This window comes from Humulus lupulus, chromosome 3 (assembly GCF_963169125.1).
Source record: "Humulus lupulus chromosome 3, drHumLupu1.1, whole genome shotgun sequence".
NCBI lineage: Eukaryota > Viridiplantae > Streptophyta > Magnoliopsida > Rosales > Cannabaceae > Humulus > Humulus lupulus.
The window spans coordinates 37,551,528-37,623,616 of NC_084795.1; the positions used below are offsets into that span (position 1 = coordinate 37,551,528).

At 36.9% G+C, this 72,089-nt stretch overlaps 3 protein-coding genes and 1 long non-coding RNA gene across 5 annotated transcripts; 2 read left to right on the plus strand and 2 right to left on the minus strand.

Annotated features, from left to right (window-relative positions):
- Positions 1-6,157: 6,157 nt before the first annotated feature.
- On the minus strand, positions 6,158-16,021 carry LOC133822538 (uncharacterized). 2 transcript variants are annotated; one of them, XR_009887933.1, is made up of 3 exons: positions 15,748-16,021; positions 15,602-15,676; positions 6,158-6,702 (listed from the first exon to the last, which is right to left on the minus strand). It is a non-coding gene; the product is annotated as an uncharacterized LOC133822538 (long non-coding RNA). The 2 variants fall into 2 exon arrangements; XR_009887934.1 differs by lacking the exon at positions 6,158-6,702 and adding an exon at positions 6,966-7,321.
- On the minus strand, positions 12,236-15,219 carry LOC133821057 (uncharacterized). Its single transcript, XM_062253575.1, has 3 exons — positions 15,183-15,219; positions 12,621-13,415; positions 12,236-12,513 (listed from the first exon to the last, which is right to left on the minus strand). Exons 1-3 carry the CDS (start codon positions 15,190-15,192, stop codon positions 12,479-12,481), a joined length of 840 nt encoding a protein of 279 aa, XP_062109559.1. The 5' UTR covers positions 15,193-15,219; the 3' UTR covers positions 12,236-12,478.
- Positions 16,022-20,352: 4,331 nt separating the features above from the next.
- On the plus strand, positions 20,353-21,798 carry LOC133823934 (mulatexin-like). The gene is made up of 3 exons (XM_062256786.1): positions 20,353-20,824; positions 20,929-21,088; positions 21,414-21,798. Exons 1-3 carry the CDS (start codon positions 20,353-20,355, stop codon positions 21,796-21,798), a joined length of 1,017 nt encoding a protein of 338 aa, XP_062112770.1.
- A 22,360-nt stretch (positions 21,799-44,158) lies between these two features.
- LOC133823935 (uncharacterized mitochondrial protein AtMg00860-like) lies at positions 44,159-45,001 on the plus strand. Its single transcript, XM_062256787.1, has 3 exons — positions 44,159-44,292; positions 44,386-44,505; positions 44,632-45,001. Exons 1-3 carry the CDS (start codon positions 44,159-44,161, stop codon positions 44,999-45,001), a joined length of 624 nt encoding a protein of 207 aa, XP_062112771.1.
- The last annotated feature ends 27,088 nt before the right edge of the window (positions 45,002-72,089 follow it).

The following is a 72,089-nucleotide window of genomic DNA, read 5'->3' on the forward strand; positions in this document are numbered from 1 at the left end:
ACCCAAGACCCGGGCTGACTGACCGGGACTTCCGGAGCAGGTCGGCCTGTCAGAGCCCTGTTCCGCGCGTACTGAGCCAATGGGCCGGCTCTGATGAAAGTTTCGATCTCATCTTTCAAATGCCTACAATCATCGGTATTGTGGCCAACGTCGTTGTGAAAATGACAAAACTTGGAGGTGTCTCTCTTTGTAGAGTCCAAGAACTTTACTTAGCTAGTTAGATAGTAGTATTATAGTATTGATAGCATTATCTTTGTAACTGTGGATTTTTGGTTCAGACCGGGAATTATTTGGACACTCATAGTAGTATTTGTAGATTTTCTAAGTTTAACCTATAGTTTAAGAATATTAATGTTAACCTAAGGTTTGATTATATGACTGATATTAAGGATAATATTTATTATACTATAAGGTTTAGATAAGGACCAATAGGATTTTAAGCACATGTTATGTATGGATGATTAAGGATTAAGTATTTTGAGGATTAAATTTAATAAGGGTAAAAGTTTGAATGCTATAAGGTCAGTCAGCAGCTTTGAATACGTTGAGGGCTTAGTCAAGGTTGTTTACTCCATTCAAACTTAGCTAAAAATGTGTAATTTCGTGTTTAATTAATCAGCGTGTGCCGATATATCGCAGCTATAGGGGACGATATATCGCAGCACGTAGATACGGAAAATATGAGACGATGCACGACAGCCTCGGGCATACTGGCCCAGGCGATATATCGCCTCCTTCAGCATATTTTGAAACATTTTGAATTTGTTTTCCATTCAGCCATTCAACCTCTTGATAAGTCCAGCACCTTTTTGAACGAGTCTTCAACCTCTGCTGAACGATTATTCAAATTATTTTCACCTAAAAAGCTATTATTTTTATTCAAGTAAAATTAAGATCTTTTCATTCCTAAACTCTATAAATAGGACCTAGTACCCAGCCATTATTCACCTTTTACTCTAAGTTCAGAGGCTGCAACTGCTAGGAGAGTGTGAGAGTTAAACACTTGGGTGGGGAAATCATAAGCTTGATCATTATAAGCTTATCAAACACTTAGGGAAGTAAGGTTTCATAGTATTTCGGTTCGAGGTTTAGATTGGTCTACAAGTCTTCAAGGTATTTCTATACCCTAGTTCATTGGTATTATGTTATTTTCTTTCTCATAGTCTTCTACTCAGTCTTCTAACCTTATTCTTATTTTGGTTAGGAAATCTAAGAACTTACACATAAGTTTTTGGTAAGTATGTTTCTCAAAGGTTTAGTCATTCCATTCCTTCCATTATTTTCATTACTTTTTCTTCAATCTACTCACCCTGTTATATATGGTTTTAGGAGTGTTCCAAAAGTCCCAACGCTGTCCTCTTATCCCGGTAACTTTGGTAAGGAAAATAGGATAGAATCTATATGTTTTATGCTTATGTTATCTTATGTTTTATGTTATGAAATATGTTATAAAATATGTTATGAATATGTATGTTTGTAGGCTTGGGCATATGACCCATATGACTAACAAGACCCCAAATAGATTATGGGCATATGACCTACTTAGCTAGTAGGACCCCACTAATCTCATGGGCATATGACTTGTTTAGTCTATGGGACCTCAAGTAATAATGGTCATTATAGTATGTGTATGATAAAGTGTTATGTTATGTCTTTATATTTCTTATGAAATTTATGTATATGAAGTATGTGTTAGATTTCCCTTGCTGGGCATTAGGCTCATTCATCTTTTTTTATATGTGCAGGAAAATAGCTATTAGTGGCGGTAAGGTTCATGGATGCTTGGATATTGTGTATCGATGGTGAATGGATTCAAGGAGTCGAGAGTTCGATTTTGAGGATGTAGTCTTTTATTTATGGGTTTATGTGTAATTTTTCTGCACTTTCTATGTAACTCCTTTATTTTAAATTATGTTTTGTTTTTAAGACAATGGGATCCCATATCCTTCTTGACATTTTTGTAAGTAACTCTTATTTTTACAAGTTACCTAATAAAATTATGGTATTTTCGCAATGTAAGCTTTATTAAGGATTTGTATGTATAGTTTCGTTAATGGTCTAAAAGTCTAGAGTAGTTGGGTCATTACACTCTTCCCCTTCTGGTGCTTTAACGGCTCTGGCTTCCTCTAGGGGAGGCGAGTATAGTTCGCTAGGAAGATGTTCTCCCTAGAGTGGGTGAGCTCTGTATAAGTCGCGTAGACCGGCTTAAATTTGTCTACGGACTTATTCTTCTTTGGGCCGTGCTAGTAGCCCTCGTCGTTCCCCTTTCTTTTGCCTCCACCGAAATGGTTATTCTGTGTAACATTATGGGTCGCTGTCACGACCTCCGTTCCCACTCCAGTGGGCTGCTCAGGGACCTGCCTGGTTCCTGTAGCTGAGGCTTGGGCCTCCTCCAAGTTGATCCACCCCTGGGCCCTATTTAGGAACTCGTTCACTGAGCTAACTCCCTTCCTTTGTATTTTTTTCCAGAGTCCCCCTCCGACGAGGATTCCAGTCCTCAAAGCCATGAGCTTGGAGCTGTCATCTGCGTCTCTGGCCCAAGCAGCGACGTTCGCAAACCTGCTCAGGTAAGCCTTCAGAGGCTCGTCTGGTTGTTGCCTCACGTTAGCCAGAGAGTTGGCCTTGACGCGGGCAGCCTGGGAGGCTCGGAATGCCCTTTTGAAGTGAGCAGAGAAAGTTTTCCAAGAACTAATTGATTGTTTCTTGCTTTGTTTGAACCACTGCCTAGCTGGTCCAGTCAATGTGGAGGGAAATATCAGACACCTCAGCTCAGGGCCAATGTTGTGGGCCATCATCAGGGTATTGAACATCCCCAGATGATCCGACGGATCTCCATCTCCGTTGAATTTGGACAGGTGCGGCATACAGAAACCGGGTGGGTATGCCGTTGCTGCTATGCTGGGGGCGAAGAGCTCAAGCTTGTCCCTCAAATCATATTCGTCTTTCTCTTTCTCCGATAGGAGCTTCCTCATTAACTCTTCCATCTGGGCCAGGCGCTCAAGGGTTTTGTCCTGATTTCCTTGGTTATTCTGAGGCTGTTCGACAGCTCCAGATTCATTGTATATGTTTGGTGGGTTATTGCCCCTTCTATCTTGAGATAGGTTATTTGGGGCGTTGCCGCCATTACGCACCTCGGACAGGTCTACCCCTGAGAGAACATGGCTACCACCTCCTACTAGTTCCCCTCTATGAGAGTTAAGGCGATCTCGAAGGTCGCCCCTCTGGGTGGTTTGAGGACTTTGCGCCGAGCTTAAGCGTTGACGCAGGTCTCTGCCAGAAAGGTCGCCCCGGTGACTGCCAGTCTAGTAGCTCCTGTTAGAGAAGCTCGGAGTTCGCCTTTTGGGGAGAGGATCTGGGCTCCCTCTTGGAGCCCTGCTACGTCGGGAAGGTCCTGCGGATGGCGGGTTTCTCCTGCTGCTTCCATAAGCTGGAATATCTCGGATGGGCCGAGGAGGAGACGGATATCTTATTGGTGACGGAGGATGCCTGACCGGAGATGCAATCCTGGTTCCGTCAGAGCGGATCAAATTAGGTGGGGGCCTTTCGGCCCTGCCAACCTGCGGGCCCCGTGCCTGGCGATCTGGACGAAGTGCAGGACGGCTGGTGGGGATGGGCTGGTGCTGTGAGCCCTCCCCGGATCTCCTTCTGGAATTCCCTCGAGCCCTCCTTGGTGCGCTCGAGGCTGGCTGGGAGCTGGGAGTTGAAGTTCGGACCGAACGGCTATACTGTTGTTCGGCTCTAGGTATTTCTTCGAAGTTCGCCTCTCGGCAGTGCGATGAGGGAATAGAGTTGGATGTCGAAGGTCTGTCCGAGCGGCTAGGCCTGGACCGATTACCCTGGCGGGACTTACGAGTCTTGCCTTGCCTCTTTCCGACGTTAGCGTCGGTTGTAAGAGGGGGTAATCGGGCCAACACCTCCTTAATTTGCTGACTAGCTTTCGCTAGTTGGCTCCTCAGCTGAGCATTCTCCATTTCTACTGCAGTGTAAAAATCAGGGTTTGGATTAGGTGGCCGGGGCGCCGAACTTCCAGTGTCATCTTGGCCAACAGGCTGCTTGCCCAGCCACTGCTGGACCTCAGGATTTTGCTCATCGGAGATGGTGGTATGATGAGCCTCCTGCCCATCATGTTATTTCGCCTCGTTACCGTGTCTTGATCGAGTGGTCACCATAGTTGGATGTTTGCGATAGCACCAACCTAACTAGCTCTCAATGAAAGCATCAAACTGTTGACGCGGTTCTTCGCCAACAGGTAATTAAGAAAATAAGAGGAAGGGATTAGTACTTAACAATGAACCGAAATAGAGGAATGCTCTTTAAATGGACTGATGACACAATTACGTTTTTTAAGTTGCTCAAAGGTTAAAATCCTTCTACTCCACCAACCAATATTATTGTTATATGCCTGGTATTCTTTACAGGGTATTTCCTTACACAATAGAATCCAACCCTTTGCAACTCCCAGGGTCTCAATATTTATAGGAGAGGGCACCTGGGAGTTGAAAAGGGGGGTCATCCCGTGACCTTCTTACCTATCATGTCACTTCTGTAACATTCATGATTAATTCCTAAAACCTGACACATGAAGTGTGGTCTAATCAATAGGTAAGAGGGATAATGGGTCGCACAGCCCAACCCAGTCGTGGGTGCCTGAATACACACGTTCATGCTGCGTGTCCGAGAAGTCAGGGATATATCAGACACATGATGTCTGATATATGCACGTTTACCTTGCGTGGTTGACTTTATAATAGGTCATAGCTTCCAACTCCAGCTCGTACCACGAGCTGGATGCCTCCTCGACCTGTGGCCCTCACAGACCTGACTCGGTCCTCAAGTAATCTTGGTGAACCTCTTGATACCCCGAGCTAGCGAGGTAGGTCCTGACGACAACAGCTCCGGTCATGGGGGATCCACGTGGCTGATATAATTAGGCCATATCTTAGCTCGCTAATAGCCCGTTGGAAAATTAGGGCGTACAAGCTTCAAACATCATATGAAAATGCATGCCAAGAGATATTTGGTTTCAACACACTGTATTGTAGTATTTGGCTAAAGGAATAACAAATTTTTATGGACTAGCCCTGCACATGCAAAGAAAAATGACAATTCACTTTGCAACCTAATTATATTGCCCTCTCAAACTGATCAAAATATAATAAGATATTGAAATTTGCAATCATGAAAAATTAGTAAGAATTTGTGTTTCTGAAAAGAAGAAAAAAAATGTAGAATCCCAACCTAGGATTGTAAAACATAGTGAAAGAACAAAACTAAATACATGCAATAATACACACTAAATATAAGAAACATCAGCATTGAATCCAATCCTTGTTTGAGTAGAAATTCTTAAATTATTTCAAGAAATCATAATTCTTAATTCATGCAAACATCTAATGTCCATACATATATTTTGCAAACAACTCTGACAAGATATATTAATTTGTATGTGAGTTCTATTTTGTCTGGTTAAAGTTTAATAAAACATAGCTTGCCTAAATCCCAATTTTTTCCATCTAAAAAACATAGTTAAACAACACTAGTTTCAATTCTTTGGAAACCACAAGCAATTTAAACAATCGACACTAACTGATATAATAAAAAACTTTATTAGATCCAAACTATATCTACTAATTAAATTTATTAATGAACACTAATATATGTATCTATATGTGTACATTAGTTACAACAATTGCAGCAGGAACAAAAGGAAAGCATTTCTTGAATGTATATTGACTATGAAGACGCCAAATGCTAAGTAAATTATCAAGTCATTTGCGATAAAATTATACACCATAAAATTATATAGATCTTTTCCCTTCAAGCCTCAGTATTGCAATTATTAGGAGCCTCACTTTCATTCTACTTGTAAATATGCTTGGTCATTCATTACAGCCACATCATACTTTGGTCGAGTAATAGTACTTATCCATGGAGATTGAGTAAAGTAACACAGGTGGAGAACATCAAGACACATTACTAACACACATTTAATTTACTATATAAAAAGTAGAAACGAGGAGAACTAATCCAAGATGGCTGACCTGCAAGAGTATCATGTCTGTATTTGGGATACTTAGACTTTTCAGTACACACAATAGACTTTGAGCCTCCTTTTCAGTACTTTTTTTTGCATTTTTATTTTGTAATGCCAACAAAATTAAAAATAATAAAAATTGTCAGCTAAAACATGTGTAAATATAGATATCATTTGATATAAGTCATTTAAAGCTACACTTAAGACCAAAGGTGCAAACACATAATATAGTAGAAAGGGATTTTTTATATTTTTTCTGCTTATACAATTTATCATCATTACAACATTAAAAAAAAGAATAAAAAATTGATTTCAACAAACAGAATAAAAGACGATTAGAAATACTAAATAATTAAACCATAAAAAAAAGTATGATAATTGACTCACAAACACATATAATATCAAAAGACAATATATATGATATAAATATATATATTTATATTTAAAACTAAGATCATAAAAGACTTACCCACTAAAGGATCTTAAGTCTGAACAACTCGTGACAAAGGAGATGCCAAGAGAAAATAAAAGCAATCAACTGTTATGAAAGCAAACCCACAACAAAATTAAAACATAATTAATTATAAAAAAGAAAAGGGTCAAGAAAGCAAACCTGAGTCCATCTAGAAAGAAGATAGCAATACCACGTAGAAGGCCTTTAACCTTGACTGCATTGAAATTGAGTATTAATTTTTGAGAAACAAGAATCACTCTTCTTCGTGTCCATACAAAAAATTCTGGTTTCAAATATTAATAAAATTCATCTTCAATCTTGGCCAAAAAAAATACAAATAAAAGGAACAAAGGCATTCAAATAAGCTTTCCAAAAGCAACATGACTTGAATTTAAAACACAAAATAAATCAAAAGGCAAACACCTCTAAATCATTAATAAAAATTTGTATATAGTCAATGGAATCCAATAATACATATGAATATATATATACTCAATGGAACATGAAAGATTATAGCAAATAACAACACTATTCCATTGGCTCTTCTCAAGTAAAGATTATACTATATCACCACTAGCATGATAGGTTGGTTAAAATATACACACACAAAAAATAGCATATTTATTGTCCCAATCTTAAAAATCAAAACAAAACAAACAAATAGAAAGCAAAAAATAACATGTCAGCCTCAAGTAGTTTGCATATTTATTGTCCAAATCTCATAACTATCAGCCAGAAGTAGTTTCATAATCTGTCAAAATATAGAAACTGTACACTCCGAAGAGGGAAATTCTTTGGCGTGTGTGGGAGGAAATCTACGATCCCTCAAAGCACTACAAAATATCACACACCAATAACAACCAAAAACATAAGCTCTCATTTGTTAAAATAGAGGGTAATTATTTTTATTTGAAATGAACAAAAACAACTTAGTATATATTAGAAACACCATGAAAGATAACATCATAGGCAGAGCACATCCGAAATATATATATTTATATATATATATAAATATATTCTTTTGTGACACCGAGCAGTTCATGCCAAGAAAGGAAATGGTTACAATCAATTGAAGTGAGTTAAGTGACATAGCAAAGGCAATTAAAATGCACTTTTTCATTTGTCATAATTTTTTCTTCTTCTTTTTTATTTCATGTTCATATTCTAAGGACACAATTGTGTATAGAAAAATCATAAAGATTATCAATTTGAGAAAGAGATCACAAGCTAGCAGCTTTAAAGTTATCCATTACATAACTTTGAGACTCTATATTGTCGATTGCTACATATAGGTTTAAATGGATCAATAATTTAGAATCCGTTAAAAAATGAAAGAATCATTAAAGATATATGCATAACATGAAGTCCCTCATTCAAAAACTCTCAGAAGCACCATAGAAAAAATATGTGCAGAACTTTCCGTGAGAATCTAGTCTCTAAGTGCATCTTCTCATTAAATTAGAGTATAGACATATAATTTTGTGTTAAGCAAGGATGACGATTAGCTCTTTTGTTTTGTTTATTCTTGGGGGGAATGGGGGTTAGCATTGTCAGCTTACAACCATGTTCCAAGTCAGAAAAATACAAACTAAGAATTATGCAGAGGTGCTTGTTGGAAATAATTTTAGGTGCTTGTTGGAAATAATTTTAGTAGCACATAAGGATTAGAAAATTCGATCATGAAGTATTAAGTAAAAAGGAACACAAAAAATACCATAAAACTGTAATGTCATCATCAAGAGCTTGAAGTAATATAATAGATATATCGACAAACAATAAAATAACATCCCCAGCAAACAAATAAGACTAGAAATGTCTTAAAAGAACATATCAAAGAAAGTAATATCAGGAAGAGGAAGTGAACAAAAGTTCAAAAGATAGCATCAGAGCCACCCAACCCAATTGCAATCATACCTAATTTCATGATTAAAGCAAGATGTTTCAAAAATAACAATGGTATCAAGGATAAAAAATATATATATATATATATATATATATACTTAGTTGTTTTTGTTCATTTCAAACAATTTCGGACTACCTTGTGTCACAAAAGAATATCTATATATATTTATGTTAGAATTAATATGAAAGTAGACATATGAACAATTCTATATACATGTAGGCGGAATTAATATATGAATGAACATATGCAAAAAAGAATCGAATATTGTATACCTCCAGCCATTGCTATTGATAACCTCGATCTAGCTTTAGATCTACAAAAGAAAAGAACAGAAATTAGAACGAGCACAGGGGCTTCCAAGCTCTCACTAACTCTTTTAGATGGAGTTACTGAAAGTCAGAATGAGTAGCGAGCTTGGGGACCGGTACTCTATATTTATAGAGTGAGACCTACCATCAGAGTCTCTGCCACAGATTGAGATATTTCCTCAATCAGTTGGGATATGAAAAATCGGGTAACAACAAATCAGGTAACAAACAATGTTGACCATTAATTAGAATATTTTGTCAATAAATTAAATATTGAATATATTAAATCAATTAGTTGATTTTATATACCAAATAAATAATATTCTAACATTCTCCCACTTGGTCAGCATTTAAATTAATGTATTACTTAAGCCCGACGATCATCCCTGTTAGATAATAAACACATGAATCATGGCGATAGGTCCTCTTTTTATGACGAGTATTATCTTCCATGTATTACAATATATTTATTACATAACAATGTAATTTATGTGGCTATGTACTTAAACGAATAAACCTTATGTTTATTCAGGTCCTATGAAAGTAAAATTTTCTCAAATAAAATTAAGATGCGCATAAATATGAGAAAATATCAAAAATAAGAGTTTCATTGATAATAACTTCAGTTTGTACAATAAATTTACATAAGGGAACCAAGTCCCATGTTCACTACATGATCCTTGAATTTATGAGGTGGCAAGCCTTTCGTCAAAGGATCAGCAATCATCAATTCAGTGCTAATGTGTTGAATGACCACTTTATTTTCTTTAACACGTTCTCTCACGGCTAAGTACTTGATGTCGATGTGCTTGCTTCGACTACCACTCTTGTTGTTCTTAGCCATGAATACAGCAGCTGAATTGTCGCAGAACATTCTCAATGGCCTAGATATTGAATCTACAACTCTAAGGCCTGAAATGAAACTCTTTAGCCATACACCATGCGATGTAGCCTCAAAACACGAAACGAACTCGGCTTCCATAGTAGAAGTAGCAGTCAAGGTCTGTTTGTTACTCCTCCATGATATAGCTCCACCGGCAAACATAAACACGTAACCAGAAGTTGATTTACGTGAATCAGTACAACCAGCAAAGTCTGAATCTGAGTAGCCAACTACTTCCAGTTTGTCGGTTCGTCTGAACATGAGTTTGTAATCCTTAGTACCCTGAAGATACCTCATAACTTTCTTTGCAGCTTTCCAGTGGTCTAATCCCGGGTTACTCTGAAATCTTCCTAGCATTCCGACAGCAAAGGCAATGTCGGGTCGTGTGCACACCTGAGCATACATCAAGCTTCCAACAGCAGAAGCATATGGGATGTTCTTCATTTCTTCCTTTTCAAAATCATTCTTTGGACACTGGCTCAAATTTAATTTATCACCCTTAACGATAGGAGCAACACTTGGTGAACAATCTTTCATCCGAAATCTCTCTAAAACTTTGTTAATGTAGGTTTCTTGAGATAGACCTAAGATACCTTTGAATCTATCTCGATGGATCTTAATGCCAATGACATAAGACGCATCACCCATATCCTTCATCTCAAAGTTCTTTGAGAGAAATTGCTTCACCTCATGTAGCATGCCCTTATCATTGGTTGCAAGAAGAATATCGTCCACATATAAAACAAGAAAACAAATCTTACTCCCACTGACCTTCTGGTATATACATTGATCCATGACATTCTCTTCAAATCCAAAAGAAGAGATGACATCATGGAATTTTAAATACCATTGGCGGGACGCTTGTTTTAAACCATAGATGGACTTCTTAAGCTTGCACACCAAATGCTCACCATTACTAGAGGAGAATCCTTCTGGTTGTTTCATGTATACCTCCTCCTCTAGGTCACCATTTAGGAAGGCAGTTTTCACATCCATCTGCTGTAGCTCTAAATCGAAATGAGCAACTAATGCCAGGATAACTCTGAGGGAATCTTTCTTAGATACCGGAGAAAAGGTCTCCGTGTAGTCAATTCCTTCTTTTTGAGTGAATCCTTTAGCAACGAGTCTCGCTTTGTGTCTCTCAATGTTGCCTAATGAGTCTTTCTTTGTTTTGAAGACCCATTTACACCCAATAGCCCTCGCCCCATTAGGCAACTCAACAAGATCCCAGACTCCGTTGCTTTTCATAGAATTCATTTCTTCATTCATGGCATTGTACCACAGTTCCGATTCTTTGCTATTCATAGCTTGTGAAAACGTTTCTGGATCATTTTCGGCTCCAATATTGTAGTCAGATTCTTGCAAATACACAATGTAGTCACTAGGTATCGCCGATTTTATTATCCTAGTGGATCTTCTTAAGGCTACACCAGCAGGCTCTTGAGGAGCGGGTGGTTCAGCTTGTTGTTCAACAATTATAGGCAACTCTTGAACAACTCGATCCATTTGAACTTCATCATTGACTTGTGGATCTTCAACAATTGGCTGTGGTGGTTCAACATCCATTTGGACTGCAGGGGTGTTATCGACCACAATCAATCTTGCTCTTGAGGTGGAGGGTTCTAAAGGATCTTTCTCAGAACCTAAGTCCTTGGATTGATCACTCCCACTAATCAAGGCATTTTCAAGAAATTTTGCATTCCTTGATTCCACAATCCTAGTGCTATGAGATGGACAATAAAACTTGTAACCTTTAGACCTTTCAGCGTAACCAATAAAGTATCCACTTATGGTCCTTGGGTCCAGTTTCTTTTCTTGTGGATTGTATACCCTAACTTCAGATGGGCATCCCCAAATGCGTACATGTTGCAAACTCGGTTTCCAACCTTTCCATAATTCAAAAGGAGTTTTGGAGACTGCCTTGGTTGGAACTCGATTTAATATGTACACGGATGTCTTTAGAGCTTCAGTCCACAAGGATTTAGGAAGTTTAGGGTTGCTGCTAAGCATACTTCGCACCATGTCCATCAATGTTCGGTTTCTCCTTTCCGCAACACCATTTTGCTCGGGTGTACCGGGCATGGTATATTGGGCAACAATCCCATTTTCTTGAAGAAACTTTGCAAAAGGACCAGGTGCTTGTCCATCTTCAGTGTATCTACCATAATATTCTCCACCTCTATCTGATCTCACTATCTTAATTTGCTTGTTGCATTGTTTCTCTACTTCAACTTTAAATATCTTAAAGACATCTAATGCTTCGCTTTTGTTATGAAGTAAGTAGATATACATGTAGCGTGAGTAATCATCTATGAAAGAGATGAAGTATTTCTGACCATATGAGTCCATGTCTGGACTACATATATCAGTATGTATGATTTCTAATAGGTCAGAACTCCTATGGACACCACTTTTCTTAGACTTGGAGGTATGCTTTCCCTTAATGCAATCCACACAAGTATCAAAATCAGTAAAATCTAAGGTATTGAGTACCCCATCATTTACTAACCTTCTAATTCTATCAATAGAGATATGTCCCAATCTCCGGTGCCATAATGTAGAGGAATTCTCATTCATAACACATCTTTTATTGCCAGCGTGAACATGCATAGTATTATAAGCGGTATTGTTTTGTAAATTAAGGCAGTAAAGACCATCAGACAAAATACCATTTCCAACACATTCAGATTTATTATATAAATTAAAAGATTTGTCTGAAAATGTAAAGGAAAAACCAAAAGGTACAAGTCTTGAAACGGAAATCAAGTTTCTAGAGAAACTTGGTACATAAAATGTCTTTTCTAACTTTAAAACAAAACCGCTACTTAAAACTAAATGGCACGTTCCTATAGCCTCCACATGTGAGCCCATCTTGTTTCCAGATAAGATGCTTTGCTCACTTCCCACTGGCTTCCTTAGGTTTTGTAAACCCTGCAAGGAATTTGAAATGTGAATTGTCGATCCAGAATCAATCCACCATGTGTTAATATTAACATTAGCCATATTAGATTCATAACATACGAATGAAATTGGATTACCATTGTCGTCCATCCATTTCTTGAACTTGGCGCATTCCTTTTTCGCATGTCCCTTCTTTTTGCAGAAGAAACATTTGATGGAATCCTTCTTTATATCACCTTGGGGAGGCACTTTATTTTTCCCCTTGTCCTTCTTGGATGGTTTGCGTTTCTTGCCTTGGGTGGCCATGTGAGCACTTTCACCTTGTTCCTGCAGGAGCCTTGCTTCTTCTTGAGCACACATGGTTATCAGTTCATTGATACTCCATTTGTCCTTATGTGTGTTGTAGGAAATTTTGAAAGGCCCATATTGAGGTGGAAGATGGTTAAGGATGTAGTGGACCAGGAAGGTTTCGGGAATGACTACATCGAGTTTCTTCAGTTGAGCAGAAATGTCCCTCATCTTTGAAATATGTTCTCTAACTCCTTTGACACCAGTGAGTTTTGTGGATGAGAACTGGTGGATGAGGTTGTTGTAAAGTGGTTTGTCCGAAGTGTCGAACTGCTCATCGATCAGTTTGATCAAGTCTTTGACTTTCTCAGGTTGCTCCACCGATCCACGCATTCCCAGAGGGATCTTGGACATGATGAACATGATGCTGAGGCGATTGGACCGCTCCCATTTCTCATATAGTGCGATCTGAGCAGCAGTGCTAGTCACAGTGATTGCAGCAGGTTCGTCCTTCCTTATTGCGTAGTCCATGTCGGCGCAGCCTAAATGAAGAAGAACTCGTTCCTTCCAGATTTTGAAATTATCACCCCTAAGCTCAGGAATTTCGGTAAGGATTTCAGCAAAACTAGAGGATGATGAAGAAGCTGCATGAATAGGATTACAAACTTAGATTTAGAAGATTGAGGCTTAATGAAGTCATGTTTTACCAATGTATAACATGCTGAAGATTGAAATTTTATTAAACAAAAATTGCCTGTGGGCTAAATTTTTAATTTAATAAAATTGGATGTAAAGGATGATAGATTATTCAAACGAATTATTTGGGATAAAGTAAGGTTTGAAACTTCTATCTTTATTAAACTTTATGATAAAACTATTAAATTAATTATCATAACTCCTGTGGGTAAATTAAGAAAATTAATTTAATATATTATCCTAATTAATTATATAAATATAATAAAATCCCTGTGGGGTAAAATTGTTATATTTATATAATTAATCACAATTTTGTCCATTATGTGATCCTTTCAAATTAATATATAATTTTATATAATTAAAGATGCTGTGGCTACTCCCTAATTATGTAAAATTATATGGTTCACTAGACATTATGTTTTAGGCTCTAGGAAGACCTAAGAACAATTTCGTTATAACATAATAGGCAATCACAGAGAGTAGTGCTCCTAGTGTGGTCGTCCGAAGATCATTAAAAACCGTTCTAGATTGAGCATTTGTCTCAGTTTCATGCGTTCTTATGTCAACCACAAAATTGTTTATGAATTATTCATAATTTTATTCACCCTAAATGTTTTATGAATATTTTATGAATAAATTATGGAGATTAATGTGCTAAATATTATTCAACCTATCTTAATGTTTTGAATATAATCTAAATATATCTAGCACAATAATGGAATATATACATAATGTATTTAAAATTATAAAGGCATACATATAAAATTAAAGATAATTATACTAAAAATAAATTTTGCATGAATAAGAACAAAATAATCATACAAATTAGTATAATTAATTATATGTACGAAAATACAATAATTCTATATATATATATATATACTTAATGGCAGAGAAATTCATGCTAAATAAAACAATAAAATCATTTATTAATCCGGTGAATTAATAAAACAATTGCACAAACTTAATTGTAAAAATTAATTACATTCTTAAAATAGCACAATTATTTAATATTTCATGAATAAAAGAAATATACCATACACCAAAATCAAGTAATTGCACATTTTAATTAATTTCCAAATATATAATTTACCAAAATTATATGTTTTAATTAAATTGGCAAAATAAAATTTATTGTCCAAATAAGCATTAAAATGAATAAAATAACAAAATTCCAAAATAAATCAAAAAATTAATTTTCTTCATTTTCTTCATTTTAAAAAAAATAAAAATAAAATAATCTTAAGATGTCCTAATACTCAAATAGATCGAAAATACATATTTGAATTAAAAATAAATAAATAAATAAAAAATTTCAACTTAAGGCCATGAACGTGTATGTATATGGTCATTGTTTTGTTTTTAAACTAGTTTCTCAAATAACAAATTATTAGAAACACTTACCAAAGATTTCTAATGCAACTAAATTGAGAAACAAATTTGAATTAACAATTCCAATTTTCAACAATATATGAAACTATATACACGAATATATAATATATGTGAATAGATGAAGACATAGGCACATCTATAAATCATGAAAAAAAATATATGTGTATATATGCATACAAAAATAACAAGGCAGAGATTAACCTAGCGACTGATACCAAATGTTAGAATTAATATGAAAGTAGACATATGAACAATTCTATATACATGTAGGCGGAATTAATATATGAATGAACATATGCAAAAAAGAATCGAATATTGTATACCTCCAGCCATTGCTATTGATAACCTCGATCTAGCTTTAGATCTACAAAAGAAAAGAACAGAAATTAGAACGAGCACAGGGGCTTCCAAGCTCTCACTAACTCTTTTAGATGGAGTTACTGAAAGTCAGAATGAGTAGCGAGCTTGGGGACCGGTACTCTATATTTATAGAGTGAGACCTACCATCAGAGTCTCTGCCACAGATTGAGATATTTCCTCAATCAGTTGGGATATGAAAAATCGGGTAACAACAAATCAGGTAACAAACAATGTTGACCATTAATTAGAATATTTTGTCAATAAATTAAATATTGAATATATTAAATCAATTAGTTGATTTTATATACCAAATAAATAATATTCTAACAATTTATACATATATAATACTACTAATAAAAACTAAATATATATATATATATACCATAGATGGAGAGGAAGATCGGAAGAACATTTCCGATGAAGCTTTGAAGAACCGTCAATCTCAACACTTGATAGTCTTCTTGTAGACAAAATCTCTAATTAAGTTAAGAATATTAATAATAAAAAAAACTAAATATATATATATACCATAGAATGCCGAGAGGAAGATCAGAGGAGAGCTTGGAGACGCCGTCTATGATGGAGCTTGAAGGAGCTTGGAGGAATCGTCTGTGTTTGGGGTTTCGAAGATTGGGATTTGGGTTTTAGTCTGCAAGATGTTTGGGGTTTGGGGATTGAGGTCTGAGAGGAGAGAGACTTACAGAGGGAGTCATTTGGGGTTTCGGGAGAGACTTACAGAGAGGTTTGGGGTATAGGTCTGAGAGGAGCGAGAGTTACAGAGGGAAAATAAAATTGGGTTTGGATTTTTGTATTTGGTTTGGCGCTAAATAAAAGAGATATACCTGCATGTCTCTCAAAGTACCTCTAGCGACGAATTTTTAACGTCGTCGCTAGAGGTGTAGTCACTAAAGCATAGTTAAAGAATAAAATAGTTTATAATATAGTTAATTTTGTAAATATGTTGAGGAATAATAAATTTAAATTTTGATATAGAAATTATTATAAATACAAAAGTTAATATTATGAAAAATTTAGAAACAAAAAAAATTTAGTTTTAAAAGTTTTTAATAAATACATAATTTTTATAAATATATATATGTTTACATAATTTAGTTTATTTTTAAAATTATACTATTCATTAATTTTTTTACAATATTTTTCCAATTAATAAAATAACTCTTTTTTAACTAATTAAATTTTTATAAATGTGTTAAAGAATAATATAGTAAATTTTGTAAATATGTTAAAGAATAATAAATTTAAATTTTGATATTAAAATTATTATAAATACAAAAGTTAATAATATGAAAAATTTAGAAAAAAAAATATAGTTTTAAAAGTTTTTAATAAATACATAATTTTTATAAATAAATACTTGCATAATTTAGGTTATTTTTAAAATTATACTATTTATTAATTATAATTTTTTATTTGAATTTTGGCGATATTTTATGACTGTCGGCATTGGACTTTTATTAACTGTCAACGTTGAGGTCAATAGCGACAACGTTTAACTGTCGATATTGATCTTGAATTAACTGTCGTCATTGAGGTTAATAGCGACACATTTTAACTGTCCGCATTAGTCTCGAATTCACTGTCGGCATTGGGGTCAATAGCGACATATTTTAACTGTCGGCATTAGTTTCGAATTAACTGTCGGCATTAGGGTCAATAGCGACAGTCAAAAGCAAACGATGACAGTTATTAGCTGTCGGCGTTGGTCTTTATACCTACAGTTTTTAATTGTCGGCGTAGAGTCCCGCTAAACTATTACAACAGTCAACAAAGTTGACTGTCGTGATTGGACGTCTGGAAAGCCCAGTATTGTGGTAGTGACAATCAGTTACATCTTTAATAGTATTATATAGGTTAATTCAAAGAAATTTTGAGGGAACATAATAACATTAGGCTCAACAAAAAATTAATAATAATAGAGGCATGAGTAACGGACAGTGGCTGCTGATTAAAAAAATATGATGGAGAAAAATAATGCACAAAATTGTGCTAGGGTATGCTTTTTTATTATACTATTACAATATTATTCTATTTTATACACGTGATATGATGATGTTGGATGTAATTGATGGAGTCCAGCCTATTAGAACAAAAAGGGAGCTAACGAGCTCAAACTAGAAAAGCACAATAAAAGTTCGCCGAATATTCTTCACATCCTTTTTCATTAGAAAGAAAAGTATTTAAACAATTCCCAAACGACATAATTTTTAACAAACAAACTAGGCCTAAAAGGTACTTCAGTAGCTAGCAAATAGACGACAGTAAATCAAGATAAGAAAAACGACATCTAACATAAATAACAACAACCAGTGGCAGAAATAAACAAACAAATAAATAGCAAATAAAACTAAGCTGCTGAAGTAGCATAAGGAATACAGGAGCTCAAATGGTGTGCTGCCTCGATTAGTAATACTAGGCATATTTTCCAAAAAATATGAATAATTTATTGTAAAAAAACATAATTTAAATAAAAAAAATTTGATATAACTACATCGGCCGCTGATAAGACAAAATAAATTGGAAAAACATATCATGTAATTAATTTGCTAAAGTTTCAAAACTTAATTTTAAAGAAAAGATATATGGTGAACGTAGCTAATATATTTTAACCAAGATGGCATTAAAGTCTAAGTCAACATGTATTAAAATAACAAGCCTCCCCAATTTTTATAATTTATTAAAAATAATTATTTACACAAGCAATCATTCATATAATTTAATGGAAAAAAAAATTATGTTTTTGTCAAAATTATTCATGTATTTATTATTACAAATTGAATTTTATGTATATAAATATGTTTGAGCAGCCTCTGATCTCACGGGGTTCGTAATTTAATGAAGAAAAAGAAAAACGAACGAAATTTAGTGACAAAAGATGAATATGTGACGTGTGCTCGAGATATTAATATTTGGCGTATATATATTAATAAAAATGAGCTTCATACATCAATATTAGTCGTTATGAAACAAATAATTATGCTTAGTTATTTATATACATAACAATCCTCTCTCAACTTGTCCCCAAATAATGAATATCAGTTCTAAAGAATGATATAATTCTCTATATAATAAGTATGTACATAACTGAAATTTTTTTGTTTTAATGATTTTTTATTTTTTTTTGTTAAATTTAATAGAATATTTTTATATATAACAAAATATTATTATATTTAACAATATATTGTAAACATTATTTAAAATTAAATCAAATTAAATAAATAAATAATTAAACAATTTAAAATAAGATGTTTTTGACATATTTTATAATGACAATTATTTAAAAATAATAATACTATATATTTTATAACTTAAATAAAATTTAATTAAACTTAAACTTCATGTATTAAAATAATATCATATTAAATATATAACATAATATTATCTACTATAGAAACAAACTTCTTTTAGGGAAAAACCTAGCAACAAATTTAAAATTTAAAATCCATATATAATATTAATATTATATTAAACATATAATATATAATATTTTGTTGTCACTGCCAAATTAAAAAACTAGAACAAATATAAACTTAAATAAAAATTAATTAAAATAAAATATTTTTAAGATATTTTATGATAATTTAAATAATTAAATCATATTTATTTAAAAATAATAAAGTCATACATATCATTTTTTTTATCTTATAAATTTGTGTGATAGTTTACTTTCTATCAAGTGATTGAGGATCTTTTTCTTCATCAAATTCACCAAAAGACATTGCGAGATACATTAGAAACTAAAAATAATTGATGCATGTATATTACTCTACACTATGATTTTTTTCTATTATTAATTTGTTTTTAAATATTATTGTAATTTATATATTTGTCATGTAGCATGTAAATATATATATAAATATATATATATATATCTATGTCAATGTTGTGTTTATATATGTCATATGTGTAGGGATTATTGATATAAATATTTATACATACTATAGAACTGTAATTTATTTTATTATATATTGAAGAAAAAAAGTGAACCGGTTTTTATTAAAATTATACACAATGTCGTGCCCTAATTTTTTAATACATTTATGTCATACATTATTTTAAACATATTTTATTTATTTTTAATGATATTTTTTTATTTAAAATTTATATGATAATTAAAAATAATAAAAACAAATACATATTTGAATAAATATATTTATAACTTTGAAACTAACTAAATATGCATTGCACTTTATTTTTACCTTGTACATGATGTGACATATTTTTTAAAAACTATTTATATATTTATAAGAGAAGTTTTAGTCGAAACGAAAACAACTAAAAACAAATTAAGTCACCATATATTATATATTTTTGTGACTATAATACTTGAGCCATATTGTTTTTAGATTTTTATCAATGATAAATTTTTCCCCACCAAATTTTTACTTTTAGTCACAAAAGTTGTGCTATAAATAAGATTTTTGTTTGAATATTGGGTTGGCTACTCACTATATATATATATATATATATATATATATAGTATCGAACACCTCTTGATGCGTCATACTATTAATTATACTATTAGTTATTAATAAAATTAATATTAAGTTACAATTATTTTCATTTAAATTAAAATATATGGGACATAATATTAAATTACACCAACTAACTATATATATATATATATATATATATGTGGCACATCACTTAGCAAACACATCGAAATTGACTTTGCCCTACTTAAATAAAACCTTTTTGTCTGATTTTTTTATTATAAAACTAATATAATTTAAATAATATATTATATTTATTAAAATTGAAATTAAATGATAAACCAGTATATCAATTTTAGTTTCAAAAGATAAAAATAAACATATTTAAAAATTTATTAGTTGTAATTATACATGGTAATAAAAATACATTTTGGAAACAAAAAAATAAAACTTGCAAGCAAATGATTAATTTTCATACATTTTGTACTATACAATAGAATTATTTTTAGAACAGAATCTCAAGTTTTGATATCTATTATTTTTATTATGTGTAAAAAATATGTATGGAAAAATATCAGTACGACCTACCTGATCACTTTACGATCTAGCTATATAAATACCCATGTAATCTGTTCATCAACGTACACCCAAACAACTTCTCATCATACAAAGAAAGAGAAAGATGAAATACCTAGGAAGTAGTCTTCTTCTCTTACCTTTAACTCTTTCCTTGTTCTTAGTGATAGTCCTTGCAGACGAAAGAGACGACCACAAATGTGGACCGCCTGTAGGCAACCCTCCATGTGGAGACACCAGATGTTGCAGCATCCATAACTGGTGCGGTGGCGGATCTGACTACTGCAGGGGTGGAAACTGCCGATACCAGTGCTGGTTCGTCGCACATAGTTCGAGTCACGATCTCCCCCGAGCGCTACTCAGAAATAACAATGAAGGTATAAGCAAGATTGTAAGTGAATCAGTTTATAACGAAATGTTTAAGCACATGAAGGATTGCCCTAGCCAAGGGTTCTACAACTACGACGCTTTCCTCATTGCCGCTTCCTCTTTCCCTGGTTTTGCTACCACCGGTGATGTCACCACTCGTAAGAGAGAGCTAGCCGCTTTCTTAGGTCAAACTTCTCAAGCAACAACAGGTTGATCGACCATTGTTAAATTTGATTGATTTCACAATAATTATTTATAATGATTTTCATATATTAACATGCATGCATGCATGCAATTATTATTTGTGTTGTAGGTCAAAGGTCTGATTCAATCGATTCACATACATGGGGATATTGTCATATTAACGGGACTACGACTATGGTCGACTCTGAGAATGATTATTGCACGTCCTCTCATTGGCCATGCGCTCCAGGCAAAAAATACAATAGTCGAGGACCTGTGCAACTCACTCAGTAAGTACATATATCGATATCTTTGTAGTTCGATCGTGTAATATAGATATAAATATATATATAGTCATAGTTACGTATTCTCTCTTTTTTTCCTTCTTTATAAATATATATATATATATTCGCAATAACATGTGTGATGTCTTAAGGAAGAAAATTGTAAAGGTATAATCCTTGATAATATGTTGACTAATATAATTAATCACACCGATCGACCTCAATGGTTTTACTTGATTATTCAAAACCAATTATAAATAATCTTGTAATTTATATATATGAACTTAATTATTTGACATCTTGAAATAATATATGATACTCGATCTCTCAGTAACTACAATTATGGGCTTGCTGGAGAAAGTCTTGGCATTGATTTGATCAACAACCCTGATTTGGTAGCGACAGACCCAATTGTATCGTTCAAGACAGCCATATGGTTCTGGATGACTCAGCATGACAACAAGCCTTCTTGCCATGATATTGTTATCAATGCTAACTCCCAAGAGAAAATGAACCCCAGCTATTTTGGTACTGCACATGTGATTGGAAACATCATCAATGGACATAGGCCTAATAATCTGGTAACCGATACAGCTACTAATAGTATCGCCTATTACAAGAAATACTGTGACATGTTAGAAGTGAGCTATGGAAATAACTTGAAATATTGGTACGACCGATTGGTTGATGCTCACATCCAAATGCCTATCATCTAAAGCATAAGGATGATAAGAAACAAAAAATGATGGCTCTCTCTTTGGACAAATTAATAGGAAGCGTTTTTTTATATAAATATATATTTATGTTATTATATATGTGTGTGTTTGAGTGTGTGTTCTACAGTCCTCACGTATGGCCGACTTCCTATTTATTATCTTTGTATATATTTGTCCACGTATGTAAATGTAACAAAGAGGTTCAACTTCTAAGGTTGACCATCTTAGTGATGAATAAATGAGCCACAGTCGTATTTCTTCTATCTTATAGATTTCTATCTAATACTGCTATTTTATAATATTATCTACAAAAAAAATTAACATTATACCCCCACAGAAAGAAAAACAAATTTATATATCCTCTTATATACAAAGTAAAGATATATCCTTCTTTAGAAATTCGCCTAACCATTAACTTAATTTCCAAGTATATCCTTTTTTTTTCCTTTTTATTTTTGGTATATTAGCTGCTGAACTCTATCCAACAAGGATTTCGTGGATTTATTTTTACTGTGACTATCGGCAAGCTATTAGAAATTGTTGATATATATTTACTGACCAATTACTTACTTTCATTTTATATTTTCCTTATATATTAATTTGTTAAAAAGTAAAAGTTTGAATTTTCTTTCAAAATATTTCAAAACCTTGCAATTCTTTTGCTTTCTTTATTATTATTAACTATTGAGCTAGACTACTTATCATTTTTTCTATGAATACTTCAAATTATAGTTGATAATTTTTTTTCCTGATGCAATACCCATCTTTTACACTTTTTAACACTTAGGTCTCAAATATTGGTACAAATCATTTAGGTCTCTATAAATGCTATTTTTGTTACTTTTTTCTTTTAAAATACATAAAAAATACAAAATAAATGATGAATCGTCATTCTTAAAAATTTTGGACATTTACTTTATAATAATAACAAACATAACATGGGAATATATATTTTCATGACATTTTTAATAGTACATAATATTTTTTTAAATTAAATTAATATTTTATTAAAAAATATTATTACATACATTGTTGTTTTATAATTAATACTAATAACTATATTGTCTCAATTATCTTGATATTATCAATTTTTATTATGTTTTTATGTTTGTTTATTTCATACTTTTAAAAAAATTAATAGTGTATATAAAATTATTTTTATGTATATATATGTATATATGATTTGTTATAAGTTGCATTATAGAAAAAAATTACAAAATAAATAAAAATATATGTAAATGATAAATATTGATAATCTCGTTATTAATATTAAAAAAATGAAGGTAAGAGTTTTTTTAATGAAAAATTAATTTAATCTGTAAACCTATTAATTTAATTTTTTTAAAATGTCATGAAAATAATTTTTTTTTAAATGTCATATTTGGTATTGTAAAAAAATTAAGTGGTCTCTCCTAAAAATAAAAAATTAAGTGGTCTAATTTTTTTTAAAGATTGATTTACCTTTTCTTATAAATTTATTTATTTACTTTGAAAGAAAAAATAAATAAAAATAGCATTTAGAAACCTAAATGATAATCTTACACCCAGATTTCGAGAATGAGAATCTTGATATCGAAATCCAGGTTCGTACGATGTAAGCTCGAAATAAGCAAGGTCATTATGTGATCCACTAGTCAAACACCTCGTGGGCTTGAGCAGTATATGTAGCCTTGAAGGTGCTCCGAGCTTATAAGGTGAACTCGCAACTCACAATAGCAAGGGTTCAACACTTGTATAGGTTTCTTGATGCATCTCTTGCCCTCAGACAAGACGGTTCGAGCTCAAGAAGGGTAAGCTCGAACATGACGGCTTCGTCAATGGTTACTTGTTGGGAACATAGGCGAAGTGGGATGACGAGCTCGCAATAGGCAAATGGTCTCGAAGGCGCACGGATCTGGTGTTTAAGCTCATCGATCCTATGTGAATGTATTTATTGTTATAAATTCCATATTTAAGGGATCTGATATAATTTGTTACTCAATCCCACATTTTATGGGATGTTACCGCGTACGTAGTAACTAATGCATTTATTGGCATTATATTAATTGATTTATGGAATATCTTCCTGAAATATGTGGGAAGCAATTCTGAAACCATCTCTATAGATAAAAATGGATAATTCATTTGTAGGGCCCCGAAATATTGATATTTGGAGAGAAAACTCTGGGTAATTATTCTCTGAAAGTTTGCAGAAAACTCCAAAGAGCTAATAATATAGACTCGTAGACTAGGCAGATTTGAACTGCTGAACCACGTAAAAATATCTTGTTTTCATTCTTTTTTATTCACTTCTTCTGGTATATTATTATTTAATTGCTCTTCTATCTTAAGTTGACAAAAAACGGTGTCAACAGTTTGATACTTTCATTGAGAGCCATTAAACAGTGCGTGAATCTGTTTATTCAGAGAGCCTCTCGGATCAGTAATGGCCGTGGAAAACAACCCCAATATTCATAAGGAGGAAATTCCTCATGATGAAGAGTACCTCGGACGGCCTGGAAAGCAGCCTATGGTGGATCCCGATCCCGACGAAAGGAGTAACTCATCCAACTCTCGGGGACCACCTGCTCCTAGGGCCAACGAGGACATGTATTACAATCCTGAGAGATTCGTTCCAATTGTGGAACTTGAGAATCGCCAACTACACAAATAGTTGGCAGAAGCTACAAAACACAATGAAGAGCTAGCCAGACTAGCTGCTGAAGCATAGACGCATCCTGAAGACACTCAGGCCCCACCTCGTAGGCCCAGGGTCGACGAGGACATGTATTATAATCCCGACAGATATGTTCCAATTGTGGAACTTGAGAATCTCCAACTGCACAAATAGTTGGCAGAAGCTACAAAACGTAATGAAGAGTTAGCCAGACTAGCTGCTGAAGCACAAGCGCCTCCTCGAGACACTCAGGCCCACCTCGTAGGCCTAGGGGATGTCCTCGTAAGAATACGATCGCCAGGAGGGTGGAACAAGCACTGCCACCAACATCCCATCCTGTTCAGCTGAGACCCCAGAGGGGCAACCAGGCTGAAACTACTGCCAACTCGACTGCAGAAGCACAAATGGGAATGGGGAATAACCGAGCCCCCTTAGTGGCTCGGACCCCAAATCCCAATGCTACGCAGAACATCTCGAAACTTGACCAGGCGAATTCGGGACAATCAAGGCCCAACAATGGGAGACAGCCACCATCTCCCATAAGGCACCCACCATCACCAATAAGGCATCCCTCACAAATCCAAGAATTTTTGCGACCCGCCCATCAAAATAGGGATCGACAGGCTAGACGCAGACAATGAAATGAAGGAGAAGCTGCCTGAGATCGCATGGCTCCTCAACCTACTAGAAGCCAAATGTCATGATCACAAGCTGTTGGGACAAGGAGACCAGATGGGGACCCACCTCGCAATCATCGAGCAGCAAGCTATGTAAGTGAAAGCTCGGATTACACTAGGTCTGTGAACATCTATGACACGGAGCCAAGGAATGTCGGGATCAAGGATATCACCCTGATCTACGGAAACATTTAAACCATAATTGGGGACGTGATAATCCCCCGAACCAAGATCTACGAGATCATCTAAATGGCCGCAAACATTCAATTTACAATCCTGCACCGAGACAGGGAACTGGAGTTGTTATCAATGATAACCAGCCCCCTTAGGTCCAGGTTAGGCCTCTCGTAGATCCTGTCCAAGAAAGGATTGAATAGTTGGAGAGAGCATTCCGGCTCTTACAGAATGACTGTAGCTGGGAAAGGGATGAAGAGTTCATTGAGGAGCTCGAGCCATTTGCCCCACATATCTCTAACACCCTGTTTCCTCAAGGGTTTAGAATTCCTCATGTCCCGCCATTCGACAGAAATTCGGATCCATATAGCCATCTGAGCACGTTCAACACTATTATGCGAGCCAACAATGTGGGCTACAAGCTCAGATGTATGTTGTTCCCAGCCACAATCACATGACCAGCAAAAAATTGGTTTGAAAAGTTCAAAACACATTCGATCGCATCCTGAGATCAATTGTCAAGAGATTTCAAGAAACAATTTAAAGTTATGGTCGGCATTAGGCCTGAGGCTTCAGCCTCAACCAATGTCCGACAACAACTGAATGAATCACTGAAAGGTTACCTCACAAGGTTTAACCTAGAAGTGGCTCGCGCTCGAGATGTCGATGATAGTGGTCATTTAATGGCAATTCGAGCCGGTGTAATGCCAAGAAGTCCGCTCTGGGAAGACTTACAAAGGAAACCTGACAGGTCTTTTACCAAGTTCAATCGAAGAGCCCAGAGGTTTGTTAAGGTAGAGGAGGCAAGGTTAGCACTGGATATGACCTCTCAGTCCGTAAGTACAACAACAAACACAAAATCTGCTTCGACCTCGATGGACCCCAAAACTTCAAAACCCCATGAGGACAACCCTTCCAAGAGAAAGAACAACGAAGGGAATAACCCTGAGGCGGATGGAGGAAAGAAGAAGAGAGGGGAAAGATACTTCTCCGTATACAAAGTGTATACCGAGCTCAATGAGTCTCGGGAGAATATCTACTTGGCTAATGAAAACCAGGTCCCATTCAGACGACTTGACCCCATGAGGAATCAAAAGGAAAAAAGAGACTCTAGTAAGTACTGTAGATTCCACCGGGATATCGGACATACAACTGATGAATGTCGACAATTAAAAGACGAGATTGAAGGATTGATCTCGAGGGGTTATTTCGGGCAATACGTAAGAAACTGAAATCCTAACCAAGCTTCTACGAGCTAGAGGGCAGCAGTTCGGGAGGATGAGTGACGCCCTCCGATTGATGGAGAAGATATCCTAACCATCTCGGGGGGACCCCATATCACAGGATCGGGAAAGAATGCCCAAGAAAGGTATGTAAATGAGCTCAAAATTGGTGATGGTTCTCCTTACGAACCCAAACCAAGAGCTCCAAAACAACAAAGGGTTGAAACTCAACCCATAACCTTCACTGAAGAGGACGCGTCTCATGTCCAATTTCCCCATAATGACCCCCTGGTCATAACCCTCTAGCTCGTGAACAAGAGGGTACATAGAGTCCTGATTGACAACGGGAGCTCGATGAATATCCTCTATAAAGCCACTCTAGAAAAGATGGAACTCGCGCTTCGCGACCTAAAATCCTGTGAAACCACGATGTACGGTTGTTCAGGAGAAGGCATTGCCTATATGGGATCCATTGAACTCCATGTGACCTTGGGAGACTATCCAGACTCTGTAACCAAGATGATGGAGTTCGTTGTGGTGGATCTTCCATCTGCCTACAATGTACTTCTCGGGAGATCCGCCCTAGTTAGGCTGGGGGCAATATCATCGGTTAGGCATTTGGCCATCAAGTTCCCGACCTTTAGTGGCGTCGGGACTTTGAAAGGGGACCAGCTTACGGGTAGGGAATGCTATAGCATCTTCGTTAGAGGGAAGAAACAAACAAGTGCACAGGCACTTGTCATAATTAAGAACAAGGACGGGACGGTCTTCGAGATAGATGAAGAGATCGACCCCAGAATAAAGGAAAGGGCTGACCTCGAACCTCTAGAAGAGCTCGAAGAGGTCAAGCTCGAAGAAGTCAATCCCACGAAGATAGTGAAGGTGGGTAAGAATCTTTGTGAAAAAGCGAAATAGCAATTAATTCTCTTCTTAAAGGAGAACCAGGATGTATTTTCATGATCGCAACTGGACATGGTGGGAATAAGTCCTAATGTGATAAGTCATGCACTTAACAATGACAAGATCTTCCCCTCGAAGAAGCAAAAGCGAAGGCTCCTGGACGATGATAGAAAGAAAGCCCCAAAGGAAGAAGTTGATAGGTTAAAGTTAAATCGGTTCATACGAGATGCCTTCTATCCTGATTGGATCGCCAATCCAATGTTGGTTTTGAAACCCAACGGAACATGGCGAACCTGCATAGACTACTCCGACCTCAACAAAGCATGCCCCATGGATTGGTTTCCCTTACCTCGGATCAATCAGCTCGTAGATGCCACAACTTGGCACGACCTCATGTCGTTCATGGATGCTTATTATGGATATAATCAGATCGCCATGCATACACCGGACCAAGAGCATACGAGCCTTGTAACCGATAAAGGGCTATACTGCTACAATGTCATGCCTTTCGGGCTTAAAAATGCTAGAGAAACGTACCAAAGGCTTGTGAACAGAATGTTCTCCGAGAAGATAGGTAATAACATGGAAGTTTATGTCGATGACATGCTAGTCAAGTCTAAACATAATGATAACCATGTGGATGACCTCGAAGAATGCTTTGCTGTATTACAAAAATACAACATGAAACTCAACCCTAAAAAGTGCTCTTTCGGAGTTTATTCGGAAAAGTTTCTAGGTTTTATAGTAAACGCGCAAGGGATAGAGGTTAATCCTGACAAGATCTAGAGTTTAACTGGGCGGATGGTGACATTAAGTAGGTTTATTTCTAAATCTACAGATCGTTGTCTTCCATTCTTCAACCTTTTGCGAGGAAGCAAAAAGTTCGAGTGGATAGAGGAATTCGATCTCACATTCCAAGATTTAAAGAAACACCTCGCGGAACCTCCGAGAAGTCTTATACTTGTACCTCGCTACAACCGAGCACGCTATCAGTGTTGTGCTCGTCCGAGAAGATAAGAAGGTACAAAAACCAGTATATTATGTCAGCAAAAGGTTACTGGGGGCAAAATCGAGATACCCTGTAATGGAAAAACTGGCTCTCAGCCTAATCCACTCATCTCGAAAGCTCCAACCTTACTTCAAAGCAAACCCTATCCATGTGTTAACTATAAAACCACTGCGGAAAGTTTTGTCCAAACTAGAGGCCTCAGGTAGACTTTTAAAATGGGCAGTCAAACTCGAAGATTTTGAAATAACTTATCACCCGAGAACGACCATAAAGGGGCAAGCCCTTGCAGGTTTCATCGTAGAATGTACTGGAGTGTCTAACAACGAATTTATAACCCCAACCCGCGAGCCGTGGAGACTTTACGTCGATGGATCTTCCAACGAAAATGGATCGGGGGCAGGAATCATACTAATCACTCCAGCAAGAAACCATTTTCATTTTTCCTTGAGGTTCAGCTTCGAAGCATCTAATAACACGGCCAAATATGAAGCATTATTGGTAGGACTTCGAATAGCCAAGGAACTCAAGCCAAAGGCAATACACTACTACAGTGATTCGGAGTTGGTAGTCAACCAAATTTTAGGGGAATATCTGGCTCGTGGCATAAGGATGGCTGCGTATTTAGAAAAAGCCAAGGCTACACTTGGACAATTCGAGTGCTATGCCATAGAGCAGGCTCCATGAGAACAAAATTCAAATGTGGACGCCTTAGGCAGGCTCACTACGACCAATGAGGCCGTCACAATGAACGTGGTCCCAATAGAATTTCTATCGACCCCCTATATTAGTGAGCCTGAAGAGGAAGACGTACACATGATTGATTCCGAACCAACCTGGATGACCCCAATAGTTGATTACCTCGAAACTAGCATTCTCCCAGTAGAACAGAATGGGGCTCGGAAATTGATGTATCAGATTCCGAGGTACTCTATTATGGAAGGAAGGTTATATCAAAGAGGATATTCTATGCCACTACTCCGATGTGTGACTCCACCCAAGGCAAAGAAAATTTTGGAAGAAATTCACGAAGGATTTTGTGGAGACCACACTGGGGGGCATAGTCTGTCAAAGAATGTTATAAGACAAGGATACTTCTGGCCCACTATCAACGCAGATGCATTTGAATATGTCAAGAGATATGATAAATGCTAATGATTCGCTACAATTCCGCGAGTTCCACCATCCGAGCTAACCATGATGACCTCCCTGTGGCCATTTTCAGTTTGGGAAATTGATCTCATAGGCTTGTTACCAACTGGAAAAGGTGGAGTAAAGTATGTTGTGGTCGCGGTTGATTATTTTACAAAATGGACCAAGGCCGAACCCCTGGGAACAATTAACTCAAAAAAGTTATTGCCTTTGTGGTAAAAAAACATCATCTGCTGATACAGACTGCCCAGAAAAATAGTATCAAATAATGGTGCCCAATTCGACAACGAATTATCTACCCATTTTTGCGAAAAAAATGGAATAATAAAAAGCTTATCCTCTGTTGCCCATCCCCAAGCAAATGGCCAAGTCGAAGCAGTCAATAAAACCCTTAAGAACTCCCTGAAAAAGAGGTTGGAGGAGGCTAAAGGAAAATGGCCCGAGGAGTTACCCCAGGTCCTATGGGCTTACTGAACCACATATTGCACTTCAACAGGGCATACCCCTTTTTCCCTGGCATATGGATGCGAGGACATGTTACAGATTGAGGTCAAAATACCTACAATTCAAAGCCATGCTTACGATGAAGCCTCGAACAATCCTAGCTCGAAGTAAGTCTGGACCTTATTGAAGAAAGTCAAGATGAAGCTCAACTAAAGAATGTGGCATATCAGCAGCAAGCTACCCGATACTTCAATAAAAAGGTTCGGGATAGAAAGTTCGGATTAGGAGACTTGGTATTAAGACGTGTATTCCTAGCTACAAGGGACCCGTCTGCTGGAGTACTCAGGCCTAATTGGGAAGGACCTTACATAATTGAGTCCATTATTCGACCTGGAGTATATAAATTGGCCAGATTAAATGGAGAATTAGTATCGCAAGCATGGAATGGCAAACATCTACGACCTTACTATCAATAGTGTAGGAATGATGTTTCATTATAACCAAGCTTGCTTATTTTTACAAAAATTTTATTAATAAAATGTTCAATTTTGATCACAACTCCTTTTCTTTATTAAATGTTGTATTTTTTGCAAACTCTCTTAATTTAATAACCTATGGTCACACTCATAGGATATTAAGGGGGCTTCAGTGGTATATAATAATACCATAAGTTTGAAAAAATAAATAACATAAAATAAAAGATGTCTGGATGATTAACTCGACATGAAAATGTTGTATACACGAAAACTAGCAAAAATGTCTGGATCATTAACTTGACATGTAGGTTATAAGTGTATACACGAGTCAAAGCAATCTGGATACAACCAGATGCGCGAGCTAAGATGATCTGGATGTAACCAGAGCATCAACGATATAAGTGTCTGGATTTAACCAGTTGCGAGAGATAAGATGATTTAGATGCAACTAGAGCATCAACGATATAAGTGTTTGGATATAACCAGATACACGAGCAAAGATGATCTGGTCACAACCAGATTATTAAAAAATTACAAGTGTACAGATTACAAACCAAACACGACCGAAATAGATTTGCAACAAACCAGCTAAAACTAATCGACTAAAGTTGGAACACAAATAAACCTACTTCGAGCTAAGTCGAGATCGAGGCTGGAATATTTTTCAATAAGATAGGTTCAACCTCACAACCTTAAGTAGCTACTCGAGGAAGAGGAAAAGTAACTAGAAAAGAAAGATATAACTAAACTACCTATCTTACATGCCATATAAGTACTTTCGAATGCATGGTAAAAGTAAGGTCTGACCTTGACAAATAATGAGATCGGACATGGATACATCAAGCAAACTATGCATGAATGCATTGGAACTTAAGCTTAAATCCAACAGATGTTTGTATTGATAAACAAACATAAATGCAAATAATTAATATATGATGCTCACCATATTTTGACCTAGAAATGTAGAGCAGAAATATTAAAGCAAATGTCGAGCATAAAATTAAAAATATCAATTGTAAACGTTTAAGCAAACAAAAAAAAAAAAAAGCTCTTACACGAGCTATAAATTGTTTTTGCCCCAAGGGCATAAAAAAGAAAAAAAAGTTAAAAAATATTAATGAGACGCAGCCCATGATGTCGCTTCTATGAATCAGGAGCATCCCCCCCAGTGGCATCCGAGTTCTCCTTAGCCTTTTCAGACTCCTCCTTAGCATCCTCTGCCTCCAATCGAGCTTGCCACCTCGCCAAGAAATCGTCCTCAAGTGTATCCAAAAAGCTTGTATCTAGGTCAACATTGTTGGCCCAAATTCTGTACATGGCTGTGTCCACTGCGTGATCCTTCTTTTGCTTGAATTCTTCAAGGAGGCGAGCCTTTTTACCCTCCATTATGTCGAAGGTGGCCTTTTTCTCCTCCTCAATCTTGGCATTTATCTCCTCAAGTTCCTTGATTCTAGAGTTCTTTTTCTCAAGCTCAGCCTCCAGCTTTGACTTAGTAGCCTTAAGCTCGTGAGCGAGCTTGAGCTGGAGATTCTTCGACTCCTAAGCATAAGACATGCTTGAATGGACCTCATTGTTCAACTTATAGTTCAGCTGAGCAAATGCTGCAAGAGCCTGCGCACAAGCAAAATTGGGTTAGAATATATACCAATTAAAACTCAAACAAACATGACAAAGTAAGAAAAGAGAAAATTACCGAGGAGATGAGCTCGCTACCCTTGTCATAAAGAGTGTTGGTGTCCCGGTAGTTGTTTAGGAACTGCCAATGAGGTGCGCCAAGATTGCTGAAGCTTTGGCCCACTCGTGATAGAACATCCAAGCCAAGGGTGGCTCCATGGGTCCTAGCGGCATTGCCAATAATGTACTCACTAGAGTGAGTCGAAATTGATAGCAGGCGCTCACGGGTTGGAGCTAGCGTAGTTTCCTAGGAGGCTTGAATAACAGGAGAAAGAGGGAGAGTGACTTTGGTAGGTACCCCAACTTTGGGGTTTGCAGAAACAACTTGGCTCGGGCCCTAGGAGCTCAGTGGAGTAGGGGTCGTCTCAGTCCTTTTAGGGACCTTAGAGGGTCGTCCTGCCTTCTGTGATGCCCTCAGGCGTTTGCTTTGTTTGGCTCCTGAATGGCGATTGAGCACGTTATCTAGGTCAGAGTCCATATCGCCTGCATAAACAAGCTACACATTATTTAACGAGCTTAAAGTACTAAAAAGAAACAAAGATTCAGGTGACAAGAAACCTAACTGGAACTCTCCCCCGAGCTTGTACACGGCGACCAAGTAATCCCCCTATCTTAAGAGGAGGCTGGGGGATCCCTTCCCTATATGTGGAAGTTATCATCGAGAGGTCTCTATAGTCGTTTGTTCCATACTGAACGACTACCCCATCCCAAATTCATTTAAACTATACACAGTTTGGTATTTCTCTAGCCAACTATCAAATCTTTGAACCCTCTCGTCTACCCAAGACCATACATGGAAATTATCCCTGGAATCGAGCAATAGGATTAGGGTGTCGGATTTATGTTTAAGGGAAGGGGACCACAAGGCTGAACTAAGAATGACTTTACCTCTGTCACTCGAGCTCGAAGCCTCATCATTTGCTTTGTTTCCTGAGCATGGACTCATGTGGCGACGAACTGGGGAGCGAACCCTCGAGCTTGTTGACCTCTGCCTCAAAGGAAGCTTGTCAGTAGGTTATGGCACATGCTCTGACATGGTATATTTACGGTAAGCAACATCATCTATTAACTGATCCTGCTCCAAGAGGCCACAGGCTCGAAGCTTGTCTTTGTGGAGAAGGTAAGAGAGAACGCCTACCATACGGTAGCTGGAGCAAGGCTGTCTTGTGCTCCCTCATCGTGTCCATAGGAGCGGGACGATGATAGTTGGCTGAAGAAGAGGATACATGTCAATTAGTTCGAGCCTAAACATTAATCGAGCAAGAAAAGAAAGGGGGATATGTACTTACAAATTCGCTGGAACGAATAGGATTTTGAAGGAGCCAGGCCATCTGTCCAAAAGAAGGCCAACTTGAAGTTGGGGGGATGGTTGGGCATGTCTTCAAAGATCTTCTTCTCCTTGGGATAGCTCGACAAGTAGCCAAAAGAAATATAGGATCTCTCTTGGCAAAGGTCCTTCCCACTTTAATTCGTGGTATAGTGACCTTAGGGCTGACAAGACCCTGCATGAGTTGGTCTAGAGTTGGAAGGGCGCGAGCCTAATAAAATCTAGAAAATCCTTAAAAAAGGATTTCAAGGTTAGTAGAGCCCCTGCCTTCATATGCTCGCGACTCTAGGTCGCGAGCTTAAGTTTATTGTTAGGTCGACCATCACCCGGGGCGTAGCAACTCCGTTCGTTTGAGTTAGGAGATCGACACCTCACCGAACTAGACAGCCCTAGGCCGTGGCGAGCAAGGATGTCAGATATTTGTCCTAATGAAGTTATAGAGCTCTAGTAATGCTCGGCCTTGAAGAATTCTACCGAGCTCTAGTAGAAAACTTGTTTTGCTTGAATGGCGAGAATAATCTGATTGGTCTTGTACCATTCAGAATTAATCATGATACTAATTATGTTATTCCCAGTCACATTTCGACCCTTGCTTGCATCGGTCTTGAACCATTTGCATCGAAATAATACTACCGAGTAACCATGTGAATAGCATAACTCTACCATCTCCTCAAGTTGGCCATCTACTACGATAACATTTGGACTTGCATAAAGAAAGTCTCACCCGAATTCTATCTCTAATTAGGAAAAATGTCAAATATATATATTTATATAGATATATTGGATCATCTTCTAAAAAAGAAAAAATGGTCCTTTTATAGAGTTTTGCAGCACAAATTTTCAAATGTAAACCCAAATAATAGTCACCCTTGAAAGAGAATATTGAGTATTGACCATCTCTGGTCATATTCTATTCATTTTTTTTTACTGAAGAAAAGGAGAGGAGGGGCTACCAGTGTGGCTGCTCTCTCTGGGCGTTACTATGAGAGCTCCAATCCCGCCAAGGAATGTTTGCCAAGATCTTACTCAACGGGTTGCTCCCACTTATGATGGTATGCATCACTTGAGATAAGGTGAGAAAAGTTACCACAGCAACGAGCTTGACACTCTTTTCATAAAGGGTGTTGCAGTCCAGAGCATTGTTCAAGAACTGCCACTGGGGAGCCTCAAAGCTGCTAATGCTCTGGCCTACCCAAAACAGGACGTCCGAGCCGGGTGTAGCTCATGGGTCCTGGCAGCATTGTCAACGACATACTCATTAACATGAGTAGAAATCAACAACAGACGCCCTTTGGACGATGGTTTCTTCAGAAGGGGGACAAGCATGGGGAGAATCTTGACGATAGGAGGCGGAGGAGGAGCATCTGTGGTGGACGCATCATCTTGGGAGGCAGGATCCACAGCCGGGCTCACAACAATGGGAGTTGGGGAAGGAGTCTTCTCGATCCTCTTAGAGACCTTAGGGGTACGATCAGACTTCTGTGAGGCTCTCAGGCTCTTATTCTTCTTAGCCCCCTCACCCATGGTGAGCACGGTCTCAAGATCTGAATCCATAGTGCCTGCACAGTCACACCACATTATAAGAAATTTCAAGACACAAAAAGTTAGCACAATGCAGATAGTCAAGGAATAAAAGGACAAGTAACGAGGAACCTAACTGGAACTCTCCCCCGAGCTCGTGCTCGGCCACCACGTAATTCCCCCATCTTCGGAAGAGGCAAAGGAAGTCCCTTCCCTATATGTGGATGTCAACCTCGAAAGGTCCCTATAATCATTCGTCCCGTATTGGACGACTATTCCATTCCAGACCTCATTCAGGCTATACATAGTATCGTACTTCCCTAACCAGCTATCAAACCTATGGACTATCTCATCACCCAGGACCATACATAAAAATTGTCCCTATCATCTGGGCACAAGATTAGAGTGTCAGGTTTATGATTAAGTAGCGAAGGATACCATAAAGCCGAGCTAAGGATGATTGCACCTCTGTCACTCGAGCTCGAAGCCTCATCATTGGCCTCGTTCCCCGAGCACAGACTCATAGGACGACGAACTGGGGATCGTGCCTTAGATCTTCGCCTCGGGGGAAGGCTGCCGGTTGGGAGAGTCACAGACTCCCACTGGGTGTACTTCTTGTTGGACCAGTCATTTGTGGATTGATCCTTCTCTATGAGACCACAGGCTCGAAGCTTATCTTCATGAAGAAGATTAGACAGGGAGTGCCTGCCATAAGGGAGTTGAAGCAAAGTCTCCTTATGCTCCTTCATCTCACCAGTGGGAGTAGGATGATGATAGTTTGCTGAAGAAGTAAATGTATTATGAGTGGTTCGAGCCTAAGCAAAAATTCGAGCATAAAGAGAAAAAAGATCGTATACTTAAGATTCGTCTGAACGAATAGTTTCTGGAGGGAGCCAAGCCGTCCATCCAAAAGAATGCCACCTTGAAGTTGGGAGGATGGTTCGGCAGATCCTCAAAGATTTTCTTCTCTCGGGGATAGCTCGAGAGATAGTAGAAACCATCTCCTCCCCGAGCTTGGGAGGGATTGCTTTTCAAGTAAATCTCTTTTGGTGAAGGTCCTTCCCACTTTAGCTCGTGGTAAAGCGACCTCAGGGCTGACAAAACCCTGTATGAGTTGGTGTTGAGTTGGAAGGGAGTGAGCCCGAAAAAATTCAAAAAGTCCTAAAAAAAGGACTTCAAGGGCAATAAGGCCCCTGCCCTCATGTGCTCATGGCTCCAAGCTACATATTTTAACTTACTGTTGGGATTACCATCTCCCGGGGCGCAACATCTTCGCTTGTGGGAGATTGGAGCTCGACACCTCAGCGAGCCTAATAATCCAATTATGTGGAGGGCCAAGATGTTAGAGAATTTCCCTAGTAAAGAAATAGAGCTCTAATAATGCTCGGCCTAAAAAAATTCTCCCCTCGAGGTAGGAATAGTGGTTGGTTGCGATGTAGACGGGGGATTTGATTGTTCTTCCATCAGTGAAAATTGGAGATCACCCGGTTTGAATGTGACCGTCACTTTAAGAGTAGGATCGAGGGGGATTGGTCTAGGTTCGGGGTCTGGATCTGGGTAGATGGCGACCCTAAGTCTCTTCCTTTTTCTCTCTTCGACCTCGTCTATTTGATGTCGAAAGTGAGCTCGGGTGTCTTCTTGCTCACGCCTTAGTTCGTGCTCCCGAATCAAGCATTGATTCCTAGTAAAAGGTGACTCCGGGCTCAGAATAGCCGATGAGTAAGGAATCGCAAGTTTTGACCCTTAGTGCTTTTCCAAATTCTGCGACATCCAGCAAGAAAGAAAAAGGATGAGGGCCAAACGAACAAGAGATTAAGAATAAAAATCAAGACGGTCTGAGCTCGAATGCTCGAGACTATGGAATGAGCTCGGTCAAAAGAGAGAGATTAGGCTTGGAGCATGTATTCCACATAAAGGAGAAAATTTGATTTAATTTTTAGAATCCCGAATTTTCAGGGAAAAAGTTGGTGGTTACTCAAAAAGTGATATTTTTGGGAAACTTACAATTTGAAAACCCTAATCCTATACCCAGTTTCTTGGTCTACACGATACGATAGTCAAAATCAATATGACCAGTAAAAGCCATATTTGCATTATTCATGCAAAATCTGGGTTTGAAAAATCTTAACAACAGAAGAGCCTAAAAACTACACGGTATTGATTGAAGCATTCTAGTATAAAACTAGTAAATGTGCCTAAGTGAAACAACATAAACATGCATGGAAAGACAAAGTATATACACGAACATATGGGGGTCAAGAATAGACACTTACACAATGTAGATGGTGGGAACGGAGAAATGGATGACCGAAGGAGAGGTTGCAAAGGTGATCTCACGGAGTCGAACAGGCCGACGGTGCTTTGTTTCCTCGGCTTGGAGAACATACAATAGTAGAACGGGTTTCAAGTTTTGGGTTTTTGTTCTTCCCTTCTCTCTGAAAACTCAATAATGTAAAACTGAAATGAAGAAGACAATGGGCATATTTATAGGCCATACCAGAATGCCAAACGACATATTGGATCTGGACCGTTGGACGAGATTGGCATCTGATCGAACGAATAGGTATTGGCGTGGCAATGGCCGCAAAAAGATGGAAAATGAGGATACGTGGGCATTGTGCAAACATACTCAAGTACTCTGATCTTGAGCCTCAAAATGCCCTTGAGGAAGATTCGTAAAGATTCTATGTTTTTGCTCGCTTGTGAATTGGAATTCCATGTTAGAAGTGAACCTAAGTATGAGAAAATACTTCTCATAGCTACCGGTAATTAATCTTCATCATCTATAGTCTCCAATATATCTTCTAAGGCTGCAATTACAGTAGGATAATCTTTAAAAAGTCTAATTTCTAAAATATATTGCTCCGTAGCTCTCATCATGATTTGCTTAGTTGCTTGGAGGTGAGACCTATCTCCCTGTGGAATAAGAGTAGTCTCCGAGTGATTCTCTCTAACACTCCTATGGTAATTCTTGGCTTTCTAATCCTTTTCAAGGCCTTAATGGCTCGGATATCCTCATAAGTTAATGCTCCATTCATTCTTAACTGAAAACATAAGGCTAAAACATTACCTAAACACATAAACATAATAACTATCACATAAATACTTACATTGGTGATTAGATTTGGAGCTTGAGCGTGTGTATCAAGGAGAACTTCATGAAAATGAACCGTTTCTCTGATACCAACTGTCATGACCCAACTAATTCTAAGACCTTGGACCATTAAAACTACTAGACATAGCCATTATATTTGATAAAACATACATAAGAAATATTCATAACTTTATTAAAATCTCCAAAGTAAATATTGAAATACATAAATGAGTGGTATGGTATCTCATTGTTCTTAAAATAAAACATAACTTTAGACTAAAGGAAATTGTTTACAAAGCTATATGCGGAAAATACATAAAAGCATAATTTAAAGAGACTAAAAATAACCTTGTCCTCGAATTGGTCACGCAGTCCATCGAATCCCTTCATCCTTAATAGATAAACCAAGCTACCACGAATCATTCCACCGCCATAACTATTTTCCAGCATACATAAAAATAAGGGAATGAGCCTAATGCTCAGCAAGGAAAATCTACTAGCACATACAACATTAAACATAAACATAAGACTACAAAATATATACTATAAACATATATCAAAACTCTGACCCATGTACATGGTAAATATTAGGGTTTGCTAGCTAAGCAACTATAAGCCTCAAAATACATTGAGGTTTGCTAGCTAAGCAACTATGAGCCCTAAATAGCTTAAAAACATTCGGGTTTACTTAGCTAAGCCACTATGAGCCTCAAAATACATTGAGGTTTGCTAGCTAAGCAACTATGACCCCCAAGCAACATAAAAACATATTCATATATATATATATTATAACATATAAGCATATAGAAGCTATCCTATTTTCCTTACCAATACCGGGATTTATGAGAACAAGGACGGGATTTGGAACACTCCTAAAACCAACAATAAAAATGGTGAGTATTTCTAAAGATAAGAGATGATAAATAAAAGAACTAAACCACAAAGAAGAAGCTTACCGAAAAGAAACCTTAAGTTCAAAGAACTTACATACCTAACCAAGAATGGAAACAACGAGTTAGGATTTGAGTAAAGAAAACTACAGGAAACTAAAGAAACATACAGAAATGAACTTAAGAATAAGAATATCTTTGGATGTATTATTACCGATCTACACCTCAATATTGAAAATACACTCTATATCTCACTTCCCAAGTGTTTATAAAGCTTAAGATGATAAAGCTTTAATCCCAACCCAAGTGTTTATCACTCTATAGTAACCCTAGTAACTTGAAGGCTTTGAACACAGCTTGAAGAATGAGAGAAATGGCTGGGTACTAGGTCCTATTTATAGAGTTCAAGGAGTGAAACTATCTCCTTTTAGCTTGAATAAAAATAATGAGTATTAATTGAAAAATATTTCAATATTCGTTCAATAGGTGCTGAAGACTCGGTGAAAACGTTCAGAGGTTAGTCAAGGGGTTAAGGAATGAATCAAGCTCGGTTTCAACAATGTTTGAAATTATGGCCCTAGGGCCGATATATCGCCTGGTCCTATGTCCTGAGTGCTTGTGGTTTCGTTTGTGCGAAGTTGACGTGTTTTTCGTATTCCAAGTGTGGCGATATATCGGCATACACTGAAATATTAGGCAAGTAATTGAACTATTTTAGCTTATTTTGAATTGGATAAACAGCTTTGACTGAGTTAATATCCGACCCTAACAGCTGTTGGAAGGTTCTAGAGCTTCTAGATCTTTCTTTTTAATTAATCTATTCATCAAAATACTTAAATCCTTAATAAACATGCATACGACAAGTGTCACGATCTTATTAGTTCTATCTAAACCTTATAGTATAATATATGGCATCTTTATATTTAGATATATTAATCAAACCTTATGTTATAATTAATATTCTTAGACTATAGGTTAAACTTATAAAATCTATAAGTGTTGCTACGGGTGTCCAACTAAGTCCCGGTTTGAACAAAAAATCCATGGCAACTAACATATTATAAGCTACTACTAGCTACTACTACTACTACTACTACTATCTAGCTAGCTAAGTAAAGTTCTGGGACTCTACAGAGCATCAAGTGTGGGCATGGCTGGTGAAGAAAAATGCCAAATTCCCTTGCTTTCCTCTCAAAATTATCACTTTCCTTTACTTTTCTTTATTTTTATTTTTCAAAGCCTAAAAAAATACAACATATTCCCTCAAAATAAACATAAATTAAATCACAATTAAATATTTTCACTAATAAAATATACCATATAACTTCCATGAAAATATTAATTAAAATTTAATTTACATAACATTTAATTTCAATAAAATCATATTTTTAGCATTCAAACTAACAACACTAATTTTAAATAATTAAATTACAACATAAAACAATAAAATATCTATAAAAACATATAAAAATCTAGAAAATTACAATAAGACTAATAAATACAAAATTACTTAAAAACTTAATAAATTACTTAAAAACTCAAAGACTAAGAAACAATTAGCATAACAAATGTGGTCAAATAACTCTATTTTGTAGAATTATCAACCACAAACTTGTCTAGATCTGTAAGAAGACTCAGTACCGGAGCGGTGATCAGACTCTTCTTGAGCTTCTGAAAGTTGTCTTCACACTTGTCTGACCAAACAAACTTCTGATTCTTGCGTGTTAACTCTGTCAGTGATGACGCAACCTTGGAGAACCCTTCCACAAAGCGTCTATAATACCCTGTCAATCCCAAGAAACTTCTGATCTCTGAAGCGTTCCATGGTCTTGGCCAATCGCTATTCGCCTCAATCTTCGCTAGATCGACATTAATTCTATCCTTATTGACTATGTGACCCAAGAAAGTCACCTGTGGTAACCAAAACTCACATTTCTTAAACTTCGCATACAGTTTGTGTTCTCTCAACCTCTGTAGCACCAATCTGAGGTGTTGCTCGTGTTCTGTCTCTGTCCGAGGGTATATCAGTATATTGTCAATAAAGACGATCACAAGCTTGTCTAGGTAGTCTTTGAACACTCTGTTCATCAAATCTATAAATGTTGTCGGGGCATTAGTCAACCCAAATGACATCCCCACAAACTCATAATGCCCGTACCTAGTGCGAAAAGTTTTCTTCAGTATATCCTCCTCCCTGATCCTAAGCTGGTGATAACCAAATCAAATAGATACTTAGAGAATATTATTCTACCCTGGAACTCATCAAACAAGTCATCAATCATTGGCAATGGATATCTGTTCTTGATAGTCAACTTGTTCAGTTCTCTATAATCGATACAAATCCTTAAAGAACCGTCCTTTTTCTTCACAAAGAGAATTGGTGCGCCCCATGGCGAGAAACTTGGTCTGATAAAATTAAATTCTAGCAACTCCTATAGTTGAACCTTTAGTTCCTTCAGCTCAGCTGAAGGCATCCTGTAAGGTGCCCTAGATATTAGCTCTGTCCCTAGCACCAATTCAATTACAAACTTAATCTCCCTTAGTGGAGGTAACCCTGGCAGATCCTCTGGAAACACGTCCAGGAACTCATAGAGTAATCGACTCTGTTCTGATCCCACTGGCACGACCTGAGTGGTATCGACCATGCTAGCTAAGAAACTTATGCATCCCCCCTACAATAGGTCTCTAGCTCTAAGTAATGATATCATAGGTATACGAGGTCCATGCACAGTGCCAACGAATACAAAGGGGTCCTCACCCTCAGGCTCAAAGGTTACCATTTTCTTCTTGCAATCTATCTTCGCCCCATACTTCTCTAGCCAATCCAAACCCAGAATTATATCAAAATCTATCATCACCAATTCCACCAAATCAACTAATAATTCCCTGCCATCCACTGTAGCTGGTAGTGATCTAATCCATCTCTTGGAAACCACTAACTCCCCAGTAGACAACATAGTACCAAACCCCACAAGATAGAAGTCACATGGTCTACACAATCCATATATGATCCTACTAGCAACAAAAGAGTGCGTAGCACCCGAATAAATCAAAACACTATAGAAGGTTCCAGCACTAGAAAGCTGACCTGTTACTACCGAGGGACTAGCCTCAACCTCTTCCTAGATCAAGGTGAACACCAGAGCTGGCGTTAATCTATCAACCTTCTTTGGCTCCTCCTTTCTGGCTCACTGGAAGTCTTTCTTCAGGTGCCCTACACTACCACAAACAAAGCAGGCTTTTGCCCGACATTCCCCAATATGGCGTCTCCTGGACCTAGCACACTCTGGGAATGCTCTCCAGGTCTCACTACAACTTTGGCGGCTCATCTAATGCCTAGTGGCGTCCTATCTGGCCCTAAAGCTTAAACTGTGTCCAGAGTCTTCCTCTTCTGATCACTGGGGCCAGATATGAATAAGGTTCAAGACCCTAAGACTAAACATGATTATGATTATGTATGTGATTGTTTGATTAAGCATGCTGAATGCTCTGTGTTTGGGTAATTGATTAAATGATATATGCTTGTCTGCATTTTTTTAATTGAAAACACTTGACTTATAAGTTAAGAACGGGAATAGTGTGCTGAGCGCTGGTCGAAAAGCATTGATTCATAAGTCATGGGCGGCAATACCGCGCTGAGTGCTGGTCGATATGGTTAGGCTAATCAGGAGCGCATTATACGCTAGTCTGAACCAATGGTCGTGGAAAAGTCAGCTCTAGGTACACTGGCCCAGCTCCAAGGCTAGTTATATAGACGACAGGGAATGTGCCCCTGGATGACTTATTAGTCTCATATCCTAGGGCTAGGCCCCGGACTTGACTTATAAGTCAAGAATGGCTTTAGCGCGCTGGTTGATATGGTTACACCTAATCAGGAGCACATTATACACTTGTCCAACCTAGTGGTTGTGGAAAACTCAGCGCCAATGCTTAGCCAGCTCCAAGGATGGTTATACAGAGGTTAGGGAAAATGGCCCCGAGGACACTCATTAGTCCCATACCCTAGGGCGCTGAGCCCCAGTATGATTCATTAATAATGTATTTCGGGCAACGGACCCCAGTATGATTCATTAATCATTTAGTTTGGGCGACGGGCCCCAGTATGATTCATTATTCTTGTATTTTGGGCAACACGCCCCAATATGATTCATTAATCATGTAATTAGGGCTACTGGAGCCCATATGATGTTGTAGTCATTTATATAAATGATATGCATGCATGAGTAGGGTATTACTGCTAGGCATGTTTATTATGATTTGGTAACCTGTTATTAACTTCTTATTAGCATGTTTAAGTTTTCTTCTTGAGCCTTGGCTCATGGGTGCTATGTGGTGCAGGTATGGGGAAAATGAAGCTGGAGCATCTATGAGTTGAAGAGCTTCGGTGACGATGTGTACATATGCGACTGCTTGACCACCACGACCGAGGTTTCTAAGAGGAACTAGGGTTAAACCCTATTTAGCCGCTTAGGTCGGTTGGCTGTAACTTTTCAATTGTAATTAACCTTTTTAAATGTTAGTTTGGGATCCCATGTATGGAAGTAAACGTTTTAGTTAAACGGTTATATCTTTTGACCAAATTTTTTAACCCTAAACCATTAATCATGCTTAGAAACAAGGTTATGGCCAAATGACTCGTTTAGTGAGTCTACCATTATTTAAAATACACAGTGTAATGATTCTTGGCTTTTAAGGGAATTACAGTAAGGTTTAGACAATCAACTTTAAAACAGAAGGCGGAGAATAGTTCACCTACAAAGGAGAAGTTTCTCAAACTCACATACCATTAGTCACACCTCTCAAAGCTCAATGGTTGATTTGTAGCAGTTGTCAGGTGTTTCTAGCCAACGTAGTGGTCAAATCACGAGAGACGCAACTCAAACCAAAAGATGTACATATTGTATGCGAATTTCCTGAGGTGTTTCCAGAAGATCTACAGGGATTACCTCCAAGCAGGGAAATTGAGTTCGAAATATAGTTGGCACCAGAGACGACACCAATCTCGAAAGCTCCCTATAGAATAACACCTACCCATTTAAAAGAGTTAAGGATGCAACTACAAGAGTTTTTAGACAAGGGTTTCATCCGACCCACCTATTCGCCTTGGGGAGCACCACTGCTTTTTGTCAAGAAGAAGGGCGAGAGCATGAGGATGTTCATCGACTATCGAGAACTAAATATTATGACGATCAAGAACAGATATCATTTGCCCCTTTTAGACGATATTTTTGATCAACTACAAGGGTCTATAGTGTTCTTGAAGATCGATTTGCGGTCAAGGTATCACCAGCTAAGAGTACGAGAAGAAGATATTCCAAAGTTCGCTTTTTAGACTAGATATGGACACTACGCGTTTTTAGTAATGTCTTTTAGCTTAACGAACGCACTAGCCGCGTTCATGGATCTTATGAACCAAGTATTTAAGGAATATTTGGATAAGTTCGTTGTGGTGTTCATAAACGATATATTAATCTACTCAAAGATGAAAGCCGAGTATGAAAAGCACCTGCGAATAATGTTGAAACGACTCAAAAATCATCAACTATATGCTAAGATTAAGGAATGTTAATTCTGGCTAGAGAAGGTGGCATTTATAAAACACATTGTGTCTAAAAATAGCGTAGAAGTAGATCTAGCCAAGATTGAAGCAGTGAAGGACTGGCCAAAACCTAAGAGCGCCATTGAGGTGAGGAGCTTTCTGAGCTTGGCGGGATACTACAGACGATTTGTTGAAGGGTTCTCCAAAATAGCTACACACTTAACAAATATAACAAGGAAGCAACAGAAGTTCACATGGACAAAGAACTGTGAAGAAAGCTTTCAAACATTAAAGGACAAGCTCATATCAGCCCTAGTTTTGTGTGTCCCATATGATAAAGGCAAGTTTGTAGTATATTGTGATGTGTCAAAACAAGGTCTTGGATGCGACTTGATGCAAGATGAGAAAGTGAACTCATACGCCTTGAGACAGCTAAAGGAGCACGAGTAGCGATACTTGACCAATGACTTGGAATTAGCAGTCGTGGTATTCGCTCTAAAGATTTGGAGGCACTGTCTGTACGGGGAGAAGTGTGATATCTATACGGACCATAGGAGTTAAAGTACTTCTTTATGCAAAATGAGCTCAATATGAGGCAATAGAGATGGCTTGAGCTAGTTAAGGACTATGATTGTGAGATTTTGTATCATCCAGGAAAGGCTAAAGTCGTGGCAGACGCACTTTGTAGATGGAGTTACGAAAGCGTATCGACACTTAGGGGGATAGCATAACCCTTAAAAAATGATATAAAGAAGTTCGGAATTGAGTTAATAACTGGAAAACTAGATGACCTGACAATCATGTAAACACTGATGGAGGAAATTAAGGAGAAACAAAAAGAGGATGAGTTTCTTCTTAAGAAGAGGGCAACACTACAAAGCTCAGAAAATGCTGACTTTTAAATGACAAAGGAAGGCATACTACGATATAGAAATCAAGTGTATGTGCCAAACAAAGGTGAATTAAGAGTATTGTAAAATAAGCGCACGCCACTGCGTATTCACTTCACCTGGAGTCGACCAAGATGTACAACGATGTTAAGACAATGTACTGGTGGCCGGGAATGAAGAAGGACATAGAGAAATTTGTAGCAAAATGCCTTACATGTCAGTAAGTTAAAGTCAAACATCAGAGACCCACTGGAAATTTGCAACCGTTATTGATTCCCGCATGGAAATGGGAAGATATAGCGATGGATATCATGATGAGATTACCAAGGACCACAAAGCAGCATGACTCTGTGTGGGTGATTATAGACAGACTTACAAAATCTGCTCACTTCTTGCCACTAAGAACAATTTACAACACAAAGCAATACACAGAGATAGTAAGGCTACATGGAGTTCTAAAGATGATAGTCTTTGATAGAGGATTATTTTTTACCTCAAGGTTCTGGGAATGTCTACAACATGCAATTGGCACTAAGTTAAAGTTAAGTACGTCATTTCACCCTCAAGCCGATGGTCAGTCATACCGCACCATACACATATTAGAAGATATGTTGAGGGCGTGTGCATTAGACTTCTCAAGATCATGGAGCAAGTATTTTCCATTAATACAATTCTCTTACAACAACAATTACCAGGCGACGATAGGCATGGTGCCTTATGAGATGCTTTATGGACGAAAGTATCGATCACCATTTCATTGGGACGAGGTTGGTGAAAGACAATACTTAGGAACCGAGGTTGTAAGAGAAGCCACATAAGCAGTAGAAAAGATAAGACAAAGAATGACTGCCATTCAAAGTCGCCAGAAGAGCTATGCCGACACTAAGAGGCGAAACGGTTAGTTTTTAGTTGGCGATCAAGTCTTTCTCAAAGTATCTCCGATGAAGGGGATTATGTGTTTCATAAAGAAATGAAAGTTAAGCTCGAGGTTTGTAGGTCATTTTGAGATATTGGACAAAGTAAGGCAAGTATCTTATCAGTTGGCTTTACCACCATCGTTAGCTGAAACACATAATGTTTTCCATTTATCTATATTGAGAAAGTATCTATCAGATCCATCCCATGTGCTCAATTACGAGGCTCCAGAGTTGAAACAAGATTTCAGTTATGAAGAACGACTAGTATGCGTCTAGAGCGGGGAACTAAGGAGTTATGGTCCAAAAGTATCCCTATAGTTAAAATCATGTGGAGCCATAGCACTGACAAAGAGGCAACATGGGAATTGGAGGAAAATATGAGGGAACAGTACCCAAAGGTATTTGGTAAGTAAAATTTTGAGGACAAAATTTTTTGAAGGGAGGAATATTGTAATAACAAAGGTTATTATTTTCTCCTTAAATATGACCATAGGTTAGTTTTTATTATAGTATAGTTTAATTTGAGTGGTGGGAATTAAGAGATTCCTTTAGTAATTATTTATTTAAGGTATGATCTTGGAAGTAATTATAATTTAGATAATTATAATTATTATAGCTAGTAATTTATGGATTTTTAGTGTATGATTTATTTAGTGTAAATTTTTAAGTTTTTAATTAAATTATGCACACATGTTATTTGGTGGTCTAAGAGGTATACATGTGGCATAAAAATAAGTCATAAATTATTTGAATTTAGATATATTGGTCGAAATTCCCTACAAAATTCATAGGTGGAATTTTCATGAATTCATTAATTAAGTAATAGATGAAATTGAAGAACTAAGTTGATGACCAACCTAGTCATAGGTGTGTGGAGCTTATTTAGGATGGTTTTGAATCATTTTTAACTTAAGGAACTAGGTGTCACTCTAAGCTTGCAAAAAGGAAACCAAGTGACTAAGATGGTGATGGTTGAAACCATTTGAAAGTTTTTGAATTTGAATGGCTTAGATGTACGCGTGGGAGACTAAGGAGGAAACAAATGAGGACTTTGACTCCATTTTTGTTACATAAGAGGCTATGTGGAATTAAGAGAGGAGTTTAACACATGACTAGGAGAAGGAGAGGGGCTGGTTGAAACTACCAAGGGGAAAGGAGATTCAAATTTTAAAAACTTGTTGAAGCATAGTAGAGAAAATTAAGGAAGGGAGTTAAGACCTAGAGCCTATAAATATAGCATTAGAATTCTTCATTTTTCACACTCAAAACAAAGTTTTCAAGCCTCTCATTTTTGAAATTTATAGCTCCCAAAAAGCTCTCATCTTTTTTCCCATAAACACACCATAGTCGAACAACTATAGTCTTTATAGTGCTCAAGAATTCTGTTACTTCTATTTTCTCTATAAAGCCTAAAAACACTATCGCCATTATAAACGCTATAGTCGAAATAGTAAATCCTATCAAGCAATTATATAGCCAAAATATTAGAGCTATTGGTGTCGTTGTTGGAGATAGGCATTAGAGTAAAGGCTCGAGATTTCATCTTTTGGTTCTAGGGTGAAGGTATGACTTTATGAGGTTTAGAATTTTTAGAAGTATAGTTTTATTATAAGTCTCTAATCTTAAATTTTTATGTCATATATAAAGGTTTTGGGTGATTCTCTATAGCAAAAGAAATTTTTTTCTTCACTTTTTCCACACTCAAGGTAAAGAAAATTAGGTAGTTTAGTTTATTAACTAGCTTGTGATATATATATATATATATATGACCCTAACATTTCAGGTACCAAAAGAAGATAGGTGTGGCTGGACCTAAGGTGTTCAGAAATGTATGACAGACCTAAGTTGATGTCCGGTAGGCTCTGTTGCCAAAATTGTATGACAGACTTATGTCTGGACTTAATTTTCACCCATGTATAAGCACTTATCGTTTTCTTATACCTGTCTTGTTATTATGACCTATTTTGACCTATGATTATGATTATGACCTATGACTATGACCTATGATTATGACCTCATATGATCTATGGTTAAGATTTAGATTATGTTTATATTTTAAGGTAGTATGAACTTTTGTATGATTTATGACATGTTTGTTATGATTACTTGTTATATGAATTTTGTTTGTATTTTCCTTACAGGGCTTAGAAGCTCACTCCTTATTATGTTGTTGTATACACAATTGAGGATAGAAAGGCTGGTCACTACTACAAAAACATGCTTTTAGGACACTTTTTTAGGGCATTCACCTATATGCAAGCCCCAAAAAAAGCTTCTTAACTTTTTAGGGCTCGCGTTGCGAGCCTTAAATAATTTCTTTTAGAGCTCATGAAGCGAGCCCTAAAAAAAAATATGTGTTCTAAAAGTTTGATTTTTTTTTTTTAACAAACACCTCCTGGATATTTTAGGACATTCGTTACGAGTCCTTAAAGATTTCTTTTAGGACATGCGGTGCAAGTCCTAAAAACTTATGTTTGTCCTAAAAGTTTGAATTTTAAAAAATCACAAATTCCTTCCAATCCCTCAAATCACTCAATAATATATAAAAAAAAAACACAAAAATCACTCAAATCACTATCTCTCTCTCCTGAAACTCCCTCTCTCGAGCTCGTCTCTGCTAAGGCTAAACAACCACCTTGCATGTCGTCGCTGCCCATCGCCACGCGCTGCCCCAATCGACATGCCACCCCCCAAAACCCATAACTGCCGGAGCTCAGCCCCTCACGCGCGGCCTAAGGCCCTCCACTTACTCCAGACATTCCTTTAGGGCTTGTCGAAGTTTCAGCGATTTTGGGTTTTCCCAAACTTTCCGACCACTTTCCGGCCACCTTGAGCCACCAAGAGATGAACCACCACCACCACCACCACCATATTCCCTTGCATCTTGGGCTTCAAAACCCACTAAAGAATCAGACCCAATGCCCATCGTGGAGTGGTGGCGCCTCCACTTACTCCAGACATTCCTTTAGGGCTCGCGTCAATTCTTTTAGGGCTTGCAATGCGAGCCCTAAAAACATTCTTTTACGAGTCCTAAAAAATCTCAGTTTTTAAGGCTCTCAAATAGAGGACTCGTGCCCCGCCAGTCCTAAAAAGCCTTTATTGTAGTAGTGGTCGGTGAGTGGGACCTAATAGCTTAGTGATGTATTTGTGGGGATCATATAGCCGAGGAATGATCTAGAGGGCCTATTTATTAAGGCATTTTCTTTTTAAGTTTTATTTGTATATCTTAATGTTGCTCATTTTATATTGTTGCAAAGACATGAGATCCCTTTAATTATTATGATTTTCTTAAATAAAGGAGAAATGTTTATGTTTATGATCCAACGTTGTGTTCTCGATAATATTATGAGAAATTAGGGCGTTACATCATCCAAGAACACAAAAAAAAAAAAAAAAAAAGAGATGAAAAACAGGGCAATTGGTTCTTACCTCTTTAGATTTCGAATTTCCAAGCTATGATGTTGGCATTGATGGCTGCTAACTTCAACAACAAACTCCAATTCTTCATCGAACTCCAATAATCTTCAAGAATTAAGCACTTAATCCTGAAAGTGCATATCAAAACCTTGACAGAAAGCAACAAAGAGAAAGAGAGTAATCCCCTAAGGTGTTCAGCATACCACTAAGCTTAACATAGTCATATGGTCAAAATGATCAATTTTCCCCTTATCCACTCAAATGCCATTTGTCCAAACCAAGGGTATTTTAGTCTTTTCCAAAATTCCCACTAACCTAAAATCATACCATAAATTCCCAATTAAATCCACTAAAATCGAATAGTCACCAAATTAATTCCCATCAACCACTGAACCCCCGATAATTATCCAAATTACCAATATACCCCTAGCTTAACCCGAGCCGGGTATTTAACTTTATTGTGACTTTTCCGCTAAATTGCTCAATAGGATTGACTTGTGCCGAGTATCACAAATATACCCACATAACAATATGGGCTCAAGCATATAGTACATATAATTACAGATTTACCCTAGCGAGTTAAAATTCTGAAAATGTATTTTTAACAGAAAACTGACATATAAACATATTTAATTCACTTAAATAACATGCATAATCAGTCATATTATAATATAACTCATGTAATTCACATAATCACATAAATATACAATAAAATTATGTATAATGTCAGTTATGCCCTCCTGGCATCCTACCTAAGACACTAAGCTTTATTAAGAAATTTTTGGACGTTATAGAAAAGCCTAAGAGAAAAGATGTATTTTTGCAGCCTAGATTATTCTTTGCTCAGCCCACCCCAAATCTCCAGCAAAAGCCATCAAATCTGAAGGCCCATGCAAAATTTTACTACACTTGAATTATGTTGGTTGGTACCTATTTATGATGCTCCGTTCTGAAACATATAGACACTAGGCAATTAGTCAATATGGTGCCAAAATCCCTCAATATGGTGCCAAAATCCCCCAAGTGCAATTATCTTTCAACCCCATTAATAGACGTGCAATACCTCTATTATCCTTCATCGTCAGAATAAAAAAAAAAGATATTTTTAATGAACCGGTTGACTAAACCTACTACAACTGGTATTATATCTAAACTTTTAGCAAAAAATTATCTGCCAAACTCTAAAACAAAATGAGGTATCATAATGCAAAGTTATCCACCATGGAGTGTAAGCGGTCACGTTTTTCCAGTTAACATCACCATAGCCGAAGCCATATATATTTATATACATGATGATATTAGCTTATAAGGATATATGACGGTGGTAAAACTAGATGACTCACCGAAGCGGCCATTAATTGCTGTGGCCATTATTGTTTATTGAATATGATAAAATAAATCACTAAAATTTTGTATTTTAAAAAGGAAATGGAATTAGATACTAAAATACTAAAAATTAACCATGATTGTCAAATGCATGATAATTATTGACATTTTATTAATCACTAAAAGTTTATTATTAATTGTAATGATAGTATTTATTAGCTTACTTAGTCTTTATATTATGTGAGCACGCACATTTTATACATACAAAAATATACACCACTGAAATGTGTGTATAATTCAAAACGTATGCCACGTCAATATATAAAAATTTCGTGTACGTATCATTACTGAAAAAAAAATACACTCGCTCATGTATAATTACTTTTAAAAACATATACATAGACATCAACTTAAATTATGTATTTTGACATAATCGATGGTAAGTGAATGTAACACTTTTTTTTAATAATCACATGTAATTTATTAAATGCTTCACGAATCCCTTAACAAAAAAATAATGACTAAAAATTAATTATCATTTGGTGACAATTTTTAAGTCACGAGATGGATTTTTGTGACTTAAAAATTTTCATTAAATTATATATATATATATTATTAGGTTAAAATAATATGCAATACACGTTTGTTTAGTTTTAAAGTTATAATTATGTTTATTCAAATATATATTTATCTTTATTATTTTTAATTATCATATAAATTTTAAATAAATAAACAATATTATACAAATAAATAAAATATGTTTAATATATTGTATGACATAAATGTATTAAAAAATTAAGGCAAAACATTGTCTATAATTTTAATAAAAACCGGTTTACTTTTTTTCAATATATAATAGAATGAATTACAGTTCTATAGTATATAAAAATATTTATATCAATAATCTCTACATATATATAGCAAAGGGGGCAAAGATGCAGGGGAAAGCTAGGGGTTCAGGCAAGAAGAAGAAACGGGGATCGACTTCTTCAGATCGGGCTGTTAAAACTCGATTGATGGATGAGATTTTGGGAGTTAAGGAGCTAGAAATCCCAGATGATGAAGATGAGACTTCTCAGCAATTGGGGGCAGTTCTTTTGCCTAGATCGACAGAGGCTTATCTGAAGCGCCAGAGTGAGATCAAGAAGGATTTTTTGAATTGGTTGGTGGCATCTAATCGCACTGTGTAGGACATTGCTATGGGTAAGTTGACTTCTCATCCCATCCTTCATTCTGGGAATTTAGTTCAAAATCTGGATAGAAGCTTTGTGAGCTCGAAATCAGGGGAGCAACTACAGGATAAGGATCAGATGGAGAAGCCAGTTGGGGTTAAAATTGAGATGGAAGACATTGAAGAGGAAATAAATTACTGGCAATCGGCCATTGTTTGTTATGTCCTAGGAGCCAATCCACCGTTACATGTGCTAGAGGGTTTTGTGAGAAGAATTTGGAAGCAGCATGGAGTTAATAAAGTTTGTACTCTGTCTCAAGGTGTTTTTATTATTTGGTTTCAGAATATGGAGGATAAGGATAAGGTTATCAATGGTGGTTACATTTTTTTTTTATAAGAAACCTCTTATCATGAAAAGGTGGAATCCTAGTGATAATTTTACTAAGGAGGATGTTAAGACAGTACCTATCTGGATTCAACTTGGGAGTTTAGATATCAAATACTAGGGAGATAAGGCATTATTCAAGATTGTGGGTTAGCTGGGTAAACCGATTCAGGTGGATAATATTACAAAAAGAAGGGAGAGACTTCACTTTCCAAGGATAATTTGAGGTATCGATTACACAAGCTTTTCCAGATGTAATTTCATTTATTAATGAATTGGATCAAGATATTGAGCTTACTGTGAATTATGAATGGCTGCCTGTTCTTTGTGAGCATTGTAAGGGTATGGGTCACACAACATCTATTTGCAAGAAGAAAGGGCCAAACACTGGTATAGCATAGCAGACTTGGGTGCCAAAGAACTTAGTTCATAGTATGCAAGCAGAGGGGAAGAAGCAAGTGGTAGACGCGAATGGTTTTCAAAAAGTTGCTAAAGGAAAAAAAATGCCAGCATTCATGGGAAATGTTACAGAGGTGAATAATTCTTTTGAGATGTTGCATTCAAGGTTTGATTTGGAATAGGAGCAGCGACTGAATATTGATGAGGGGGGAGATCCCTCTACCTCTAATTGATAGAATCCTTTAATGGAATGTTAGAGGGATTAACAATCATCAAAAGCATCATGAAATCAAGTAATTGATCAATTCCAAGAAGATTTGTTTAGTTAGTCTTTTAGAAACAAAGGTGAAGAATAAAAATATGGGAGTCATTTACAATAGCTTATTTTCTGGTTGGTGTTTTTTGAATAACCACTCTTGGGTTGATAAAGGAAGAATAATAGTGGCTTGAAATCCTAGCATGTATACTTAGTTATTAGAGTTTGTACAAGTCAATTAATTCATTATGTGGCTCAATCTCCACATATGAATATGAGGTTTTATATTACTTTTGTCTATGGCTTCAATGATGAAGTGGTAAGAGGGCTCTTATTGCAAGAGATTACGGGATTAGCTAGTAACATTGATGAGGCTTGGATGATTTTGGGGGATTTTAATGAGATTCTTTACTCTGAGGAAATGGTAGGGAAGAAGACTAATCAAAAACTTTCTGCCAGATTTAGAGAATGTTTGTGGCATTGCCAGATGGAAGATCTCAAGTATTCAGGGTGTTTTTATACTTGGAACAACAAGCAGCAGGCAGAAGATAGAGTTTGTTCTAAACTTGATCAAGTTGTGGTGAATCCGAATTGGGCAGATGCATTTCCAAATTCTGAGGTTGTTTTCCTCCTAGAAGATTCTTTTGATCATTGCCCGATACTTGTTTCGTTTTACCAGGATACTTGCAATGGGCATAAACCTTTTCGGTGCTACAGAATGTGGAGGGATGCTAAGAATTTTGATGTGCTTGTTAAAGCTAGTTGGGATGAAGCTATTTCAGGTACTGCCATGTTTAAAGTGGACAAGAAGTTGAAGAGATTAAAGAGAGTGCTCCTGGATATTAACAAGAGAGGATTTAATGATATTCAGGTAGCTGAGTTACAAGCTTAGCATATCATGCTTGAGTGGAACAAAATTAACTCTATTAAGAATGGAAGAGGGCTTTGGGTAGATAATTCTGAAGATGTCAAGGCTGCTTTTTTGGATTATTATCAGGAGCTTTTTGGTACTACTATGACTAATAGGCTGACTGTTATTAAAGCTATAGTGGAAATGGGACTGTTGCTTTCAGCTCAACATATTGGAATCCTTCAAACTGAATTTACTTAGCAAGAGGTTAAAGAGACTTTCTTTGCTATTCCTGGAATGAAGGCGCCAGGGCCTGATGGTTATCGCAGTTTATTTTTTCAGGATAACTGGGACCTCATTGGCTCGGAAGTTTGTGATGCAATGCTCTCTTTCTTAAGAACTGGGAATCTCTTGAAAGAATTAAATGCTACAACGATCACTCTTATTCCAAAATCTAAATGCCCAGATAATGTGAGCGATTTCAAACCTATAGCATGCTGCAATGTGATGTATAAGGCAGCCACGAAGTTAATTTGTACAAGATTGAGGAAGATTTTGCCTGATTTAATAGCTGAGAACCAAGGGGGTTTTGTTCATGGAAGATATATAGCTTATAATATTATGGTTTGTCAGGATTTGGTGCGACATTATGGTAGGAAAAGTAGTAAACTGAGTTGTATGATAAAGATTTATTTGAGTAAAGCGTATGACACGGTGGAATGGGATTTTATTGAAGAAATGCTAATTGCCTTTAAGTTCCTCCAGAATTTTATTAATCTTACCATGACGTGTATTAGGACGCCGAAGTTTTCTTTGATGATCAATGGAACAATTCATGGTTTTTTTCTTCCAAGAGGGGTTTGAGACAAGGAAATCCGATGTCGCCATTGTTGTTTGTTCTCGGAATGGAATATTTGTCTCGAATAATGTCTAAGGTTGGAAAGATAGCAAGATATAAGTTTCATGATAGGTGTGCAATTGAGATTGAATCATTCATGTTTTGCAGATGATCTTCTTTTATTCATGATAGGTGTCCATATTATTAATGCTGAGGGGGCTCACTTTGTTTTCTAAAACCTTAGGCCTTTTTCCTAATGTTACAAAGTCATATATTTACTGTAGTGGCATGGCAGATCAGGAAGTGAGAAGAGTGTTGGCTTTTTCATGATTCACGAGAAGTCGTTTACCTTTCAGGTATCTAGGTATCCCGATTTTCTAAAAAAGAATCAGTTCTGCAGAGTGTGGGAACATCATTGATAAAATGGTTCAGAAGATTCGCTTGTGGAACTAGAGGAATCTCTCTTATATGGAGCGAGTAACTCTTATAAATTATGTTTTGATTTCAATTAATTCTTATTGGGATCAAATTATGATTTTGCCTAAGTTGTTGCTGAGGAAGGTGGAAGCAATTTGTAGATCTTTTCTTTGGAAAGGGATAGCTGATGGTTCGGGTCCGGGTCAAGTAGTGTGGGAGAGTATCTGTATGCCGAAATTGGCTGGAGGCTTGGGATTTCGTAATGTGATTAATTGGAACACAGCAGCTATGGGGAAATATGTTTGGGCGATTGCTGCTAAAAAGGATAATCTTTGGGTTCAGTGGATATAAGTGTTTACTTGTCTTATGGGAATGGGCATTGGTGGAATTATACAGCCCCTCCTAATTGTAGTTGGTATTGGAGGAAGATTGTAGTTGTAAAGGATACCATAAAAGCTAAGATTGATTTGAACACCTTTATCACTAAAGGTTATAGCATTCAATATCGGTATGTCTCTCTTTATCCTTTTACTAAGCGAGTTCAATGGAACAAAGCTGTTTGGGGAAGACTCAATATTCCTAAGCATAGATTCATTTTTTGGCTAGCAATGAAGGAGAAACTTCGTCCCCAAGTTCTGATTAGTAAATATTATCCATCTATTGACCGCTCTTGTCTATTGTGTGGAGATCAAGATGAGGATGAGAAGCACTTATTCTTTAACTGCCCTTACAGCTAGAGATGCCTTACTCGACTGAAAGCTTGGATGAGATGGAGCACTCGGGCTGAGAATCTTAGCAGTTTACTCCGTTGGATTGACAAAGCAAAACAATTAAGCAAGATGAGGAAGCAAATCTATAATGTTGTCCTGGAAGCTCTTGTTTACCACATTTGGTTAGTTAGGAATGATGCTCTTTGGACTCACAAAGTCTGGTAAATTAACCATATTGTACAGAGAATACAAAGGGAGGTTAAATTTTGAATATTTCATGTAATGCCAAAGAAGGCCAAGATTGTAGATAGAGATTGGTTTGAGTATATATGTAGTTCCATATAGGGGAGAGTTTAGATTTGGGGTTCATGGGTTTTGGTTTTTGTTTGATTTGGTTTGATGTAATTGTGTTTTGAAAGTAATACAATGATTCTTATTCACCAAAAAAAAATCTCTACATACATAACATCTAAACACAACATTGACATAGATATATATATATATTTACATGACCACATGACATATATATAAATTACAATAATATTTAAAAAGAAATTAATAATAGAATAAAATAATAATAGAATAAGTCATAGTGTAGAGTAGTATACATGCATCAACAATTTTTAGTTTCTAATGTAACTCACAATGTCTTTTGGTAAATTTAATGAAAAAAAGAGCTCCAATCATATTAATATTATACATGCATTTTAAATTTTAGTTTGTTGCTATTTTTTTTTTAAAAGAAGTTTGTTTCTAGTTGATAGTAGATTATATTATGTTATATGTTTAATATGATATTATTCTAATACATGAAGTATAAGTTTAATTAAATTTTATTTAAGTTATAAAAAATATGGATTTATTATTTTTAAATAATTGTCATGGTAAAATATCTCCAAAATATCTTATCATATTTTAATTTATTTATTTAATTTTATTTAAGTTTAAATCATGTTTACAATTCACAGTTAAATATAAGAATATTCTGTTATATATAAGAATATTCCATTAAAGTTAACGAAAAAATAAAAAATAAATTGTTAAAACTAAGAATTTCCATTAATTAGACACTTATTATATAGAAGGGATATCCTAGGTGCAAGCAATATTATATATAAAAGAACGACATAAATATATTAAAAGAAAAATTAACTAAAATAGTATTTATGATTTTTGTTAAAATAATAATAATATGATGACATTTTTAATCACAAACTATCATGGGATAAAGTAAATGTGGGAATGAGAATCTAAATCCCTTCCTATGTTTGGTTCAAATTTTAAGGGGGTAAAGTTAATAATTTGTGTGAGCCTCACATGTATTTTAAAACACACATCAATTACTGGAGAAGAAACTTGCGCTTATTCTTGATAAAAGATAAATGTTATTATAACTTCTTATATAATTACTCCGTCATACTATTTGTACACACATGACACTTACATATAATATATTTATATTGTTTGTTTTTATAAGTTTTTATTATAAATATCTACTCGTGTATTATATATTATTATAATAATGATATTATCTAATATTTAAATTTATATTAATTTTTTATTAAATATCTAGTTTTATAATATTTGAATTTATACTGATATAATTAATAAATATTTATTTTTAAATAATTTTAAAAGTATATTATAGTAAATATTTAGAATATTTCATTAAAATTAACAAATAAAACCCTTAAAACTAAGAAAAATAGTACTACACACTCTTTATGAAAGATTATTGATACAATTTAATTAATGGGTAACAATATAGCAAAAAACAAAACAATCAGAGTAGAGAGTCGACCTCGAATATATAACTTCGTTACAATACTTGACATAAAATCAACACTTGGGAAAATTCTAAGAAAGGAAAAATGGTACCATATTTAAAAAGAGACACCCATAAAATCAAGGATTAATTACATATAACACCGTAATTTTAAAAAAAAAATCGTTTTATACGGTATATTAAATTAATTACAAAATTACGGTTCTTCCCAAGAGTATATATGCTTACCCTTGTAATTTCAATTATGTATTTATATTTATACTCACACGCTTTCACAATAGGCGGAGATAATATATATAAATTATTCTCTCTCACTTATTACTTTTATATTTGTACGTGTTAATTTTTTTTTGTCTTTTTGTGTCCATTTTTAATGAAAATTCAAGCTTAACAAATAATATAATAATAAAAGTGATAACATCATAGCTACTATCTTCAATAAAGTAGATTAATTTATTTTTATTTAAAAAGAATGTATTTATTAATATTAAAGTAAATATTTATACAAGTTACAATATGTTGTTAATTAAAATTAATATTAATAACTATATGTTACAATATACAGTTAAAGATAATCACAATATTATTATTCTTTATAAAAATATTATATATATATTTTTTAAATCATAGCTAGTCAAGTCTCAACACTCAATGTTAACATATGATGGCTGGAGCAGGGCAAATTGCTTGGGACAGCATATGTAAGCCTAAAGCAGCAGGAGGTATAGGCTTCAAGAATATTTCTGAATGGAACAAAGCAGCCATGTTCAAGTATGTATGGGCTGTAGCGGCTAAAAAGAAGATAATTTGTGGGTTAGATGGGTGCATAGTGTGTACATAAAAGAAGGAGATTGGTGGGGTTACAATGCCCCGTTACATGGTAGCTGGTATTGGAGGAAAGTTGTAGCAATCAAAGACAAAGTGAAGTCTCTTGTGGACTTAGCTCTGTTTACTCAAGGAAGATATACGATTGCAGAGGGATACAAGCTTCTATGTCCTGTACATGATCGGGTCAATTGGAGCAAGGAAGTTTGGGGGAGATTGAATACCCCAAAGCATAGTTTCACCCTATGGCTTGCTATGCAAGTCAGATTGAAAACTAAAGCAAGGTTGTATCGGTTTAATGTCCTCCATGAAGCTAGGTGTCAGTTTTGCACAGTGGAAGATGAAACATCTGCTCATTTATTCTTTGAATGTCCATTTTCTAGTGAGTGTCTCCAACAGATTAAGAGATGGGTTCGCTGAGGGATATCTTCATGCCAGCTACCTAGCATTATGAGGTTGATTGGAAGAATGAAGGCAACAAAGTTCAGGAAAATGGTTCTTTCAGCTATTATTGCTGCACTGGTGTATCACTTATGGAGAGCTAGAAATGACAGAAGTTGGCTATCATCCCTTGCCAATCCAAAAAGCATTGTACAAAAGATTATAGCAGCTAGTAAGATTAGAATTCAAAGTGTCTGGCCAAAAAAAGTTTCTACAAAAGAGTTAGAATGGTATACTGTATTATAAATATAGAGTAATCAATGTACAGATCAAAGAAGTTTTCTTTCAGGCCCTTTAGTGGGTGCTGTTTGTTTGTCAATGGATTTTGGAATAATGAAATTCAATGCTGATTTACCAAAAAAAAAAAATATATATTATATATATATATATTTTTTAAATCATAGCTAGTCAAGTCTCAACACTCAATGTTAAACCAAAATCATAATATAATCCAAGTTTCAAGTTTTGTTACAAAAATATATTTAAAGTTAAAAAATTAGTTTTGTAAATATTTGTAATAATCATGTTAAATAAATTTATAAATATTTATGTAAATGTGAGTTACAAAAATAAACTTTTTAGTTGTGAAATTAGTTTTGTAAATTGTTGTTACAAAAATGTAAAACTTGTTTAAAAAAAATATTGTATTTCAGTACTACATTAAATAAAGTGTTTTATAAATAATGAATATCTTAAATTTGTATTTTTAAGTTGTATAGCACAAATATGATGGTTCATGTAATTTTTTGGTACAGTATTGTAATAATATAAAAAAATATAATATTTTTATGTATATTTTGTTTATGATTTCTTAACTATAAAATATTTTCATAAATATTAGTTACAAAAATATCTTTCTTAGTTGTAAAACTAGATTTGTAAACTATTGTTACAAAAATAAAAAAATTAGTTACAAATTTGTTTGTAAGTTTTATCTACAAAAATACAAAAAAAAAAAATCTACAATTCTATAACGGATTTTATAAATATTATTTACAAACACGTAACAGATATTTACAAGTTTGTAAGAGATATTTACTAGTTTGTAAACGTTGTTCACAAAAAATTGTATTTTACAACTTTTATTTATGATTTTGCCACTCCGTATTTACAATTTTGTCATTTCGTGTTTTTATCCAAAAATTCCGTATTTTTGTAATGCACCGTATTTTTAAGATTTTTTTTTAACTTTAAGTGCATTTTTGTAGATTTCCCTAAAATCAATTGCAAAGCTAATATATATATATATTTATATAGATTATGAATAACTAAATCGATGCAATCTCTTATGCTAAATGTGTCTAGCAGGTACTTCCAGTAGTGGAATAACTTTGTTCTATCCAACGTGTGTTAGATCCTATAATAATAATAATATTTACATAATATATTTGTAGCACAAAAGTGTGAATTGGCATGGCGAGCTAGCATATTTATGATCAAGAGATTCATCTAATGATTTTTTCCTTGTAAACTATACTCTAATGACCTGCTGGGGATTTTCCAATTTAGTATACACTTTATTTGTTTATTTTAAAAAAGTGTATTTATATAGAATTCAATTAGAAACATTGAATCATTTCTTATTGTGAATGGATAATGTTAGGCATCAATATAATATATATGATGACACTAAAATTTACAGTACCGAGACTTTCAATAATATATTATCATTCATAACTACAAATTACGTCACCCATCACGTATCTCATTATTCAATAATACCACACGTTGATTGCAAAATAACCCAAGCACCTACTAGCTCTCACCCATAAATAGTCTTGAAAGCTCTTCAATGAAGCACAGACTACGTACTAACTACAAACTACTTCATATATCTTACAAACAAAGAAAAATGAAGTGCTTGAGCAGCCTTATCATTATATTTTCTTTGGCAATATTATGCTTTGGAATTGTGCATGCTCACGATATGACAATAAATAGTACTTTTAGTAGCGACGAATGTCGCCCCTAATAATCCTAAATGTCACCACTAGTACCGTCAGGGACGACTTGTTGCCCTTAAAAAGTCACACCTAATAAGCCGACGCAGTATGCTTTATTAGGGGCGACACACAATGTCGCCGCTAATAAGCAAATATTCAGGACGAGTATCACCCCTAATACTTCAACAGTCGACCCAAAATAAAGGCAGTACCATAATCACATTTTGACCCTAATAACAAGTAGTCGCCCCTAATGTGACGAGTGACTGCTAATGATTTCGTGCCTTGTGTTGTAGGATACTTCTGCTTGTCTCGGGTTATTTTGTTCTTTTTTGAGCGCTCAATAAACTCTACAGTCGTGAAAAACTCACAAATTTCTTTCCAGTGATCTTTGTTGACATCTTTGATTGGATTTTCTAAGGAGTGGTCCCAATCATCTGGTCCTTTGTAGAACTTTTTGAAGTGGGCGGGCCACTTAGTTTTCCTATCTTGGCCATCTCAGCATGTATACCCTACAAGAGGGTCTCATAATCATCCCGCCAATCTATTTGATAATTGTACTACAATCAAAAGAAAACATGTTAATAATATTATAATTATAAGAAAGTTTATTTTTAAAGTAAATTCTATCATTTTTACCTTAACATTTTTAATGACCTTGTCCTTAAACTATGTTGGGACCTGTGCCTAATCCTTCTAATTTCCTGGACAAGAAGTCATGATTTGGATGCCCAAAAGGCAGACAAAAGCAGCATGTTCAGTTCCCACGACCTTGTACATGATGGGGTCAATCACTATGGGGAGTGGATCATCGTAGGATTCAGTGGATCTTGACCACCGCCATCTCCACCATGATATAAAGCTGCATCTATTGACATCTTTAAACTAAATATGACAATTTTGTTTGTTAGTATGAATATCAAATATAAATATTTTTTATGAATATATAGTTGTAATTACTACTGAAATTTTCAAAACATCCACAACATAAGAAATCCATAAGTTATTCAATATTTCCAAAATATAAAAATTTCCAAATATATAGGTATTCTTACATGGATACAAAAAGTAAGTAGAATAGTTACAATCATCACTAATTAAATTAACATCTTTCAGTGAGAAATGATTGATATTATCATCACTAAGGTCAACAAGCAACTAATCATCGCCATTTGCTTCTTCTACATCTTCATCTTCATCATCACTAATAAAATCATCATCATCATGAACAATCGAATAAGGTCGAGCGACACTGTTTATCAATGTTGGTTATTTATTAGATTGTTAAAAACCAACTCCCCAAGCCAACAGACAATAGAAATTTGGATGAGTTTGTGTCATGCACATCAACAATATCAACAATCTGATCAGAACTGTTTGTAAATATCCCAAACTTGCCTATGATTCACATCATCGACAACTTTCCAAGCTTGACCTTTAAGGAGATCATTAAGATAAAAATTGTGTTTCGCTTGGCTAGCAAGTATGTACGATTCAACTTTATACCACTCACCGCTCACATTTATACTAGAGACATTCTTTTCAGTAATTTTTTTTGGGGTCCATGTTGAACCAATTACATCGAAACAATGCTACTGAAAGTGTAACGACCAAAAAATAACTAATAAGGCTTAAGGGCCTTGATTAGTGTGCCGGGAGGGTATAATTGGTTTATATGTGATTTAAATGATTTTAATGCATGATTCTGTGATAAGCATGCTTATATGATTATATGGACATATGAAATGAATGTCTATGAGTATTAGTATGCAAGTAGGCCCTGTTTAGCTTAAAGGGGCATATCTGTAATCTTGGCCCGTTGAGGGCATAAATGTGATTAAATGTTATAATTGTAAGGCCACATTATTATGTGGATATATGTATTTGGAGCATGCAGCTCGAGGCGATCCTAGGGAGCCAGTTAGCGGGAAAGTCACAACGGGACCCAATACTTGACTCGGGGCGAGTAAAGGGGTATTTTAGGTATTAGATATTTCTTTGGGTTATCGGGTTATGAGAATAAATAATTGAAGATATATTTGAAGTTAGAGAGTTTAGGACGGAATATTGGGGAAATTTACCATTTTGGCCTCGGGGACATTTTTGGTACCCCGAGCTTTGGGATTAACTCAAGCAACCTAAGTTAGATAAAACAAAACTAAGGGAAACAAGTAGAAACTCCTAAATCAACCCTTCCCTTTCTCTTAGCTCATCTGACTCATCTGTTTCTTTCTCTCTCTTTCTCAAGCCAACCTTTGAAGCTAAGGAGGGATTTTGAGCTAGGGATTTCTTGAATTGAGGCTAAGGACTTAGGAATTAGCTCAGCAACTACTTGGTGGATTTGTTCTTCAGTAAAGGTAAGTTTCTAAATATGGTTTAACACTTGAATTCTATGAAATGCTGGCTGTTTTAGGAGGTTTATGAGCTTTTGGATTTCAAGGATTGAAGTGTGATTTTGATGAGTCTTCAGGCTAGATTTCCAATGGGTTTTGTTGCTGGGAGTATAGTAGAACTATTGTGATAATTAAAGTAGGTTATTGGGATGGTTTTGGGTTGAATTGATTGAGGTTTAGCTGTTGGAAATGAAGAATTTTCTGGGTTCGAAAGGGTCGGGTTGCGGCCCTGTTCTTGGTGTGTCACGACCCTCTAGAACAGGTGGGAGCTGAAGTGAAGGGAGGGTCGCAGCATGGGGAGTGCTGGGTCATGGTCCGTGTATGGTGTTTGGTGAGGCTGTGCCTCAAGTTAGAGGCGGGCCGCGGCATAGGGGGCTTAGAGTCGCGACTCTTAAGGGCATTTTTGGATTTGATGAGGTTTTAGGAGGGGGAACCTAACCTAGGGTGCTTGGGATTGATTCCACTACCGTGTTTGGTGGAATTCGATGCACCGAGGGCTAGAACTTGGGCCGAAAACCTTTATTCAATTATTATTGATGGAATCCCTTATCTTGGTTGTGACTAGGTGTACGCTAGGGCTCGGAAAAGGGATCGTGCTCAAGGGTCATTTCTTGTAATCAGAATGCTTGGAATTAAAGGTAAGAAAACTACACCCGGTTGTGAGTTTATGATGGGACTAATGGCTTCCTATACTTGTATGCATTATTGTACGATAGTATTATGCCATGTGAATATGAAACAAATGACCTAAGAATGCCGAAGTTAATATTGGCGCAGAGGGCGCGGCTCAGCCACTGGTAGCTGAGGACAGCTTAATATTCACTGAGCTAGGTTTAAGCGGATTGGAGTCAATGGGGTAAACAGAGGGTGCGACCTAAGGGCGTCGACCCTGATTGTTATATGACTTTGTTATTAATGTTGATTTGATAAATTGGGTATGCTAAATGTCTGATCATGAGAATTCTATGGATTGTTGAGTATATGGTTATGCTTTATGAGTTATTTGATTATTGTCATTGATCATGCTGTGATATTATGGTTTTCTTGTTGAGCCATGGCTCATGGGTGCTACGTGGTGCACCCGTAGAGATCTTGAGGCTTGATCAGCCCTAATTTGGAGAGATCTAGAGGTGGAATGTACACAGTCAACTGCTCGGCTGCCACATTCGAGGGATGGACAGAAACATAAGAACCTTATATTTCTATTTTGCACTTAGAGTGACCAGTAGTGTATATATCCTGGAATTTTGTAAACTGTCCTTTAAACTCTATTTCTTTTGGGATCCCTTGTATGAAACATTTATTTAAATGAAATGTGTCTTTTATGATCAAAACCTTTTAACCCTAGTTCATTAATGGTTTTAGCATTTCCATGAATGTAAATGAATATCTGAAATGATTCTTTGTATATCACTTATATATGGATAAATGTTTATATCTTGAATGTTGTATGATGATGTTGAGGCATGCTTATTAGCATCGCTGGTGCATGTGGATGAATATTTGGATGAACTGTTATATCTTGATTGTTTGTGTCTAGTGGATTCCCAATGGGGGGTTATGGAAAGGACTGTTACCATGTAATCCTAGTCGTCGTTGATTGCAGATTAACTTGGATAGCTATGCGTCCAATGCGACTAGTCGACAACAGGTCTGGGACTAGAGATGATGACCAAGGCCAGAACCCTCCGCCAGTCCCTGAGAATTGGCAGCAGATTATGGCAAATATGAAAGCTCAGCGTCAGAGACAAGATGAAGAGATCCGTCTTCTGAGGCAGCAGGCTCCGTCAGGGAGTGCTGCACCCATTGTGCCACCTGCAGTGGCACCAGTTGTTCCGCCAGTGGAAGTTGGGAATAGGTGGGAGCCGTTGTATGAGCGGTTCAAGAGACAGCACCCCCAATCCTTGAGGGAGGACCTGATCCACTGAAGGCCAAACAGTGGATGAATATGATTACTGCTATCCTGGATTTCATGAGGGTAGAAGGTCATGACAGAGTGGTTTGTGCCACATATATCCTGAGAGAGGATGCCCGCATCTGGTGGGAAGTGGCATCTCAGACTAGAGATGTTAGTACCTTGAGTTAGGATGGATTGAAGGACTTGTTCAGTCAGAAGTATTATAATGTTGCCATCAGAGCTGCGAAGGTAAATGAATTTGTGGGGTTGGTACAGGGCAACATGACAATTACAGAGTATGCCCTAAAGTTCGATAGACTTGCGAAGTTTGCACCACATCTCGTGCCTACAGATGCAACTAGGCAGGGTAGATTTATCAGAGGGCTTAATGCTATGATAGCCCGAGATGTGAGGATTACAACTGTACCTGGGGGGACAACTTATGCCTAGGCTGTTGAGAAGGCTCTTACCGCTGAGGAAGCAAAGAACAAGATTTGGAGGGAGAGTGCTGCGAGGCGAGAGGGACAAAGAGTGATGCCTCCATATTCGGGGTTTGGTAGGGGAGGAGGCCCCAGTGATCTAAAGAGGAAGACCCTTGACACTTCGACTGCTGCTGGTCCTAATAGGAGGGGTCAGGGTTTTCAAGGTGGCCGTCAGGGAGGTGGTGACACATGGAGGAGTTACCTAGAGTGCACGAGGTGCAGAAGACGCCATCAGGGTGAGTGTCGGGCCAAGGATTGTTTTGTGTGCGGGAGAGTGGGACACCTCAAGAAGGATTTCCCAACAATGAACAAAGGGGAAGCAAGGAAGGTGAACAGCCTGACCCCAGCTAGAGTGTTCACCTTGACACAAGCAGAGGTCGAGGCTAGTCCCTCAGTGGTGATAGGTCAGCTTTCTAGCGCTGGCTCTCCTTTTACTGTATTGATTGACTCTGGTGCTACTCATTCATTTGTTTCTAGTAAGGTGATTGACAGATTGTGTAGACCTAGTGAGTACCATGCTGTGGGGTTTGGGACTATATTGCGTACATAGGAACTGGTAGTTTCTAGTAGGTGGATTAGAGCACTACCAGTGATGGTTGATGGTAGAGAGCTTTTAGTAGATTTGATTGAGCTAGATATGGAGGACTTTCACATGATTCTAGGGATGAATTTTCTGGTCAGATATGGGGCTACTATTGATTGCAGGAAGAAGATGGTGACTTTTGAGCCTGAGGGAGAGGATCCCTTTGTGTTTGTGGGTACTGTATGGGGACCCCGTATACCCATGATATCAGCATTGAGAGCCATGGACTTATTATAGGGAGGTTGTATAGGTTTTTTGGCTAGTGTGGTGGATGCTACAAGAGTTTTGCCAGCAGGGCCGGGAGAGACTGGATTGGTTTGTGAATTCTTGGATGTACTTCATGAGGATCTACCAGGATTGTCGCCGCATAGGGAGATTTAATTTATTATTGAATTGGCACCGGGGACGGAACCAGTATCAAGGGCACCATACAGGATGGCACCAGCGGAATTGAAGGAATTGAAGATACAGTTGTAGGTGCTTCTGGATTTGGGGTTCATCAGGCCTAGTTACTCACCATGGAGGTGCTCCGGTTCTTTTTGTGAAGAAGAAAGATGGGACTTTGAAGATGTGTATAGACTACAGAGAATTGAACAAGTTGACCATCAAGAATAATACCCTCTACCAAGGATCGATGACTTGTTTGATCAGCTGCAAGGAAAGAAGGTATTCTCGAAGATTGATCTTCGATCTGGTTATAACCAGCTAGGGATCAAGGATGAGGAAGGGCACTATGAGTTTTTGATCACGTCATTTGGTTTGACCAATGCCCCGACAGACTTTATGGATTTAATGAACATGGTGTTCAAGGACTTCTTCAATCGGTTCATCATTGTCTTCATCGATGGCATCTTAGTGTACTCTAGTTCAGAGGAAGAGCACAACCAACATCTTTGACAGGCTTGCAGAGGTTAAGAGAACATCGATTATATGCTAAGTTCAAGAAGTGTGAGTTTTGGCTACCAGAAGTGACCTTTCTTGGAAACTTAGTTGGCGCTGATGGGATTAAAGTGGATCCATCTAAGGTGGAAGCAGTGAGAGATTGGACGAGGCCAAGGAACGCCTCAGAAGTTTGGAGTTTCCTCGAGTTAGCTGGTTATTATCGACGATTTGTGGAAGGGTTTTCAAAGATTGTTGCACCGATGATAGAATTGACATGAAAGAATCAGAAGTTCGTCTGGTCAGAGAAGTGTGAGAGCGGTTTCCAAGAATTGAAGTGACGACTTATTACTGCACCTGTGCTGAGTCTTCCTTCGGAGGAAGGAAAGTTTGTAGTATATTGTTATGCATCAAGGTTAGATTTGGGTTGTTTGTTGATGTAGAATGAGAAAGTTATAGCTTATTCATCATGATAGTTTAAGGTGTATGAGCTGTGATATCCTACCCATGATCTAGAATTGGTAACAGTGGTATTTTCACTGAAGGTGTGGCGACATTACCTGTATGGAGAGAAGTGAGAGATATACACTAATCACAAGAGTTTGAAGTATTTCTTCACCCAGAAGGATCTAAACATGAGACATAGGTGTTGGTTGGAGTTGGTAAAGGACTATGACTGTGACATTCTTTACCACCCAGGGAAGGCCAATGTAGTGGCGGATGCATTGATCCGGAGGGGCTCGAGGAAATTATTTAGTTCTACTCAGATTTCCAAAGAGTTGGCTGATGAGATGACTAGGGCAAGGATAGAACTGGTGGTGGGCCAATTGGCCAATGTTACTTTGCAGTCAACCCTACTAGAGCGGATCAAGGAGGGACAATTGGTAGATGCGCAGTTACAGGAGAATAGAGAGAATGTCTTAGCGAGGGTAACTAAGGACTAGTCTATTTTGGAGGTTGGTATGCTATGGTATCAGTGGCAGATTTGTGTTCCAACTGATGTTGGGATCAGACGAGAGATATTAGATGAGTCCCATATTATGTCGTACTCACTTCATCTAGGTACCACAAAGATGTATCAGGATCTACAGCCATTGTATTGGTGGCCTGGGATGAAGAAGGATGTAGTGGAGTACGTGGCCATGTGTTTGACCTGTTAGCATGTGAAAGCTGAGCATCAGCTACCAGTGGGGTTGCTTCAGCCTTTCAGTATCCCTGAATGGAAATGGGAGGGTGTTACAATGGATTTTGTGGGAGGTTTACCCAGGACTATGGGGCTTCATGACTCGATGTGGGTGATAGTGGACAGATACATCGAGTCAGCTTATTTTCTTCTAGTAAAGTCGACTTATGCAGTGGATCGTACATCTCCATGGGGTTCCTAAGTCTATTGTGTCAGACTGGGATCTTGTCTTCACCTCCAAGTTTTGGGGTAGTTTGCAAAAAGCCACGGGGACTCAGTTGAAGTTCAGCACAGCTTTCAATCCTCAGACTGATGGACAGTCTGAGAGGATGATCCGAGTGTTGGAGGATATGCTTAGGGCATGTGTGATTGACTTTTAGGGATCTTGGAGTAAGTATCTCCTGTTAATTGAATTTTCATATAACAACAGTTATCAGTCAACAATTGGAACGGCTCCATACGAGATGTTATATGGGAGGAGATGTAGATCACCCATTCATTGGGATGAGATGGGTGAGAGGAAGTATTTGGGGTCAGAAATGGTTCAGAAGACTAGTGAAGCTATTGAGAAGATCCGAGCTAGAATGCTTGCTTCACAAAGTAGACAGAAAATCTACGATGATCCTAAGCGTAGGAACGTGGAGTTCCAAGTTGGGGACCACGTGTTTCTACGAATTTCACCACTGCATAGGGTGAGGAGGTTTGGGAAGACAGGCAAGCTGAGCCCTTGATTCATTGGACCTTTTGAGATCCTAGAGAGGATCGAATAGGTGGCTTACAGGTTGCCTTTGCCACCGTTGTTGTTGGGAGTTCATGAAGTATTCCATGTTTTCATGATGCGGAAGTACGTCTCAGATACAACAAGTGTGTTGAATTATAAGGACTTGGAATTCCAGACAGATTAGTCTTATGAGGAACGACCGGTTCAGATTTTGGATTGGAAGGATAAGGTTTTACGGAACAAGATGATTTCTCTAGTTAAAGTGTTATGGAGGAATAGCAGGGTTGAGGAGGCGACCTGGGAGCTTGAGTCAGCGATGCGGGATCAGTAACTCGAGTTGTTCGGGTAAATTTTGAGGACGAAATTCTCAGTAGGAGGGGATAGTTGTAACGACCCAAAAATCACTAATAAGGCTTAAGGGCCTTGATTAGTGTGCCGGGAGGGCATGTCCTACCTCAGGCAGAAGGCGCGCAACCTGAAGAGGGAACAAGAATCTATTACTAGTGACGAAGGTTTAGGTTTCTCCCCATGGCATGCAACGTACATTTCCCAGCTACAATTAACCCTTCAGGATTGCCTTTCTGAAATTGCATGCCTAGAGGAAAACTTGCCCCCAATCCTTTTTCCTTCTGTGGTGATGAGTCTTCCAATCATAGGGGTTCCCTCCCTGAGGGCGTTAAATGTGAATCTATCAAACCTGAGTTTCTTTCTATGATCCCACCCATGCTTCCTTCCATGCCCCGGTGTTATGCCCTAGGGTCAAGCAGAGTGCTGGTAGATCTAAGTCATGTGGGGGATCTTCCAGGGCCTTGAGAAAGTCTATAGCTCACAAATTTCCTGTCTCTATCCAGGTACCCAAGATGCTGAAGAGGACTTCCGACACTTCCGAAGACGCGGGCAGGTCTACCCTTACTAGAGTTAAACTTGCAAACATGCTAAGGGCCTTTTCAGCTATCGTCAGATCTCAAGTTCATAATTGTAATACGCGAGGACTATGCATCTGAGTCGCCTGAAAGGCTCGTGGCCTTCAGTGACTCCATAATCAAATCTGGTGGGGCTCTGTCGCTTCACCCCGTCTTCGTCAAAATACTTAACTATTTCGAGCTGGTGCCTCTACAACTGTCCCCTAACTCTTGGGTGATTCTTAGCTGCTTATACATGTTGTACCAATAAGTGCACTCCAAAGGGCCTTCCATGAGTGAGGTCCATTACCTCTACACCCTTAGGGCGAATTCATCTGCTCCTGGCTTCTTTTAGCTCTAGAAATTCATGGTCCATACAGGGTCTCCCCTCATGGAGGACTCTATTTCAAACAAGGGCTCATGGAAAACTGACTACTTCTTCACCCATAGCGTGTCCACCCAACACACTCACTTCAATGCTTCAAGTAAGACAATTCTCACCTTGAGTTCGTTTATGAGAGATTTCTCTTTTACTCCACCTTCTTTCTAGCTTATCTAATTACGGTTATTTCTTTTATATTGACTGAAAATGGTTGTCGGCCCTACCTTGAAATCGGCGGCTCGCGATCGAGTGATGAAGATCCTGGACTTGCCGGATCAATGCAGACTAGCCTGTGCCCTTTTCACTGAGGGCAATCTCCCCTCGTACAAGCTGCTATCCCCGTACCAAGCCATCTCTTTATGTTCCTGTTGACGCCATTTTTCGTCAACTTAAAAAAGGAGAGCAAATAAACAAAATATACCAGAGGAAATGGATAAAAATGATGAAAACAAGATCTTTTTACGTGGTTCAGCAGTTAAAATCTGCCTAGTCCACGAGTCTATATAATTAGCTCTTTGGAGTCTTCTGGAGACTTTAAGAGAATAGTTGCCCAGATTTTTCTCTCCAAATCTCAATCTTCCGATCCTCTTCAAATGAAGTTTATATCTCTATTTATAGAGAAGGTTTTAGAATTTTTTTCCCACATATTTCGGGAAGATATTCTGTAAAACAAATAATATAATGCCAATAAATGCAATATTTTCTATGTGCGCGGTAATATTCCATAGAATCCGGGATTGAATAACTAATTACATCATATTCCTTAAACATATGGCATTTACAACAATAAGTACGTTCACACATAACCGACTAGCTTAGACACCAGATCCATGCACCTTTAAGACTGTTTGCCTATTACGAGCTCGTCATCTCACTTCGCCTATGCTCCCAACAAGTAACCATTGACGAAGCCATCACCTTCGAGCTCACACCTCTCGAGCTCAGTCCATCTTCTCTGAGGGAAAGAGATGGATCAAGAAACTTATACAAGTGTTGAACCCTTACTTATTGTGAGTTGCAAGTTCACTTTATAGGCTCGAAACACCTTCGAGGCTACATATTATTCGAGCTCACGAGATCTCTGACCGATGGACCTCATAATGTCCTTGCTTATTTCGACCTTACACCTTACGAACCTGAATTTTGAGATCAAGGTTCCCATTCTTGAAATCTGGGTGTAACATTTCGCCCCCTCAAAAGTATCAGTTTGAATCCCATGAGAAAGAAACATTTGAAATGACTCTTTCAAAAATTGAGCTACCTACCACACTCGAGTGTGGACATGCGTCAACGATACGTTGCTCAATCAGAGTAGTTGAGTACTTTTTCAGCACACCCACATCCTTTCACGTTTATGCTTTTTGCTGCCATTGTTACACTCGCATCTGACCATCGAATCAAATAACAAACCTAGCCAAAGGCCCAGATTAACTCAACCCTTGATCTCCTCTTGGGATATATATATAACTGTGTCATCCCATTCTTCTTCATTTTTACATTTTAATTAGAAAGAAAAACCAAAGCCGAAAAATCCTTTTTCTTCTT

Bases quoted from the DNA above. Each gene is read 5' to 3' on its own strand.
- LOC133821057 (XM_062253575.1), bottom strand. The intron at 12,514-12,620 runs GTAATCCAATTT...AATTCCTTGCAG, and splicing joins GAAATGGATGGACGACAATG to GGTTTACAAAACCTAAGGAA.
- LOC133823934 (XM_062256786.1), top strand. From the start codon at position 20,353: ATGAAATACCTAGGAAGTAGTCTTCTTCTCTTACCTTTAACTCTTTCC. The intron at 20,825-20,928 runs GTTGATCGACCA...TTTGTGTTGTAG, and splicing joins AACTTCTCAAGCAACAACAG to GTCAAAGGTCTGATTCAATC. The intron at 21,089-21,413 runs GTAAGTACATAT...TCGATCTCTCAG, and splicing joins GGACCTGTGCAACTCACTCA to TAACTACAATTATGGGCTTG.
- LOC133823935 (XM_062256787.1), top strand. From the start codon at position 44,159: ATGAGGATGTTCATCGACTATCGAGAACTAAATATTATGACGATCAAG. The intron at 44,293-44,385 runs GTATCACCAGCT...AATGTCTTTTAG, and splicing joins AAGATCGATTTGCGGTCAAG to CTTAACGAACGCACTAGCCG. The intron at 44,506-44,631 runs GTATGAAAAGCA...GTCTAAAAATAG, and splicing joins TACTCAAAGATGAAAGCCGA to CGTAGAAGTAGATCTAGCCA.